Raw genomic sequence first — 72,089 nt, forward strand, 5'->3', positions numbered from 1 at the left:
AACAAATAACTCAAGGGAAAACATTGCTCAGACACTAAACCATGTGCATTTGCTCTCTTTAAAAGCAACAGGTTATCCACAGCCAACAGGCCGGGCGTGCGAGAGAAGCAATGAAGTCTTAGAATTAAGAATAAAGCCACGTTCTTCCAACAACAACCACAAATACCCATGCGGAAAAATATCAAATGACCGGCTGTGTTCTCCCAGAGAGAAAGCTACGTATATGATCACCATCCACGGGTGGGCGTGTGCGCCAGTGCTGCAGGTCAGCCTTTCTGCATACACAACTGGCTTTAAAGTTCACCATCCTGGTAGCATACCTATCTACTGCCAAGGCCTGAAGGGGACGGGGAGAATATTTACTTCTGCTACACTGGCAGAGAATTAATGTGAAACAGACTGTGGGAGGTGGAAGGGGTTTGAATACTGTCCGGCAGTATTATGAGTGGAACGTCTTAAGGGGGCCCTTTTCCCCATACAGCCTGATCTTATAGTGTGTGCCAATTCCATCAAGACACTCCACAATTTCATACTTGGTAGACACCCATGTATCCTGGATTTTGTGGTGACCGTGAAAATGGTTCTTGCAAAAGAGTTTACATGTACATTATATTTAGCAGACACTTCTTGACCAAAGTCACTTACATACTGTATGTCAGCTATATTACAAGGGATCACATTGTCCCCGGTGCAACTTGGGGTTAAGTGCCTTGCTCAAGGGTATAACAGTGAAAGCCGGGAATTGAACCGACAACTTTCAGGCTACTGCACGCTAGCCCAGCTCCTTAACTACTACACTACCACTGCCCACTAGAAAAAGACTAGAGTGCCAGGTGGTAATATGGGTACAGTGTCAGGAACCGCACAATGCAATCTCCCAGAAGAACTTAATTTATTGAGTTCAAAACATAACGCAAGGTTTCGACCCACCAGGGTCTTCATCAGGCCTTTAGCAAGTACACAGTGCTCACACTCAGAACACCACTTTTGCACCTCATGCCACATCTGGGGCCAGTAGCACCTCTGTCATATCAAATCTGTGGTCCTGTCCACCCCCAGATGGCCGTGGTTGTTGTGTAGGCTAGTGAGCACTTTGACTCGCAACACCTTTGGCAGTAAAAGCTGCAGCACTGGATCCCTGGAAGGAGGAGCCTGGATCGCTCTGTACGAGGTCCCATCCACTTCCTGTATCTGGGACCACTGCTTTATCAACTGTGGACTTCCCTTGGTTCACTCCACTTGTCTTAACGGGTATGTGGTCATCCCTGTCACCAAAACCACAAGTATCTGGAAATACAGGGATCAGTCCCTTGCAGGACTTTCAGGTCTCTTTTGGTTTGACCAGGGATGGTGTCCACCATACAAGATTCTGTCATCCAAGAGTCTTGGATAGGTGCACTCGAGGCTTACATGTTGGCTATGGCAAGCGGCAGGGGGACTTGTGGGAAGCAGGGGGGCTTGTGGGAAGCCTAGAAAGGGACAATATTTGATGTTGTAATAAAGAGGGCAAGCTGAGAAACCCAGCAATGTTCCAGATCGCCCAGTTTCGCTGACTGCAGGTATTGGAGGGGATTGTTGTCAGTGTACACGGTGAACGTCTGCAAGGAGTTTGAGTTTCATGGCACTATAATTTGACATGTTCCTCTCACTTGGCCGCAAGCCCTGGCTATAGCATAGGCTATTGGTCGCCGAAACCCATCCTTCTCCTTTGACAGAACTGCCCCCAATCCTGCATGGCATGCATCCGTCTCTAAGATAAAGGGACGACTGAAATCGGCATTACCTAGGACTGGCGCTTGAACAAGCTATTCTTTTAAGGCTCTGAATCCAGAAAAAGTTCTGAAGGCAAACCTGAACGTGACTAGCCTGGCTAGCGCCACCACTTCTCAATGAGACGTGGTCTGGGAACCAAACGTTCATTTTCTCGTATTTGAAAAAAATGCCCAGATCCGTTTATTGGGTGCCACGGATGTCTATCAAATGCGTCTGTGCATAGCTCATCATCGTCTTGCTTGTTCTGTGCGCCCCCTTGTTCTGTGATTAGTCGCCTATCTCAGGCGAAAATTTGCTCCATGGTCTCCAGGCTGCCTTAGCAGCGTGAATCAAATCGCACGCAAGGCAGCATGGGAACACCCAGGCTAGAACGTGACTACATTCAATGTTAACTATCCAATATTCAGATGTATGTAATTGAAATGTATGCAAATTAGTGCATAATTAATGAGATATTGTTAAATTACATGCATAAACATATATTTTCAGAAAACTTGTAATGCAAAAAAATAGTCTCTACATAAACAATCAACTAGTAAAGTTTCATAAGAATATCAATGAGTTAAATGTTTTACCCTATTCACCCATTCTATGTTGCCTATGGAGGACAGTTTTAGGCCGCAAATGCTAATTAGCAGGTTTAAAACTAAAGAATCAGTTAAGTAAATATGATATTCAGAATCAGCACCCAAAATTAGGCAGAATACCCTCTTTACCAGTGTTTTCTCACATTTGACCCCCAAGTGATAGTAGTCCCAGTTTTAATTATGCATTATATAAATGATGATGTCATCTAATTGTGAAAATGGATTGTGAAAATTTGAAGACAAAAAAAATCTTGTTCCTTAGACTCTATACTAGCAAAATATGCAAAAAAAAACAATTTTTACAAGAAAATCAGGCAGAATTACACAAGACACCGTACCATAATGTATGAAAATGTTTATCTCAATTTATCAATTAGTTTCCAGAGAATTCCCCAGAAGTCATCATTTAAGGGGTCATTTTACCAAATGTTCTTCAGGGGGGGCCCAAAATTATTTTCTTTCATAGGGCCCAACATTTCTAGCAGCGCCCCGATGTCCGACCAAAATAAGGTTAAATTATCTCATTTTATTTGTCATGAACACAAATAATAAAAGCATATTTGTACAGACCCAGATCTCTTTATTGCACAGAAGTAAGCCCTATGGCAGTCTGGTCCCCAAACGTTTTCTTCCGAGGGCCAGCTCACTATGCCTAGCTCCAAGAGAGGGCCAGAGACTCGTAGTTCTATATCAGTAACCATAAATAGCTTAGTAATAGTAGTACAAATAATTTAAAGTTCTCAAACTATGAGAATTTTATGAAGTGCTGAAGTGGTCTGAAATGACCACCATTCTAACTTTCAGTCACCTGATGAGAACTTTGTGAACTCTTTGTATGAACATTTGAACGAGTGAATAAAAAATAGAAATAATTATCCCAGAAAGTCCTAGAAGTTTAATAGAAGTTAGTTAGTTATTAACAATTAATTGATAAACTTTTAAAATACTTTGAGCACTGATGCAGTCAGCATAGGCCTTTTACATTGTTTGCAAGTAGGCCTACATTTCATTCCGTTTTCGATGGCAAACACAAAACAGCGCCAAAACAACCACCAGTGGACAAAAAGAGTATTACATGTGTACTGTTAAAGGAGAATTCCGGTGTGATATTGACCTAAAGTGTGTTGAAACATGATACCGAGTGTGAACGTATGTCTCATAGCCCATCTCGGCTTGTCCCCTGCACTACAAAATCTGGCGCTAGTTAGCCGATGCTACCAACAGCTTTTTCAATGGTGGTGCTTCGGCATCGGGCTAGCCATGCAAATAAATCACTGTTTTACACCATTTACGAGGCTCAATGTATCTCCACACTTCATTGGTAGACTTCCGAGGGCCCTGACATTTAAAACGAGACATTGAGAACTTTGAAAAAGCACTGGTAGTTTACTTACAAGACGATTTATACAGACAGTATCTTCACAAAGTTTAGCGTTTGCAGCCATCTTGAATTTAGTCACGATAAGTCGAGCGACGAGTAAGAATGAACAGGTATGATAAGGGATCAGATTCCATGGAATGGTCAATATCACACCGGAATTCTCCTTTAAGACTCGCCATAGAGAATGAATGGGGGAAATTGCGGAGGTTTTAGTTTTGCGATGTTGTACTCCGGTGCGGGCCGGATGCTATATACTACGGACATGTTTTGGGGGGCCACCCAAAATGAGGTGGCGGGCCGTAGTTTGGGAACCACTGCCCTATGGTCTCAACATTTGCTTGTGATGACATACAAATGTGTATCCCCTTTTAAATCTCCCCACTTGACCCATAACACCGGTATTTTGTCTTGTGATTGTGGCCATCTGAGAATTGTTTTGAGGAAACAGTGACTGCATTTATATGGATGTTGAGTATTAATGCTGCGTTCATGGGGTCTGGGAATAATGTGAGCGTTCCCAGTAATGACTTAGCTCTTCTAATTGGAAATAATGGGAATTTTTTGTTGTTGTTGTTTCTCTCCCTGTTCCCCATCACTTTGTAGCTCAGTTGTAGTTCATGTGGACTTTGATGTCCAACAATTTTAACGTGAAATTGGTAATTTGTTGTTTTTGTCTCTTAAAAGTTGCATATCAAGTCAAGTCAAGTCAAATCAAGTTAAGTTTATTTACAGTATTTAGCACATTTCATACACAGAGGTCATTCAATGTGCTTTAAACAAAAGCAAACAGTAATAGCAAATAAAAGCACAGAAGAGCAATTAGTCAAAGTTTAAAAAGTAAAGATTAAAGTAAAAATAGAAAACATAAAACACACAAGGTAAAATAATTTTAAAATAAAGAATAATTAAAAACACAAAATAAAAGACACAAGGTAGAATAATTTAAAAACAGATTCAGAATTTGTAACTCAGGGCAGTTAGCAGAAGGCATCTGAGAACAGTTCGGTCTTAAGCCTAGATTTAAAACGTCTCAGCAATGATTCCTTGCGATACTGGGTTGGAGGAGCTAGTAGGGGGACAGTTGGTAAGTGTTCTTAACAGTTTTGTGTAATAAACTCCGGGTTCGCTAACTACGTTGTTGGTGCTTCGTTTTATGTGTAGGGACCCTGAGCAGGTTACTGACGAGGTTTGGTGCTGTTTTGAACAATATTACTGGTTAAAAAAATGATATTTGGGAAGCGTTTTGCTCATGGCCCTTAGCTAATCCACTGTTAGCTCTGTAGTAGTTGATCAAAGAAAAATACTGTCTCCACAACTTATTTGATGTGTTTTAATGCAGAAAACACCCTGGGGTCAATTTTCGCTAGAGTTACACTTGAAAGCACTAAAAGATTCTAGAGTGCTATGTGCAAGATAGATTGCTGATTAGAACCAAAGAACAGAACATCACAATAGAGCATAATCAGTTACTGAGATACTAGTATTTATCATCGTATTTACACCCTGTACTCATTAAATCTAAATAGGCATACTTATTTCTCTGTTCAGACCTTCTGTCCACACCAAAAAAGCACTGAAAATGATTATTTTTGATAACAATCACTAGGTGGATAAATTTGGAAACTGGTCAGCAGTTTTTGCGCCTAGCTTTTCTAGTAAAAACAAACAAACAAACAAAAAAAGATGGTCAGTATTCGTGTGGACATAAAATGTTTTAAAAAAACATATGGAAACAATTATGTGGACAGAGACCATTTTCACCCCAAAATTTGCGTATTTAACCCATTAGTGCTGGATGCTGCACGACGCAACATTCTATCTCCCGCCTGATGCTGCGTAGTGCAGCAGTGACTCTCCCACCTGATGCTGCATAGCGCAGCATGCTTTTTATTTCATGTTTCTAGGTGCTACAGAGGCTTAGATATTACATTTTGGTAGACGTTGACAATTTTCAGTATGTTTTCAGAAAACCCTTAGGAAATAAGGTTATTTAGTCTAGAATGCCATAGGATTCTATAGGCGTTTTTAGCAGGCATTTTAGAAGTAAATGGGTTAATCCACCTCCCTCTCTAGCGAATCGTATTTGTATATGCATTAGAATATTAAATGTGAATTTCAAGCATTTCCAGTCAGGATTTCTTACTTGAATGGTCAAAATTAGGGCTGTCAATCAATTAAAAAAATTATCTAATTAATTACATACTCTGTGATTAATTAATCTAAATTAATCACATATATAATTTTTGCTGTGAAAGTATTTTACATTTTTAAATTCAAATAAATCATTGAATAATCAGCATCAGTGACATTAAAGTTCAAAAACTCTTATTATTATTTTAATAATGGCCATAATAATCTATGATATGACCTAATATGCTGAGGAAATAAATTCAAAAGTGCTTCGGGAAGAAGTTGTTTTTCACATACAAAGTATTTCAGGCCACAGATATAACCTAGGGGACACAATGAAAATAAATGAACACTTCCTTCAATGTCAACACTATTTCTTTGCATTGATGTGCGACTTTAGAGTTGATGAACTCCGGTGATATGCAAATTCCTTGCTGCAAACATTGCAGAGGACTTTATTTTAATCAACACTTTATTTTTATCAACACCATCAGGCCGTTGTTTAAAAGTAAATGTTCCAATCAATGATCTAGTCAGCACATTTTCTTCTCTCTCCTTCATTTTATAGTCTAATGGTTACTGACTACAACGGCTCGGGGTCAAAGGTCATACGAAATCGATTAATCTGCGTCATTTTATTTAATCAGTTATTTTTTTCTCAAATTAATTAATCGAAATTAGTCAGTTATTTTGACAGCCCTAGTCAAAATGCACATTAATTAGGATTAGGAGGCTGTGTCATCTCACACAGGTATACTGAGGAGTCAGCCTTAACCCTAAACCCAGGATAAAGGGGCTCAGTGAATGTGAGGTGAAATGTGTGCAGGTGGGAGAGGAAAGTGGGAGAGGAGGTGTCAGAGGAAACACTGTAGAAGGACAGAGTACCAGCTGGCCAGTCAAGGTACAATCCTACTCTACTGGAGCCGGAGTCGGGAGCACCTAGAGCAGTTTCCTCATTATTATGCCAAGCAGAGTAGCTCTTACCCGAGCAACTAAGACACCAGGACTTGTCATTACGTCTAAACCCACAGACATCCCTTGTTCCTTTCCTCTCTATGGATTCATATGCCACTCCTATATCAGCCCCAGTCCCACTCCACTCAGTCTCCCAGTAGTAGCATTCAGACAGGCCCTCCTGACACAGCACCTGATGCCATTCGTCAAATCTCTTGGGGTGGTCAGGATACGGGCACTTCTCAGTCACATGTGTCACCTTTCTGTTGCTCTCAGAGAGAAGGAGAGACTGGTTTGCTGTGTCCGGGTCCAGTGCGAGCTCATAGGCAACTGCAGAGAAGAGAAGAGAAATGAGAGAACACTTTTATCAGAATATGAGGAATATTGTCTCTTATCACTTAAATTAATGAATAATTGTGATAAATAATCTCAATCTCAATATTGATAAAAAATAATTGTGATTTATCATTTTGGCCATAATGGTGCAGTGCTAATACAGGTCCATCTGGCCATGGGGACCCCAGTTCAATTACCTACATGCCAGACTCTTCTTGGAAGGCTCTTCAGCCAGCTCATATATATCTAGAGGAACGTCAGCTATGTTGTAGTGGTTATTGTTTTAGTGTACCTGTTAACACTGACCCAGTTAGGTGTTGCATCTAGTGAATGAGCACATTAAGATGCTGAAAGAGATGCTGTGGCAAAGTTGAATAAAGAGTTGCCCTGTTGAGCATAAACAAGATATTCAGTGTCCGATTTAACATAAAAGGAGCAGAATATACCGGAAGATGCCATCACCCTAACGCTCCACCAGAAATATATGAGCAGGTGAAGAGCCCTCCATGGCATATAGTCCATTACAACTGGTGGTCATTTCCAGATCCTACCCCTATCTCTCTCCCCCACTTGTTTCCCTTCACTCTCAATTGTCCCATTTGCATAGCGGCAAAATGGCCCCAAAATGTATCTTAAAAATTAGGTGCACTTACATTTTCTCAGTTCTTCAGCTCCATACCTTCAGAGGAGAGAGAAAGAGGACACTATGGATTACATTTGAATTCTACTGTGTAAATGTTGACATTTGAAAAACTCTATTCATTCACAGTGGGTTAAAACTAAAATTATAAAATGAATCATTACTGTACTTCAGTGTTACATTCATGCTATAAACGTTAAGATTTTTTGAAAATACCTTTTTAGTGCATCACAGTTAAATGTGCAATTCAATATTAAAATAATAAGGCTATGTGGGCCTGTTCTGTTTAACGCACAATATTGTTCACTGTAACACCCTAAACTAGTTAAAAAAGCTTTCTGCTAAAATGTATTTTATAGGGTTTCCTTTTTACTTTTTTGACCTTTGATCCTTTCTCAATTTAAATTCTTGATCCTGGTAAAATCAAATGAACTCAAGTGCTCAAAAGGCACTACAACTCCAAATACTTAAGCATGTACATAATTGTTTGTCATTAGGTGCGTTTCCATTAACCCTGAAAATGAGCAAATCTAAAATGTGAAATTAAAAACAAGTAGTTTTCCTCTCGCATGAGGTGCTTTTTCGAACCTATTGAAATAGAACTATTTTGCACAAGGGAAATGGAAACACATTTTTCACATTTCGGTGAGTCACATGACACTAAACGCATTCAAAAAGGTGGTACGTTTTGTGTGGTCCAAAGACAGGACTATTTGAGTTGGTTCGACATCAGTTAGCCTGGGAACACCCAGACCTTCACAATTCTACAATTGGGAGTGGGTTTGCAAAACGTTCATTGACTTACGAGTAGGGGCGTAACTATAGTGAAATTCAACTTAAACTCTTACCACATTGTTTCAAAAGTGTAGCAATTTTGTAAACTAAGGTCTTAAATGCAGTTGTTTACTTGATTCCAAAGAAATACATATCCATGCCTGATTAGCAATAGTACTGTATATGCGTGCCCATGTTTTAGGGACATTGGAAATGGGCTTCAATGGCCTCTTTGCCAGAGGGACCTGTAGAGCAAATCCAAAATTTGCCAAAAGTTCGTATGGGTATTCCCAGGCTAGAGATTGGTGCAATTCTACTCTAAGCAATAACAAAATGCAAACATTTTGATTTTAAATGTGGACTATACTATTAGTTTGTCACAAATCTGTCTTTTACATTCTGAGCCCCTCAATTTAACTACCACGGTTTATGGTGGATGCCATTGAAGATAGAGGCCCCTATTTTGTACCCTGGCGCATGGCGTAAAACTAATTTTCCACCCGGCGCAAGCACATTGTCAGGACTTTTTTGGGCTTTTCCCAAATCACGGAAGTAACGTCGACGCAGCGGTAGATAGTAGCAGAGAGTAGAATCCATCAGGCAAGTGTTATTTAAATAAACTTCTGGTGTACTTTCAAACTTTTCAATGCCTTGTTTTATGAGTAAAGAACATAGTTGTACTGCTGTAGAAGTTTCGTACCATTCAGGGCATTATTAGTGGGGTAATTTAAGAGATACTCTATAGGTTCCATAAGTGCCTGCAGAAAGTCATTAGTTTCTGACAGTGCTACTCGACCAGGGTTCGACAGGAAAACAGGTTCTGGGAGGGTGTTTGGCTCGGTGTCATAGTGCAAAGTACCCTAGGGTGAAATTACTCTGAACCATCGCTTTAAAGGGAATGACAGATGTCATTTTCATTGGTTTTAAATTATGTTATGCCCCAAACACACCCATGACTGATTAAAAAAACGTAGGAACGCCTTGTTGCGCCATCCGCCCAACGTTTGATGATAACGAAGACACTCCCAATGTGGACTACTAAATTTGAATAAGCTTTTTGCTAGTGACCATGTGATTTAGACTGTCATAATAGGGCCCAAACTGTTAAATCTACATTTTGGTAGATCTGTGCTAATATTTATCTAAAATGGCTATTATGAGAAGATAAAACTCATATTTAATCGTATTACATCACTTAATTGAAAAAACAACCATTCGTCATTGTCAATTTGGACAAATATTACTTTTATTTTGCGCAAATCTGTAATGGATCGCAGCTATTGATTCAGCTACATTAACATTAGATTTCACTTTGACATGACTCAAATACCATACAGATGTGAAATTCGAAGTTACAGCAAACTTCAAGGACGAAGGAGCAAGTAATTATCTACATTTCAATTCTTTCTCACCTCACTGTCATGTTTAATAATTTTTTAATTTTTAAAAACTATTTTTTGTATGATAAACTGGGCTACATTATTAAAAGCACTGTTTAGGAGCCATGGAAATAGAGAGCAAGCCCAACACCAACCTTAACTTCTGCAGCTTACAGGTGGAGTCACTTAACGCATAATGCAGAAGCAGAATTCCGTCTGCATCTATCTGATTTTGCCTCAGGTCCAGCTCTACCAGGGAGACCCAGGATTGTGCAGCAGAGGCTAACACCTTACAGGATTCTTCTGTCAATTTACAACCAGCAAGTCTACACAAAGTGAGGAGAGCCGAGTAATAAAGAGAGACAGGCAATGTACTCACTGTAATGTACTGTAATGTACTCACTGGGCACCTATCATGTACCCACTGATGCTGAGTTAACTGGAATATGAAGCTATTGCCTGAGCACGGGCAAAAATGTGAGTAGTATGTGTGGCAAATAAACAGTTCAGAAGCACAATGAATATTAAAAAATGTCAAACGGCAACCTTAATATCTGAAGTTTACAGCGGGGATTGCTTAACGCTACTTTCAGAAGGTAAATTCCAATGATATTCAAGTCATTGTGACTCAGGTCCAGCTCTGTCAGGAACACCATATACTGCAGAGCAGTTGCTACAACCTCACTGGATTTCTCCGTCAGTTTACAACCAGCAAGTCTGTAAGATGTTGGAGTGGAAAAGGGTACGAAGAAACATAAGAAACATGCCTAAACTTGTCTTAAAACTGATAGCATATAATAGGTTCTAATTCAAAATTGCGAGGCCCATTACAGGATTTTATAGGTTGACTTAAAATGACAGTTAGTCCTCAAAGTTTTTGTAAAAGTTTCATAGAAGTGGAACTTTAAAGGAAGTAAATTATTGAGAACTTCCCTGACCCACCCATTTTTTGTGTAATGTAATGTTAAAGCAACACCAAAGAACTTTCCCTCTGTCGCACGCAGGCTATTTGTTTATCCAGCAACGGCTTTGCAAATAACGATGTCCACAGACAAGGTAGAATATTTTGCATTACTTATAAAAGTACGATGTATTGCGACATCAGATGCAAGTCAAATTTGTAGTTTCTTATGTCTCATTCCATCGAACTACAGATTCGCTACCCGATCTCACAAACTTACATAGTGTGGTTATAGCCGATAGAGGGCCGCGAAGCGAATGCAGAATTGCCGTTCACCCTGTTACGAGTTGATGAACCTCTGAAACGATTTTGGAAACATTATTTTAAAGTACAAAAAACTCTTTGGTGTTGCTTTAACAGTGTTACATTAGAAATGTGATTTTGCCTAGTGATTAAATTAGTGTTACTTTGTGTGTGACTGTACTAACATAATGCCTGCCTCCTTGCCTGTTATATAAATTAGAGCTCAAGCACTGATGTTGATTATGATGTTAAGCACACATGAAACAGCTTCCTGAGTAATAACACTGACCTGAGTATTTTCAGCGTACAGCGTGGATTCAGCGCTTCAGAGAGCAGCTTTCCTTCACAATTGCCAAGAGTATTATTACTCAGGTCCAGTTCTTTGAGGGGGGACTTTTTTGACTGCAGAGCAAAGGCCAAAATATCCCCACTATTCTCAGTGAGGCCACAGTCAGCAAGCCTGCAAAGTACAATTGACATGGCAGTCAGTGTCAATAACCACTTTAATCATGATCAGCCAAGTAAAACATGTAAGGTATCAGAGATGATTTCAGTTAATGACAAAATAACTTTACATTCTAATCACACTGACAAACGGATTGACCTATTTACTTCTGAGACAAATAATTACATTCTTTTGCAGGTAATCCATAATCTGATGCTGTTTGTACTACTTGTTCTGGGGAGCATTTCCCGTAGAACTGCGGAATTTAGCTTATGTATGGATGTAGCAGGATAAGTCTCTGTCCCTTTACACTCTTAGTTGTTGACTAGCTGAAGACCATCTTGCTAATTACCAGGTGGCACCTGCCACCTTATATCTAGGCAGCTGACTGCATGTCTCCCAATTCTCCACCTGTTGTGGAGAACCTACTTTGTGATAGTGGCGTGGGAGCAGCAGGCTGATTGGGCTGGTGCTGTCCTGTTGGGTGGTTGAGGAACAATTCGGAGGTAGGAGATTGTGTGTTGTGTTCACCTGTGGTGTGCTGTGCCCAGATCCTACCCCCTTGTCAGCATCTTGCTAGCCATGGTGAGCCCACTGCCCTGTTCCTTGCCCTGTGTGCAGTAATAGTAGGCCTATAGGGCCTTGCAGGGCCGGAGTGGGGCCACTTTTCAGCCCGGGAGTTTCAGGGCCAAGATCGGCCCACTTTTTTAGTGGTGGTGAAAATTGGATAAATAAGGCAACATTTCAGCTCTTATCCTGTAGTTTTTATTATAGGCTACCAATATTCCACTATTCCACAAGGATAGGTTGATAAGTTAACAAAAACAGGAAGCAAGAAATAAAGCATTTGAAATGTATCCCACAATTCCACTAAGAGGCATATTGAACTACTGTATTGTTTACATGTTTTTTTCTGCATGGGTCAGCTATCATGTTGTTGTTTGGGGATTTGCTCCTTTACTACATCCACTTCTGAGCAAACAAGGCATATACGTTGATCATACCCTACTGCTGTCATATAGCCTACTGCTCTTTCTTACATAAAATAACTTTAATTCATATGGTTAACTCTATTATCCTTTCTACTTGTCCCTGTAGTCATAGCTAATTTCAGGCTCATCATTTTCAGCGGGGGACTGGCTGATCTGCTGCTCAGAGGCTACTTTTGTTTTTATGCCTAGGCTATACACAGATCAAGCTTGAGTTGTGTTATCAATATTTGCATAATATTTGCAAAGCCTATGAATCGCCATATTGGATGATACAAAAAGGCTAATATTTTAATTAATTTAATATGTTACTTGCGAATAGGTTGACAACGCTACAACGTCCAGTAAGTTATTAGCCCAATTACGCCGTTATAATCTATCTCTCTTTACCAGTTGCCACTTATGTCTGTCCTCTGAGTTTGGCACATTTGGCAGCATTTTCTTCCAATACTTTTCGTCTTTTTTTCCTGGCCATGGCCTCATGGCCAGGCTTGGAATTTCATCATTCTGGGGGCAAGGCCACTTGGCCTTCAGTTGGGCATATTTGGTGGGGGGCACAAAGGCCACATGTCAGGGCACCAAGGCCAAAGTTAACTATACAGTAGTAGGCTATAAAAATGTTGTATTTAGCCTATTCACTGCAGTAGACCTGCATCACTGTATGAAACATTACAAAAACATGAAACATGACATATTACATATAACTGTAAATCATCTGATCATCTAATAAAAACAGATATCTAGGCTATATATAACATTTATTTTATAGACCCTTTCATGGAATTTTCATTATCAGCATCATAGTTGGCCCCACAAGACTTCCTTTTTAACATTCCATATGAAGAGGAAGTAGATTGGGGCCCAAATAGAATGTTCAAGCATTGTTTTTGTTTACCTTGTTGAAAGGGTCCATATTTGTCCTGCTATGAAATCATGTATTGAACAATTTAAATGTAGCACAGCTCAGCTTTAAGAAACTCAAATAGCCTAGATGCATGCTTAGCATTTTGTGATCATTAAGGCTACTTTCACAAACTCTTAGTCAGCTGTCCTCTGATTTACCAATATCTAGGCGATATTTGTAACATTTATTTTGTATTTGGCCCGTTATGAAATCATGTGGAACAATTTAAACACATTGTAAAACTTAAAGCCCAAATTTGGAGACATCCATGCATGTCGAAATTTACTGCAAATTCAAAACTGGATTACTCTGGAACGGCTAACTACAGGGGACTGCTTTACACCTTTGTGTTCGGTAAGGTCTGCTGTTTATTCTGATATGTGGTTTGTCATGTGTTAAAAGAAGGGTTCGTGAAGTATTCCACCGAGATGAATGGGTAGGGAGATCATGGACGCAAAACCTTCAGTAGAATGTATGATTAAATTGAATTATATTATTTACTTTTCTCGCGAACCGTTCAACACAGCAATTATCGGCTAACATCGTTTAAAAGATACTTGTGATGTCTGTGTGATGAATAGGCTACTTCGCGAGTAGTTCAACTGAGAAGAATGGGTGAATTTGGACTCACTTTCTTGCGCTGTCACTTTCTCCACTGCGTAAAACACTAAATTAATTTGCGCTGTGAATGCTAAGATTATTTTGACAGGCCACAGGCTAAATAAAAATCGCTATTAGTAGGACACAAAGCAGAATATTGAAAGAAGGGGGCACCAAGGCCACCGTGGCCTGTAAACCTATGATTTTCAAAGGGGCTTCACTGCCAACGCAAGGGGCTACGATGGCCATGGCCGTCGTGGCCGCCGTGAAATTCCTACCCTGCTCATGGCGTCTTTCTACCATCCATCCTCCCTGACGCTTATCACTACGGAAGGGCCGGCCCGGCTGGTAGGCTATCTGAGAAAACTTTTTAGGAAAGACGGGCTATATGGACCCAACCAATTAACTTTTCTTGGGAGGGGAGAACAACCCATGCAGAGGCTGCGGTGTTAGGCATAGAATGCGAACGTGTGTAGCCAACTTTAAGAGAAGATAGATTAACGTGACAAATGTCAATATTTTTCCCTCGACCGGCCCAAAAGTGAAGCGGCCCAACGGGAATTCTCCCGATTCTCCCGATTACCCACTCCGGGCCTGGGGCCTTGTGCAATATTTGTGTGCAACCTGCTTGTATGTGTGTGTATTTTGTATATGATTAGTCTATTGTGGTTGCATTCTTGGGTAACACTTTCTATGAAGGTTGTATTTATAACGCCCTATGAATGCATTCATAATGTTTTATAAGATGTCTATAAAGCACTGTAATGCTCATTATTACCATCTATATGTATTCACAAGTCGTCATAACCAATTTCATGATGTATTATGACAGCTAATTATGAATGATTATAATTTTAATCTGAATAATGCATTATAAATATGTCAAGATCTGCGGTAACACTTTCTATGAAGGTTGTATTTATAACGCCCTATGACTGCATTCATAATGTTTTATAAGGTGTCTATAAAGCACTGTAATGCTCATTATTACCATCTATATGTATTCACAAGTCGTCATAACCAATTTCATGATGTATTATGACAGCTAATTATGAATGATTATAATTTTAATCTGAATAATGCATTATAAATATGTCAAGATCTGCCTACTCACTTGTCAGTTTTATGATGCATTGCTTTACATACATACATGCATTGCTTTACATACATGACACCTTATAATGACACCTTATAAAACATTATGAATGCATTCATAGGGCGTTATAAATACAACCTTCATAGAAAGTGTTACCATAACCCTCCTTGACATACTAACATCTACCTCCACCCTACTACACTAACATGGTACGATGCATCGTTCAACTAACCAACATCTAAGTTACAACTGTTTCCCAAAACCGTCTTACTTACATAGTACTTTGTAAGTTGTAAGTAACTGGACTAAGGTGGTTAATGACGTTTAGTAGCATGTGAACGGGCACACCTGCAAATAACAGAGACTTAATGATGGACTGCCTTTAATATGTGAATCAGCTCTGTTTTGTCTTTATTCAGGGTCATCAAGTTAATTCATTGGTTCATATAGACTGACCTTAATGTAAATTAATGACTGCTTTGAATTAATGTTTAATATGTATCGTTTAAATGTGCTGGTGAAACAGTTGTGTAGGCCTATTCTATTGTTATTTACCCCCTATTCACCCATTTACACAGTCAGCTCTGTGGCACAGTGCTTTATGGCCGGCTGATGATAGCCGCCGGTGTGGAGCAAATGACCATAACGGTCACCTATCTGGTGGTCTGGGTTGAGATTTTGACAACAATATTCACAGCGTTGTTTACCTAAGTCTATCTATTGTGCAGATCATATTATCAAAATCAGAATTGGCTTTATTGGCCAGGTTTGCGTAAACTAACAAGGAATCCCCCCACTCCATGAAAATCAAAGGCTACATAATCTTAACTGACTGATCAAAAAGTGTGCACCTTGTTATTATCAGCAGATTTGTGACTTTGACTTGCGTGCACGTGGCTGCAAATTGATGTAAGGAGTCCTAATGTTTCTAGACTGATCAAACTCCTGATCATGTGAACTGCTGATTAATTACTCTACCACATGATGGTATGACCTCATAGTGGGCCCATTGTCACATATTGCTGCTACAACAACTTTTGATTATATCTCTAACCTTTGCCTTTTTCACAGGAGAAGCTAACTAGGAAGCAGGAAATGTAATTAATGTGCATTGTCATGTCTTGATTAATTCACTCTCACTACAACAATGGTCTCAAGTCTCATCAAAGTATTCAGCTGACCTCCAACCATGTGATCCCAAATCAGCTGACCTCCAATCATATGTGATCAATATCAATGTAACCAACCACAAACTAGGTAGCCTATTTAAGTGAAGTTTACAGAGATTCTAGGAGCCATTCTGTAGTCAGAATCTCCCACACCACTCTGGTGTGTAGCCATCATCCTCTGAGCTGGTATGTTCATTCTTCTCTCTCTCTGATTGTTTCATATGGTTTCCTACATGTTCCTTTAACCTGTTTTCGTAAACTTGCACATTATTCATTTAGATGTACTTCTAAAATGTATTGGATGAGTAACTTATACCTGACAAATAAATTGTTAAGATTTGACCCGCATAGTTTTCTAGCATTTCTTTAGATATCCCTCAAAGTTTAAGATGTGGGCCCCAGCTGTGGCGCAACTGGCTGGGGAACCTGCACTGTATGCCGGCGACCCGGGTTCGATTCCCGCCCCGTGGTCCTTTCCGGATCCCACCCGACTCTCTCTCCCATTCGCTTCCTGTCATTCTCTACTGTCCTGTCACATTAAAGGTATTATCCGGAGTAAAATGCACTTTAGATCGATTTACGGATGATTGGGGGTACATACTAGAGTTGGATGTCTCGAGACCGGTCTTGGTCTCGAGACCGGTCTCGAGACCACTTTTACGTGGTCTCGGTCTTGTCACAGTCTCGACCGTCTTTGGTCTTGGTCTTGTCTTGGTCTCGGATCCCTCGGTCTTGTCTTGGTCTCATTGTCTTGGTCTCGCGGTCTCGGGTCGACATAGTGGTCGGGAGATTTGCAACAAATATGTCCATGATACAAAACATAACATTCGATAATGCAACATTAAATTATTTCGCCTTTCACGCCCTTCAAATGCAACCTTTCAAATGCAACCAATCAATGACATACATGTATTTTGTTGTGATTAAGAAACTGGCGCTCATCCAATCAAAAGACGCAAGTGTAGCCAGCGCGAAACGTTAGGTTTACGTCGTAGCTGTCAGTCTCAGTCAGACCTAGTAATAATAATGTCAGCGAATTCCGCCATCATTAAATTTGCATTCACGGAACATAAAGAAATTTGCAGTCCAGGGGCAAGAAAGAAGCATTCTGCAAAATGCAAGTTTTGCAAAGTCTCTCTCTCTCATCATTGTCATGCAATTGCTATAGCCTACATAGTTTATCTCACCCAGTCTACGAAAACATTTACAGTGAGTGAGCTCACAGTCACACACATTCATGACATGCTCTGTCTCTGCATTGTTCTGTCTGTAGTTGAAATAATACCTTCTTAAATTTAATTTAAACTGGGACTGAACCTCTTACCCCAGCAGGGTTCTCAAGTCTCACGCAATTCAACAAGTTCACACACCACACCTTGCATTTCTCACGGAGAAATATTAGGCTACTAGGGATGTCAAGGCATCTGCATAATTATTAGAGGAGGCGCAGGGATACGAGAGGATTTCTCGCAGAGTTCAGAACTAGCGCACCACTCACCAGCAAAATCAAAAAAATAAATAGCCACCGACATCCAATCAAAAAATAGTAGGCTATTCGTTGTATCCGGGTAAAATTCCAAAATAGCACATCCCCTCCCTACAACCACGTTATGCTTGTGTGGGGTTACACGTTTAAGATTTCAAAACTGCACCAACATTCTTTTTATTCAGAAATTCAACTGTCTGTCATTTGGTAAACCAGCCTACTTATGGTACTTTACAGGGTGTGTAAATCAAGCCTTTTCACGAACATTTGGCCTAGCCTACTTTATGGCAAAATTATTTCTTATCTATAAACTAAACTAAACTGTCGGTCATTAAGAAAACCTAATGATTGTGTCGTTATAGCTTTGTGTAAGCCAGACATCAGCAACGTTCATTTTACACGACTAATCACTCTCGTGGCTGCCTGCACTTTCCCTGTCGTCACGGCTGCAACTTTCGCACTCGTTTGTGCTTTTTAGCGCCGTGTTCATCAGGTCCCGGGACACCGATCTGATCCTCCATGGACCATGTCAACAATGAATGAAAATTAGCTTATTATTAACGAGTGTTATCAATTTGAGCGAGTATGCTACACATAGGCCTACATTTTTTTCTAAACATACAGAACTGCTGCAGACAATGACCTGCCAACCACCATAATGTATAATGAACTTGCTGTCCTCGGTTTCGCCATGCACATGCTTAGTCTAATGATTCAGTGACAATATAGGCTACTCAAGTGAATAAAGCAATTAGCCTAATAAATAAAATATTTGTCTCACTCAGTACATATAGGCCTACATCTCGTAAATTGGTGAGCCATAGAATATCCCAGCGTCACGATTATTATATTTCAAGATTCCAATCTATCCCACCTAAATATGAAAAGTTATTTCTACTGACATGCTTCCTGGTGACATAAAAAAACAAATGGTTTCCCTTGATAAGGCTGACATAAGAGACATAGGCTATGCATTATACTTTCCCAGACAAAAACAAGATATAGGATGTATAGATTACAATGACAAATTCAAGGTCTCAAAGGGTTAATGCTTCTTTCCAATTTTTTTTTATAATTAGTGAGTGAGTGCCCCCCCCCCCCCCCCCCCCCAAATCTCACTCCAAGCTGAGCTCAAAACTTGAGAACCCTGCCCCAGTATGCTGCTCTTATTCAATTGAAGCAAGTTATGGTGTAACACCACAGACTTTCTAATGTGGAGACACAGCACTTAAAAAATCCTCCATAGAAATGCATGGGGCTAGTTTGCAACGCCAATATGGCCGTTGTCTACACATATCCCACCCCTTCCTCGCCAAAATGTCGACATGTGTATACATTGAGCGAATCATGTGGTGTGAGTTGACTACTTTGAGCCAATTATGTGCTGTGTTGTGCAGACATTGTGCCAATCATGTGTTGTGAACTCGACACTGGAGCACGGTTGGTGTGGTGAAGCCTTGCGCACGCGCATTCCTGCTGAATAGGATGCCCGATGAGTACCCAAAAAGCGTTGCAATATGGCCGCCGAGTGGAGGGACATGCCTAAAAGGACTTTGGTAACACTAGCTCGCTAGCTGTTTTTTTTTTTTTTTTTGGTCTCGGTCTTGGTCTCGGTCTCGTCTCGACTTTGTCTTGGTCTTGACTCAGTCTGTCTTGGCCTTGGTCTCGTCTTGGTCTCGGTCTTGATACCCTCTGGTCTTGGTAGTGTCTTGGTCTCGGTTTAGGCGGTCTTGACTACAAGTCTAGTACATACGTTGAGTTGACATCAAAATTATGTCATTCGGATGTGTTTTGAGAAAGTTCGATTGTACCGTTTTCAGTCACAACTCGTAGCCTGGAAGTGAGCGGGGCATTTCAATTGCGCCGCTACAAAACGCTATTTTTATACCTCTTCTACAGTTCCAAACAACATAACACTTACGTGGTAGTGAGTAGAGGGTCCCTAAAGCCAAACTGAAGTATCCCGAGGTCTTTATGTGGTCGAATAGAGAGTCCAGAATGCCCCGCTCACTTCCAGGCTACGAGTTGTGACTGAAAACGGTACAATCGAACTTTCTCAAAACACATCCGAATGACATAATTTTGATGTCAACTCAACGTATGTACCCCCAATCATCCGTAAATCGATCTAAAGTGCATTTTACTCCGGATAATTCCTTTAAAGGCATAAAAAGCCCAAAAATATACTTAAAAAAAAAAAAAAAAAAAAGTAGGATTAGTCTCTGGGGCCGTGGGGGCTAATCAGTGAAAGTGTCTGTAGCTTCCTCTGTAGCTTCGGTAAGATGTTCTGTCCGGATGACTTTGATGTAGTACTCGAGTCCGGTCTCGGACTCGAGACCGGTCTCGAGACCAATTTCTGCTTTCTCGGTCTCGTCTCGGACTCGTTCCTTCAAAGACTCGGTCTTGACTCGGTCTCGGACCACAGTGGGAGGAGAAGGACTCGTAATTTCAGACCGAGTCCTCGAGACCAACGCATTTTTTTATGTTCTTATAAAAAAAACAGACAACACATAACAACAATAATAATAAAATGCAATGTTGACCGGCATTATTTGAAAATGACATCCCATGGTGCAATTCAAAGATACTGCCGTCAGAGCCGTTTATTTATCTCTATGGCTCTGCTGCCGGTGAGTGTCTGTAGGTCAGCATAGTCCATATTAAGACGTTAAGACTGCTCCTCTAAACAATTCCCAATCTAGCTAAGTCTGTAGGCCTAACGTTTGATTATTAACTGGGGTTATATTAAATTAATGAATTAATAAGTGAATATGAAAACTGACATTTTTTTATGGTCTTGGTCTCGACTCGGTCTCGACTCCTAAAGGACTCGGTCTCGACTCGGACTTGCTTCCTCAAAGACTCGGTCTTGACTCGGACTCGACTGTATTTGAAAACCAACAGACTCGGTCTCGACTCGGTCTCGACCCTTCAAAGACTCGGTCTTGACTCGGACTCGGCATAGGCGGTCTCGTCCCCATCACTACGGATGAGTATAGTGGTCCAGGTCAGCACTATAGCCTCTGACCAACTTTCACACTAAGATTACTCAGTAAATGGTACCTCCCAAATTAATCGGCCGAGGAGGGCCTTGCACATTATTCTTGGGGAAGTTGAGTCTAATTAAATAGCTAGAAGGCATTCTTGTAACAGTATTGTGGGTAGGCCTACATCGGCCTACTATGGATAGTAATATTACTTTGACTGAAACTTCTCCATATCTAGCGGGGTCAGAATCATTAGGTTAACAGGGGTTCTATAATCAATTGTTATTTCCAACAGCGCGCGGAAGCTTCACGATTTCCTTCGACCACTCCCAGTTCCCTCATTGGTCCTGACGAGTGACGTCTACAGGTTTGACTTTTATCTTGTATTTCTGCCTTAGGCATTTTAAAATATGGATGAATGGTGGTAAGAAGTGTAAATATCAATTACAAACTTAAATCTATTTATAATTATTAATTTGCACACCAATAACTGGTGTCAGTGACATCTTTGACATGAAGATCCCCGGAACTATGCTTCTACTATCATTCTACCACAGGTCGAGAAGTGTAGTTGTAACTACACAACTTTAGGATAGTGGTCGCGAACGTTCATTGCTACTATGGTTTCGGGAAACACTAACGTAGCTTAACGATGCATCGGACTATGTAAGTTCCACCACCATAGTTCAAACTATCGTTTTGGCAACGTTGTTAGCAACGATGCTTTTGGGAAACACACCGCTGAGTACTGTTTTAAATATGTTGAGGATAGCTACTTAGCCAGCAAGCCCTAGAATATTGTTGAGACACTGTGCAACAGCAGCTATACATCCAATAATGCCAACCTGAGTGTCTTCAGTTTAGAGGGCATGTTCAGCGGTTCAGAGAATTGCTTCCCTCCACAACTCCCCAATGTATTTTTACTCAGGTCCAGCTCTTTCAAGTGGGAGTTTGCTGACAGCAAAGCAAAGGCCAAAATATCTCCAAACTTCTCACTGAGGCCACAGCCAACAAGCCTGCAGTATGATAGGAAAGTGTAACAGCAATGACAGTGAGGGACAAAAATTAGTACGCACATCAAAGTCCAATACACCAATGTATAGGTACAGTGCTTTGCAAAATATTCAACCCCATGAATGTCATCATCATTGTCTTACAAAGGGTTATATATCTTTTCCCTATTTACCAAATCAGCATTTTCACGGTGTACATTTATAAGGTTATGTATTTTCTTATATATTTATTAGGTTATGTATTAGCTATGCGTATACATTTATCAACTAAAATGGACTGCTTGAATCAGTATTTCACATTTACATTAATATTTGTAGGAAGACCTTGTGTTATTGCAGATTAATAAACAGAACATATTTTAAACAGTCAATATATTCTACCTCAGTGTCTTTAATTTGCAGTTTGGACTCTGTAGAGCAAACACAAGTTTTTCTTCTGACTTCTGTAGGTCATTCTGGTTCAGGTAGAGCTCTGTTAAGGGGGAGTTTGTAGACTGCAGAGCTGAGACCACAATTTCACAGGACTTCTCTGTTAGTTGACAGTCAGAAAGTCTACAAGAGGGGTTAACAAGATGCAATACATTGAATGTCATGTTACAACTGCATAACATTAAATAATGAAGGTATTTTCTATCATTATAGTTAAGCATTTTAGCAGATGCTTTAGTTCAAGGACAGCATACAATCCATAGAATAACAAGAATTATTGTAAAGTTAAAATATATAAACCAACATCAACCAAAGTGAACCTAAATTCTAGCATTTGCATTCTGAGCCAAGTTCAGAATAATTATGTAGGACTAAGATATGGAGATCCTCTGCCTGTGTGTAGGTGAAAAATAGTAGCGCATCGTCCATAAGGATATGTGAATGCAATTCATTATGATTTCTATGTCATTAGATAAAATAAACATTCAAAAATCTAACAAGTCGAAGAAAATCTTTCTGGGATCATAGTAGAGATAAGTGTCTTGCAATGTTCATTAATGATTTTAGTGAGCACCACATGAATGAGAGACATGGCCTGAGCTAGCGGGATAGTTAGCAAGGAGCTCTCTCCAGTTTTCTGCTGAACCATTTTAGCCCCTGCATTAGGACAGCTTCTGGGTCTGATCACCCATGAAGGCCTGGGTTCAATTCCCACCTCACGTTATATCCCTAGCACCAGGGGCGGAGTGGGACACTAAATAATGCCAGGTGATAGTTGATGGGAGTGTGACCCAACTTGGCCAGGGGAAAATCCAGGAGCTACTTAAAGGTTGTATCAGCGATTTCAGGTTCAAAAAAGGCCCAAACATAAATGATCACATTCATCTAATCTTTTCTAACGATCCGCTAGCTGCCTGCCCCATAAGCAGGTCGTCAAAATACTGTATCTCTGTAGGCAGCCTAGGCTCCGAGATCTGTACACAAAAACAATTGCTCCCAACAAGTGTTGGAAACCACTCAAAGGCAAAATAAAGTGTTCCAACCAATAACCGATGAGATGCGTGTTTAGGTGAGTTTCAATTGCACGGGAGGGAGTAGCAAGCTAGCTCTCTGTTTTGTTTGAATATCAACAGAAGTGACGTTACCCCACCATCGCTGATCCAACCTTTAACCCTAAGAGCCCTACTCTATTTTCAGGGCATTCTCACTACCTTTAGTTATATGTATTTATCCTGGTCATTGTGAGTGTCATTCACACATGCTATATATTGTCTATGCTACACATATCTGCCACCATTTCATGTATTACTACTTGCATTGATTTGATTTTGATAATAAGACAAAATGTGTATTATAAAATTCTTGCCTTTTGTTATGTATCTCACCATAGCAAGCTGCCAGCTGGACATGACTTTCATGTGTGTGTAGGCTAGACTGTCCTGAATCTGGCAATATCAGAACAATGGTGGAGGGAGACACAGGCTGAGAAATATGTGGTGTGTCCCTTACAGAAATAAAAGCCATTTTTTATTTAGTGATGAAAAATGACCTTTCTGCGCACATCTGTGACACGAACTGATCTGACCTTAAGAGAGGTAGAGTAGCCTGCTGGCGTAGCCTGACTTCATCAATGCTTGGTTTAAAGGGTTTTCAGTATTATCTTCAGAGAAACTAGATTACATACATAACCAGAACAATCTTATGTGAGGTGGGCAAAGCATGGATTTTTAACAGCATGTGATTTTACCATTGAAATTCATGTCAAACTCACCGAGCCTTTTTGCATGATTTCACAGCTGGTATCAGTCTTCTACGACCTTCTGTAGAGGTTGGGTACGACTTCAAGTCAAACTCAGGCATCACCTCCTTAGACATAAGAAGCACATCAGCCAAGGCCGAGCAGTGGGCTAGTGTGAGCTGTTTCACTGAACCTCTGTCTTTCTTAAGAAAAGCCTGGATTTCATTTTGAACAGAAGAATCTTTCATTTCCAACAGGCAGTGGAATAGATTGATGCACCTCTCGGGGGAGATATTTGGCCTTTGCATCACCTTCAGGTTTTTAATTGTTTTGTCCACACTCTCTGGGTTCCTGTGTATGTGTTTAAGGAGACCAAGCAAAAGTCTCTGATTTGACTCCAGAGAAATGCCATGAAGGAAGCGAACAAACAAGTCAAGGTGTCCATTCTTGCTTTCCAAAGCTTTGTTCACTGCACTCTTCAGCAGTTCATCTACTGAACATGACATGGCCTTTGTTCCAAGAAATTCCTTTATGACTTCCACATTCTTATTCAGAAAGGAGGCAAACACATGAAGTGCAGCAAAAAACTCCTGGATGGTCAGATGCACAAAGCAGTAGATTGTCTCTTCAAAGAACACAGAGTCTTCCTTAAAGATGCCAGTGAACATGCCAGAGTTAAAAGCATCATTCACATCAATGTTACACTCAGCTAGGTCAATTGTATAGAACAAGATACTGTTCTTCTTCAGATGTCTGTAAGCTAGTTCAGCTAATTTCAAAATTGCATCAGAATTGAGAAGACGTAACTTATTCCTCTCATCTTTTCCAGTATACTTTTGATTCATCCTTTGCATCTGAATGAGTAGAAAAAATATGTAAATTTCTGTTATAGTTTTGGGCATATCTTCCTTTAGGGAATTTTCATTTAGCATCTTCTGAAGTACAGTGGCCAAAATGAAACAGAAGACTGGAATGTGGCACATGATGTGAAGAGTCCTTGATGCCTTGATGTGTGAGACAATGTTGTTTGCATGCATTTCATTATCGACATGCTTTCGGAAGTACTGCTCCTTCTGCGCATCAGTGAATCCACGAACTTCAGTATATCGGTCAATGAACTCTAAGGGAATCTGACTGGCCGCTGCAGGTCGAGAAGTTATCCATACAAGAGCAGTGGAGAGGAGCGTGCCTCTAATAATGTTGGTTATCAAAACATCTACTGATGATGCCTTGGTAACAGAGGCCATGATCTCATTGCTGAAATCTAAATTAATTCTGCTCTCATCCAGACCATCAAAGATGATCACTACTTTCTTCTCATCATAAACACTTGTATGACCATCTAACTGTTTAAGCTCAGAGTTGAACACACACAGGAGCTTGTGTAAACTATATTCAGTCTTTAGCAAATTCAGCTCCCGGAAAGATAACATAAACATAAAGTCTATGTCTTCATTGGCCTCTCCTTCAGCCCAGTCTAGGATGAACTTTTGGACTGAGACTGTTTTTCCAATTCCAGCAATACCCATCATTAAAATGGTTCTGATATTAGTTTGCCGTTCAGGTAAGGGCTTGAATATGTCATTGCAACTGATGCTTCTTTCTTCTGTGGTTTGTGCTCTGGATGCTGTCTCTACCTGCAAAATCTCATGGTCATTATTCATTTCTTCAGTCTTTCCATCTGTAATGTAGAGCTCCGTATGGATCTTTTTGACTAGGATTTCATTCCCGCTCTTCCCCATGCCTTTAGATATGCACTGAACCTTCTTCTTCATCTTGAGCTTGTGACTTGTGAGGATGGGCTGTAGATCAGGCTGGACTGCATGGAGAAAAAGAATCCGGACATTATATCAACCAGTGGCTGTTACAAAGGCTGGTAAAAAGGCAAAGAAAAATGCAACAAATGACATTGATAGTGAACAAAAAATTACAGCTAAATTATTAGCGGAAAGTTACATATTTCCGCCTGTGCCCTATTTTTGCCCTTTTACGTGTACCGTATTTTCTGGACTACAAGTCACACTTTTTTTATAGTTTCCTGCAACTTATAGTCAGGTGCGACTTATATATCAAAATATATATAATTGAATATGTTTTTAAACGATAGTCAGTATAAATTGACATGAACCCTCTCTAGGCTTGTGGAATGAGATCGGGAACTTGGTGAACTTGCGACAAGTCAGAAATTTTTTCGTACTTAAAACCAAAAGTTAGAGGGGGTTTGGGGATGTCACCCCCGGGAAAATGTATTTCAGACAACGCCCCCTCCCAGCCTTCCCCGATTTCCTCAGTGAGGTGCAGCGTTCATGGGGAAAACCCTACTCTGGGCGGTCACCTGTCCAGGGCTTCGGGCCCTTCTCTGTCCTACGCGGGGCAGAGCAAGGGCTGTTTCACCTGCCTGAAGTGGAGGAGGCACTGGTTGCCTACCTCGCCCCTCATGGAGCATTATCGGCTCGTGGCCCACCCACTCTGCTGTCTAAGCCGTGCAGAGTCACTGCTGCCAGGTGTCCAAGGCTTATGCCTGTGTGGGGCAGGCATGTCGTGCCCTCAACACTGCAACCTTCCTCCAGGTCTATGCTGGTGAAAGCATGAGGTTGGCAGCGGAGGAGGAAGAAGCCCCGACCCCACTCCCTGAAAAGAGGAAAGCGCTGGACCTGGCCTTGTGAGCCTCAAAGTGTGCAGCCCTGGCACAGGGCAGGGCGATGGGCCACTTGGTAGTGCTGGCGCGCCATCTGTGGCTGACACTGTCCCAGCTGCCTGACAGGGAAAAGATTGCACCCCTCCGGATTGTTCCGACCAACGATGGAGAATATGAAGGAGCGCTTTGAGGCGACACAGAAGAGCACCGCAGCGCTCAAAACTTTCCTGCCCCGCCCCGACCCCCGCTCACTCCGATGGCTGTACATGGACAGAAACAGAGGCGCAGGTAGGGATGTAACGATTACCGATATGATGGTAAACCGCGATAAAAATGTTGACTATAACAATTACCAAATTTCAAATATCATAATTATCGTGGTTGATTAAACACACGGTTTCCACACCGTGGTAATCTGTCCCAGTTTCATCCGAGCCTGCTTTTGACATACAGTAGGCCTGGTACAATGAAACAAAACTGGTACCCTACTGATTCTGTTGTCTAAATGATGGTTTTAACTGGGATTCAGATTAGGCTACACCTGATTTTAAAAGGCGGAACATTTTCACCACAAAACGTGCTCTGTATCATGTAGCCACTCTGCGTCTTCGCGTCCACATTAAATCCATTCCTCTCATGTTATCAGGAGAGTATAGTAGCCTAAAGTTTTAAATACGAACATTTACTTTGGTCTCACTCATATGGTTGCTACATGCACTGGATTTCCCGGGATTGTTCTCTTTTTTAAGTGACTGTCTCGGATAATTAATAATATTTCCGTTTTTTGGTGAAAATGAACTTCTGATTATAATTTCTGTTAGTTTCAAACGGTTTTGTTCTTGGTTGTGTTTATCGTACATCAAATCCTGAGTAGTCTACGTACACAGACCAGTCCAGGATCACAAATCAAATGTGGCAACCCTACTCATTCACTGGATCCAAATAACAGAAATAGCAAACTCCAAGTCATGGTAGGGTAAGTAAATAAACATGACCAAGGAAAAAATGAAAGGGACACTTTTTGAAACTATTTCAGCTTGTGTAGGCCTATCAGTGCTTTCTGAACATATTTTTAAAAATATCGCGATAATACCGAAAACCATGATAATTTTGGTCACTATAACAATGAGGTTCAATTTTCATACCGTTACATCCCTAGGCGCAGGCAGCGCCCTTAACAGCAGCAGCAGCCTAGATCGGCTGGTCAGCCCCAGAGGAGCAGTTTCCAGTAGCAGCAGCAGAGCAGGCAGCCAAGGCGTGGCTGGAAAAGGAGCCGAGAGCGTTCTGCTTCTCGCTCTGGTCCCCACTGGCCAGCCCCAGGCCAGTTGAAGGTTCTGGCCGTCTTGGGAGGATGGCGAGCCCCCGCGCTAAATGCGCTAGAGGTCCTTCCTCGTTTTTAGTCGGCGTGCCAGTGTGTTCCCCTGGCACGTCTACACAAGCACTTGTTGACATTAACATTTAAAAAAAAAAAAATCAAAAATGATCAACCATAATGACTCGTGGCTCGCCCATCGCCCCTGTGGCGACGGCGGATACCCCAGTCCCTGTCCCGTGTCTGACGAACCACATTGCAGAGTGGCGGAAGTGCACAAGCTCTCAATGGGTTGCCCACACACTGGAGCACGGGTTCAAGATACAGTTCGCCCGCGCCCCACCCGTTTTCATGGATGTCAGGCAGACAGTAGTCTCTCCCTCGCGTGCACTGGCGCTCCGCTGGGAAATCCAAGAGCTGGCGGCGAAACAGGCAATACTTCCCGTGCCACCGAGCCAGTGGATGGAGGGTGCGTACAGTCAGTATTTTTTGGTCCTCAAGAAAGATGGCAGTCTGAATGCATATTTATTAAAAATTCCATTCAAGATGCTGACGCTGCACCGTATTGTTTAGAGCATGCAGCAGGGAGATTGGATGGCCACAATAGACCTGAAAGACGCATATTTCCATTTCGAGGGCAGAGTTTGGGAGTTCTGTCTTACGCTTCGGGCTAGCGTTATCACCCCGCAGCTTCACCAAAGTCAGTCAGGAAGCGTTAGCCCCCCTCAGGAGACGGGGTGCATATTAAATTACCTCGACGACTGGGTTCTGCTGGCAGACTCCAGGGAACTCCTGGAGCTGCACATCGCCAAGACGCTCCACCATCTGCCACCTTATCTGGGTCTGGAACTCAATTCAGGGAGTAACACGTCAGGCAGGTGTCCAAAACTGAATCAGCAGTTGTCATCAGGGTGCTGTGGTCAGCGTGCGTCAATGCCAGCGCCTGCTGGGGTTGCTGGCAGCTGCCTCTCATCAAAGTCCTTTTAGGCAAGTCCCTCCACTCGGCGGCCATATACCAACGTTTTATGGGCACTCATCGGGCACAGTCTTTGGGTCGAACTGCGCGTGCGCAAGGTTTCACGACACCAATCTTGCTCCAGCGGCGAGATCACAACACGATTGGCACGGTGTCTTCACAACACACCATATGATTGACTCAATGTATTCACATGTCGTGAATGCCAAGGAAGGGGTGGGATATGTGTAGACAACGGCCATATTGGCGTGACAAACTAGCCCCATGCATTTCTATGGAGTATTTTTTGAGTGCTGTGTCTCCACATTAGAAAGTCTCTGCTCTCATGCAGTTCCCCTTGCACCCTTTTGCACATGCGAGATCTCAAGCATGGTTTGTAGCATTCCGTGCACACTGAAACTTTTAACAGTGCATCTAGCTAATTGCAGGGCGTCATGTATTGGTGAGGTCAGACAATATGGTGACGGTAGCCTATATCAATCACCAGGGTGGCAATCGCTCCCCGCAGTTATGCCATCTGGCGAAAAAGTTTCTGTTATGGGCGATGTGTCACCTCCTCTCAATCCACGAAGTTCATGTTCCGGGAGAACAGAACAGGGCGGCAGATATGCTATCGAGGGGCCCCCTATCACATCGAGAGTGGCGGCTTTACCCACAGGTGGTGGAGGGGGTGTGGCAGCGCTTTGGGAAAGCTCATGTCAATCTCTTTGGTTCGAGCGAGACGACGCACTGTGTGAAGTGGTTTTCCCTGACCGAGAGCGATGCTCCGCTGGGAGTGGACGCTCTGGCGCACTATTCTATCAACACAGATATTTACATCGATTGTCTGGCGTTATAATTTATTTGCCTCGGGTGTACTGGCGAGTGGGTAAGACTGTTTTTAGTGGCAGGCTAACACATACTGATGACTTGCACTAGCCTAGCACCTGCGAACTCTGCAACTACAAGGACTGGATGAAACGTGTTGAAAATGGTCTTCACTGATAAATATTACACTTGCTAACTTGGAAATGAGGTCATATGTCCAAAATCCTGAACCATCCCTTTAAGGTGTACTTAGCGGCCATATCAGCCTGTCACGTCGGCTGGTCTGGGATGTCGCCTGGGGCCCACCCCCTCGCATCCTGATTTCTCAAGGGTGCACGGCGCCTCAGACCTCCACCGTGGGACCTAGCCCTGATGCCTGAAGCCCCTCTCTAAACAGAGGCTGTCTCCACTGGATCGTGGAGGCCATCGCAGCGGCGTATGGTGGAGCGGGAGCTGTGCCACCAACCAGACTCAGAGCGCACTCCACCAGGGGGTGCTCGGGGAGCAGTAAGGGGTTAGGTGCCTTGCTCAAGGGCACTTCAGCCGTGAATGTGGGCATAGGAGAGCAGTGCTCAACCACTTTCCCCGCCCACATTTTTCCTACTGGTCGGGGATCGAACTGGCAACCCTTCGGTTACAAGCCCGAAGCCCTAACCAGTAGGCCACGGCTGCCCCCGAACGTAGTTACGTAGCCTCAATGGCGCAGCGCGAGGGGAGCCTGGTTGAACTCCAGGGGAATATAACCACGGTTCTCTGAAGGAGAACACAAGGAAATTGGGGACCGCCATCAATTCCGACATGCCCCCACTCCTCTAGTTTCATGCACTTTAGTGTCCTGCACCGACATTCGTCATTGGGGATAGACACCAACCCTCATTCGCTGTGGATCTTTGGCCCAAGACCTCTAGTCTCTCCCCAAATCCCCACTGACCCAATTCACGCTTGGACTTTTCAATACTGTTTCTAAATGTTGGGACTAATGGACACTGAACTCTTGGGGTTATTTTAATAATTAATTGTGAAGTGGTTTACTGTAAAAGGAGCGTCGGAAATCCTGCCTGTCTATGCGCACTGAGGCCATTAATTAAGGGAATGCTGGAGAGTGGAGAAAAACAAGACTAAATGCAAACATGTAATGTGCAATCTAACAACTGTACGCAGGCCTATGGCATATAAAAATAAGACTCGTTATTCTGTGGCTCAATCAATTTCACCTGATCGGCTGTTCTGATCATCTCCAAGGTCGGGGGATATTGTTTAACAGTCTATGTTTAACAGATTTGCCTTCTATGGGCAAAAACTGTTGGTTTATTTTTATTGCTCCCCTTCTGAATAATTAAGAAGGGGAGCAATAAAATAATAAAAAAAGACAATTAAGAATACACAATTCCGACAGTACTAAAATGTGTCGGATTGGCAGCATGTTGGAATAGCGGCATGTCTGACAAAAAGCATGTCGGAGTAGCATCATGTAAGCGTGCAAATTCATCAAAAGGTGTATATTCTAAATGTTTTTACAGAGGGGTTTGTTCATATGATGTCCATGTAATAGCTGTGTGTGTCTGGATTCAAATGTGAAATAGCTGACAGTAGGCTATTACCTTCTCCTTGCTGTGGCATGTGTGTTTCTCCACTTGAAGCTGTCAAAGATGTGGAGAGAGCAAGACCAGGTTGGGGTTAGAGAATGGGAGAAATAAGAGCATGTGTGTGCGTGTGGGGGGGGGGTAGAGAGATGAAAGACAAAGACAAAGGGGGAGTGACACAGAGAAAGTCACAGAGAGGGAAAACTTACAAAGAGAGAATGGATGACAATGATAGTGACTATACACAAATCTTCCCACGTACTGTACACAAACAAGCTCCTTATCAGACATGCTTACATATTAGATTACCATCCAATAGGGTGTTCCTTATTTTGATAGAAAAAATAATACCTGATTTTTGAAGTTATATTTGTTGAAAAAACATTATTTGCAAAGTTTTATGAGTTTTGGAGAATATTTAGAGGTAGCTCAATTGACTTAAAGTTCTGTGAACAGTTTTTCAACCTTCTTTATTTGCTTGTGGCACAGAGGAATTCTAGCCCTATCCCAGAATTCCTCCACTGTTCTAGAAGCAGCTAACCTAACTGTCTCCTTCTGCTGCAAATGACAATGGAGGAAGTAGCTAAGGACCTGCTGTTTCGAAGGCAGCTTTCCACTTCCCCCACCCACATTTTTCCTACTGGTCGGGGACCGAACCCTCAACAAAACATAAGTACTAACCAGGCAACATTCAGAAATTACCTGGCTTTCATTGATAGCATTTATCAAGAATGGAAAAAAACTAGTCATTGAGACTTGATAGAAGAATCAACAGCTAACCATAATTTAATGGTAAAAATGCAACGATTTGGCCATTTATAAGAAATGTCAACCTCTTTGAGCAACCTCTAAATTTTAATTGATTTACATGAAACTTTTTCTGGTTACTTTTCTATGAAAAATAAATAAACTTAGGGGTTCAGACTTCATAAAGTACAACCTTTTAAAATAAGGACCACCCTACTCTCCAAGGTCATGGCCAACAGGTTGTTGTCCATCTTCTTCAAGATGGTCGACACAATCTCCCCAGCTTTCATCATGTACTTCTGCACAATCAAGTCCACAGTGACATCTGTATCTGCCTTCTCCAGCTTTCCCCATGGGATTCCGCTCTGGTCCCGCAGCAGGCCCTTGAACCTCTTAAATTCTGCTCCCGTGAGCTCATCAAGAGTATTCCTCAGCACTTCTTTCAGGTCTGCAGTCATGGTTCGAGTCTAGGTTAATCTGCTACAAACTGGATGCTTGGGGACAGGCCGGGCCAGACTTCAAAACTGCCAAATGTTGGGGTCTTCATATATAGTTCATGCTGAAAACAAAATTTTGTCACATAAAAATATGTTGATTAAAATATATAATTGAATAATTAGGAACACCACACATAACAGTCCGCGGTCCAGGCTTGGAATTTCACCATTTTAGGGGCAAGGCCACTTGGCCTTCAGTTGGGCATATTTGGTGGGGGGCACAAAGGCCACATGTCAGGGCACCAAGGCCAAAGTTAACTATACAGTAGTATGCTATAAAAATGATCAAAGTTGTATTCACTGCAGTAGACCTGCATCACTGTATGAAACATTACAAAAACATAAAACATGACATATTACATATAACTGTAAATCATCTGATCATCTAATATTTTCAGATATCTAGGCTATATTTAACATTTATTTTATATTTGGCCTGTTATGAAATCATGTATTGAACAATTTAAGCACAGCTCAGCTTTAAGAAACTCAAATAGTCTAGATGCATGCTTAGCATTTTGTGATCATTAAGGCTACTTTCACAAACTCTTATAATCAGCTGTCCTCTGATTTACCGATATCTAGGCGACATTTGTAATATTTATTTTGTATTTGGCCCGTTATGAAATAATGTGGAACAATTTAAACACAGTGTAAAACTTAAATCCCAAATTTGGAGACATCCATGTATGTTGAAATTTACTGCAAATTCAAAAAGGGATTAGTCTGGAACGGCTAACTGTACAGGGGACTGCTTTACACTTTTCTGTTCGGTAAGGTCTGCTGTTTATTCTGATATATGGTTTGTCATATGTTAAACGAAGGGTTCGTGAAGTATTCCACCGAGATGAATGAGTAGGGAGATGGACGCAAAACCTTCAGTAGAATTTATGATTAAATTGAATGATATTATTTACTTTTCTCGCGAACCGTTCACCACAGCAATTAGCGGCTTACATCGTTTAAAAGCTGAGAAAAAGCTCTTTCATGTGATACTTGTGATGTCTATGTGATGAGTAGGCTACTTCGCGAGTAGTTCAACTGAGAAGAATGGGTTAATTTGGACGCACTTTCTTTCTTGCGCTGTCACTTTCTCCACTGCGTAATTTGCGCTGTGAATGCTAAGATTATTTTGACAGGCCATAGGCTAAATATATATCGCTATTAGTAGGACGCAAAGCAGAATATTTAAAGAAGGGGCACCAAGGCCACCGTGGCCTGTAAACCTCTGATTTTCAAAGGGGCGTCACGGCCAACGCAAGGGGCTACGACGGCCATGGCCATGTCCATACCATTCCATACAATTCTCTCTTGCTGCAAATGATCGGAAGTGTGAAGCACCGGTCCGGGCATAACTTAATTTCGTAGCTACCTTAATTTCGCAGCTACGTGGACCAGTAGGCTAATTGTTGAGGAGGCCCATAGTTTGAAAAAGCTGCAGATCATAGACAGAGAAAGCATAATGCTCTGAGAACAGTAGCCAGGCCCAAGGGCCTTTCTGAAACAACAAGTGCCTTGGTGCGAGCACCCCACTTTCACTTTGACTCCCAGCATTTCTACATTGTGACAAAAACTGTCAGTCAGACAGTGGATTTTGGTTTACTAAATTAGCATAATGCGGTAACAATTATCATTACAATTCTATCTCAAATCTGCTCACTGCAGTTATAATGCAGACCCAAGCAGCAGCACAGCCTTAGTTGACGCACACTTTGAATTTGATCAGAGCGGCTTTGGTTCTTCACTGACGCTAACTTGATGTGATTGGCCGTTCAATGAAATCAACAGACCCATTTGTGTCTCTCTGTGCGTTATGGCAGATACGTATGGCAAGCCATTTTAACATTTAACCACTACACTATATGTATTACAGATATCTGTAATTCAGTTTTGCCTAGTCGAAACGAACATTTTAGATATCCGCAACTGAATTCTTCCTATCCATAATTGTCATTTCAGATATCCACAAAGGCATTCTTCCTAGGACAAATGACGCCACATTGGCCATTCATTTCTATGGGGTTTATCATTACGGATATCTACAATTCAGTTGCAGATATCCACTATGTAAATTTCGGATATCTGCAATTGAATTGTAGATATCTGTAATTCCAGTTAGAGATATCTACAATTTGATTCTGAATAGTCATAAAGATGTCTTTAATTCACCTCAATTCAAGATATCTACAGCTCCTTTTCAGATCTTGAATTAACTTTTGACTAGGCGAAATTACATTGTGATATCTGTAACTGGAATTATGACTAGTCAAAATGACGTTATCTCAAACTGGAGTTAGGGATAGTCATAATTTCATTGTAGAATGAGTTTTGATTTGAGATATCTGAAATTGGAGATATCTATAACTTTCATTCTGCCTAGTCAAAATGTAATTATAGATATCTGCAATACATATCCAGTCTAGCGGGTAAATGTTAAAATGGCTTGCCATAAAAACTGACTTACATATCTCTATCTGACGTTTCGATTAGTCACAATTACGTTACAGATATCTTGAATGACAATTCCAACTATCCAAAATGTAATTACGAGTCAGAAAGACGTTGTTGATATCTACAGTGTTAATTCCAGATAGTCAAATTTAGCGGTTTGTTAAAATGGCTTGCCATAAATACGGCTCCAACTCTTTAGACCTACGGGAGCGTTAATTTCCATATTTTACTTTTGTTTTAATCTGACAAAAAGTGTGGGGGATAGAATCGTGTTCCAGCAAAAGTGTGTAGTAGAGGTCTTCACTCCCGCGGTAGACCCGCGGGTTCTGACGCAAAAGAGTGCGGCGCTGGGGGTCGTTTCTAGAAAAGTTAGCAACGACGTTGCTCTACCACCATGGTACGACGCAACTTGCGACCAAACAACGACACTGTTACACCTGTTTCCAGAAAGCATCGTACCTGTGTCGCAATTCGCTACCTCCGACGTTCGAACACCATAGTTCCAACAACGTTGTTGATGATGCAGCGATACATATCATTGGTGGAAACAGTGGCAACATGTAATACCCCACCCCCTAGAAATGTTCTGTCACCGCCTATGTCGACATGTTTCTAATCTAAACCGAGTGATTAATGCTGGTATTGTCATTGCCATCAGCCAAAACCTAAACCTATTGCAAGCATATAAAACAGTTAACTTAAGCAGACGATATGAGTCATTAGTTGTGTTAAATATCTATGTGTTGGAAAAAATATATAGCCTGGACAAATATCTGGGTATCCCATAGGTTACCAACTGTCTCGTGGCTTAACGGCAGCGCGTTGGTGCACTGCGCGCTCGGCCGGAGTTCGCATCCTATCTCTTCTTTTCTTTTCATCTCTGAGTAAGAGTAGGCCTACAAGACACAACAATAGGATTTGACCATACATATTTATGTATATAGTTACTCTACATCGAGAGACCATAGGTTCAAGACATCAGTCAAAAACAATTTAATCTATGTGTCACACAGTTCACCTGCAGGTATAGCGAGAAGCAAGAGGACAATCTCACATCATAAGAAAATCCAACCTACAACGTTGGGATAACAAGTCTTCTGCTCTAGCCACTACACCATTTATCACTGCTGTTATAAAAGTCTATGAAGATTATAATACTAAAGCCAAGGCAATACTCGAATTAACATAAATAGCAAGAATGAGCTAAGTAGGGGAGTCAGTGTCTTAATCAAAATTAAGCAACAGGATATATCAATCATTGAGTCACGAGATAAACATCCACTTCGCAATTTTTGTTTAGGCGGTTGTGATTTTTGGTTAGGCGCTCTGGACACCAACAGGAACTACCAAGGAACGACACAAGTGCGACTGCCTAGGGGCAGTAGTTCAAACGACCAAACTTTGCGTCCTTGTTTGCGATTGAGAGTTCGAACTACCCTTTCTAGAAACACCAAATCCAAGAACGATGGAGCGTACTACCAAGGTTGCGACGCAAGTTAGCAAACAACGCTTTCTAGAAACGACCCCCTGGACAACTTTTGAAAGCTCTTTGCGGGAGCGGGCAGGATGAGAGAGGTGCATTCGCGGGTGCGGGACAAACCCGATGATTCACTGCACTCCCGCAAATTAAATATGTGCGTAAAATTAAATATGGAAATGATTAAAGTACTGTTCATAACTATAGTTCAGCTGGATGCTCTGTTAGGCAGCATTAAAATACGGGGTTTAAGCATAACTGACGGATAGCAGGCCTATTGTCGTTTACGTGGGTTCAATTTGTTCCTGCTGCTCATTGTCAAAACTCAAAAATTGAAAGCATGACAGAGGAAGAGGGCACCAAGCCTACTTCAGTTGTTAGCCTACATTCAGAACCAAGAAACTGACATCTGGAGTCTTTCTCATGTGCCTGCTCCTTTCGTGAGACAGAAAGAAAAACTGAATAGGCTATCCCTCCTGCATGCGGGCTTTAGCGGGAGGGAGCGGGACTAAAACGACACATTAATGCGGAAAAATCAGTCCTGCGCAGGCCTCTAGTGTGTAGCCTACGTTATAACACGTTTGCTACTTCCCTGGCTGTGACGTAGGGGGACACCACATTCGCGCTCAGTCCCGAGATGCTCCTCCTCAGTCAGGCAACTTTAGAGGATGTAGCACCTCTATGTCTACCTGTAAGCCTAGAACGTTTCGTTTTCGTTTTCTGCGCATAGTGAAAACGTGTCCTCCTTAACCGTCTCATAAAGAGAGTTCAAAGGATACAAGTTGTATCGTCTAGCATATGTTGAAAAAATGTTTTCGATTTAAAGCTTAGAGACTTGTGTTCATGTTGCCCCGTGATGTTAATGTAGCATGATTAATGGGTGGAGTTCCTTTGTAATTGGCTAGCCAATTGGTTTACCTGGTCACACTATAAAATGATAGGTTGAGTTCGCTTAGGAAAACGCCTGGACTCTTGCCTTTGCCACTTCCCGTTACGCCCCCCTTCTGCCTGGTTGCCGCACCGTCAGTCTTTTGCCTCACTCCTCTGGCGACATATATGGTTTTCTCCACCAACCACACTAGGAAAGACGAATCGCTACAAATTATTGTCTGGCTCCGAGTGGCGAGCTGCTGCCTATTTGGAATCACAGGCCTGCGTTGACAATTACCGCCGCCTGGGCTAGCTCACTGCTGCTTTGCTGTGTGATCGTGTGTCCCCCTGCAAACTGCTCGCTGTTTCCTGCTTCTCGTTAGCGTTGCTTAGGCGCATAAGCTAGCGGCAGTGGCGGGTGCAGACACCTTGACATTTACGGCTGGTTAAAGGTGTTATCGTCGTGTGCTTTGTTGTGGCCATAGCCACTAGTCCCTTTCTGCCTTGATGTGTCTGAATTGTGTGTTTTTGTCTTATATTTCTTTATTTTGATTTATACACTGGTGGGAGGCCACTTAGTTAGCTGCAGATCACCAGTGATCATAGTAGCTGGCCTCAGAATTGTAAATTGTATTTTTGTTTGATTTATGGTTTTTGTGTCTGTCTTTTTCTGTCTGTAGTCATTTTGGTGTGTATATGTATGTGTGTGTGTCGATGTCTATGTGTGCTTGTGTGTGTGCGCTTGTCCGGGTCTAGTGTTAATTCCCGTCTTGTTTCTTCTTAGGAGCTGGGGGCCTAAAAGTGGGGAGGGTAGCTGCTCTCCTGAGGTGGTGGTATCCTCTTCTTGTGTGCTGTGATCACGTGTGCTCGTGGACTGGTATCCCTCTTGCCGTGTGCGTGTGTGTGGGTGGGCACGTGTGAGTGGTTTCCCAGGATCCCTCCTGGCCTATGGTGACCTCTCTCTCCCCGCCGGTAAGCCTCAGCCCCGATATCCTTCCCCTGTATCTGTCAGTTGTTTGTGTGTGGATCTTATTTGTCTTGTGTCATTACTCCTTTGTTACAAATAAACATATTTTTATGGATGGAACCACGTCTCTTTGCCTGCTGAGTAAATGAAATTCCCAGAGTGGCGTAGTCAGGCTAACCGAAAATACCATTCTTGCCACATTTGGCGTAGTCGGCAGGATTTACTCCCTAAGAGCAGAGACGTGTGTTCCAATCCTTGTGTTGTATCCATTATTTTCTTTCGTTGTTCTGGGTGTCTCTGTACAGGATATTCTGATTGAATGTTTATCGTAAGTTTTTTTTTTCTTCAGCAAAGCAGCAGTGGGTTTCATTCGGATAGCTGTGAAATTTAATCTTTGTGCTCCTATTCATTGAGCATTCCCTTGTTTTCTTTAAGGCCTAACTTTCTTATCCATCATGGAGGAGGAATTGCAACAGCTTAGGGATATGGTAGCACAGTTAAAGGCAGATAATGAGAAGTTGCGGCAGGAACGAGTAACTCCTACCGAGCCCAGTGGTACTGCAGGGCCCTCTGGGGTTCCTGTCACTCCTTTGACTGTGCCAGCCCCTGTTAGTGCTAGTCTTTCTGTCCCAGAGAGATTGGTTTTTGTACCTCGCGATAGAAAGTGCCCTATGTTTAATGGCAGGTCAGGTGTTGGTGTAATTGAGTGGGTTGAAGAGGCGCAGGCCTGTATGCGGGCTCGTCACCTCTCTGTCACTGAGCAAGCCTTTTTCCTGTTCGACCACCTAGAAGGGGAGGCTAAGGAGGAGATTAAATATCGTCCAAATTCCGACAAGAGTGACCCTGAGAAGATAATTGCCATCTTAAGGGAATTATATGGGTGCTCTCAGTCATATGTAGCCCTACAAGAGGCTTTCTTTTCTAGGAAACAGCAAGACGGTGAGACTTTGCTAGAGTTTTCTTTGGCCTTGATGAATTTTATGGAGAGAATTAAACAGTGTGCGCCAGAGGGTTTGGTAAATGCTGAGGTGCTGTTACGCGATCAATTTTCAGAGCATGTGGTTGACGGTGCTTTGCGTAGAGAGCTTAAACAGCTGATACGCCGCCAGCCAACCATAACCATGCTGGAAAGAAGAACAGAGGCAATTAGGTGGGAGCGGGAGGGCATGCCAGGTGGTATGAGGGCTCGTAGCCATTCAGTCCCAATGGCATATGGCATCCAATATGGCGTACAGGGAGAGTCTAGGGGGGCTTCTAGCATGGTATCTGAAGGCTCTGAGTTTGCGGAGTTAAAAAATATTTTGATGCGCCAACAGGAGCAGTTGAACCAGCTTGCACAGAGTGTGGCTTCGTTACAGCAGCCCAGACTACCTCCCCGTAGTAATGCCATCATATGCAGAAGGTGTCAGCGGCCTGGCCACTTCGCACGTGAATGCGACGGGGAACGGGTTCCCCCTCGTACTCAGCCTTCTCTCACAGCCCCCTCTAGTGGGATACGACAGTCCTTCCCTCGTCAGCCGGCGGAAAACTAACACCCACCGATCTGCAGAGCCACAGTTCCGGTGGGGGGCCAACTGGCTCAAGTGATTTGTCTGTCAGGTCCAGTTTAATGTCTTCATGCCCGCATTTAGACGTATTAATTGGTGGGGTCCTTGTACCCTGCTTAATAGACACCGGGTCTATGGTGTCTACGATCACGGAAACTTTCTTTGCTACTCATTTTGAGCCATGGGGTGTAGACCGCCTTCGATCTTGCCAATGGCTGCAGCTCCGCGCAGCGAATGGACTTGCCATTCCCTATGTTGGCTATCTTGAACTAGAGGTGGAGCTTTGTGGGAAGTTGATACAGCATTGTGGGGTGCTGGTTGTCAGAGATCCTCCCGGAGGGGTCAGCTCCCATGCTCCAGGAGTTGTGGGAATGAATATTCTGAGTAAATGTTATCATGAACTCTTTGGCCAGCATGGCCCTGCCCTTTTTGATTTGCCTTGTCTATCTCAGGCCCATAGCTCTGTTGTTCAAGCCTTACAGCTGTGTCATCATGCTGACCGGCCACCTGTGAAGTCTGGGAGGGTGAAAGTCCGGGGGAGGCGGGCTTATCGTATCCCGGGGGGCACTATGATGATGGTAGCAGCAACTTGCTCAGAACAGTATTCCCATAACCCTGTTTTATTTGAACCTCCAGATACAGGACTACCTGCTGGCTTGCTGGCTTCCCCTGCCCTGATCAGGGTGATGCGTGGTACTGGTTATATACCAGTAGTCAATGTAAGTTCTGAGGATGTTTTGCTTTACCCTCGTACAGACTTGGGTAGTGTATGTTGCGTACAGGTGGTTAGTCTGCCCGCAAATGTAACAGAGGTTGACACTGCGACTGCAACTATTGCCTCACAAACAGTGGCACCATCCATATTAGATCAGATTGAAGCGCTCAATTTGTCCATCTTGTCTGAGCCAGAACAAATTCAGGTCAGGGCTTTGCTGCAGAGGTTCAGTGGAATCTTTTCCTCTCATGACGGAGACCTGGGCTGCACCAGTCTTCTTTCTCACCACATCCCATTAGTTGATGATGCCCCTGTTCGGCAACGACACAGGCGGATTCCCCCATCGGAATATGAGATGGCTAAGGCCCATATTAACCAGCTGTTGGAGTCACAGATCATTAGGGAGAGCAGCAGCCCTTACGCATCCCCAATAGTCTTGGTGCGCAAGAAGGACGGTAGCCTGCGCATGTGCGTGGACTACCGCCAACTGAACGCCAAGACTCGCAAGGATGCATTCCCCCTCCCCCGCATTGAGGAGTCCCTTGATGCCTTGGCAGGAGCCCGCTGGTTTTCCACAATGGATTTAGCCAGCGGTTATAACCAGGTTCCTGTTGTTGAGGGAGATCGTGCCAAGACAGCCTTTTGTACTCCATTCGGGCTCTTCGAATGGAACCGCATGCCATTTGGGCTTTGTAATGCTCCAGCGACCTTTCAGAGGCTGATGGAGCGGCTTTTTGGCGATCAACAATGTCAAACACTTCTCCTCTACCTCGACGATATAGTCATCTTCTCCTCCTCAGTTGCCCAACACCTGGAACGACTGGAGGTAGTCCTGGGGCGACTGCAGCGAGAGGGACTCAAGGCTAAGTTGGGGAAGTGTGCTTTTTTCAGACAGGAGGTGGGATACCTAGGACATGTCATCTCGAGTCAAGGAGTGGCTACTGATCTCAAAAAGATTGAGGCTGTTGCCAGTTGGCGTTGCCCTACCACTGCTTCAGAGCTGCGCTCCTTCTTGGGCTTTGCCAGCTATTACCGCCGGTTCGTGGAGGGATTTGCAACGTTGGCCGCACCCCTACACGGGCTGGTGGCGATGCTGAGTGGCCCAAAGTCCAAGAGGGGTTCAACCCAGGGTCTTGCATCTGTATGGTCAGAGCAGTGCCAGCGGAGCTTTGATGAATTAAAGCGAAGGCTCACCACTGCCCCGGTCCTTGCTTATGCAGATTTTAGCTTGCCCTTTATTTTAGAGGTGGATGCCAGCCACAGTGGCTTGGGAGCTGTACTTTCCCAAGAGCAGGAGGGAAAGGTGCGTCCTATAGCGTATGCCAGTCGGGGTCTTAGGCCCACTGAGCGCAATATGTCGAATTACAGCTCCATGAAGTTAGAGTTTCTTGCGCTCAAATGGGCCATGACCGAGAAGTTTAGGGAGTACCTGCTGGGACATCGCTGCATGGTTTATACAGACAATAACCCCCTTAGCCACCTGTCTTCTGCAAAGTTGGGAGCGTTGGAGCAGCGTTGGGCTGCCCAGTTGGCCTCTTTTGATTTTGAGGTGAAGTACCGTTCTGGCAGGCATAACCGTAATGCGGACGCTCTTTCCAGACAAAATCCCCCACCCCTTCCTGGCTCCGCAGATTGGGCTTCAGGCATTGCTCTTCCGCCATCACTACAATTAGCAGTAGAGGCACAGCCATTAGCTCAAGTAACCCAAGCAGCAATTACGGCTCTACCTGGGCACAGCGCATCTGAGATGCGGTCCATGCAGGAAGCAGACACCACACTGCAAGAGGTGTTTGTGCACTGGAAACAGAAAGTGCGACCCAGTGCTGAACAGCGTAAACGGATGTCAAAGTCCGCTTTAGTCCTTTTACGCCAGTGGGATCGGCTGGTGGAGAAGGAAGGCATTGTATACCGCCGGGTGTTCCGTACAGATGGTGCAGAGGAGTGCTTTCAGTTGATTTTACCTGCCTGTCTTAAAACTGAGGTATTGACCCAGCTTCATCAGGAGCATGGACATCAGGGCATCGACCGCACCATGGAGTTGATCAGGAAGCGATGCTATTGGCCTGGCATGTCTTCGGACGTGGCTCATTGGTGCCGCGTGTGTGATCGATGCCAGATGGCTAAAGACACTCAACCCGCAACACTGAGTTTTATGGGACATCTGCTGGCCTCTCGGCCGCATGAGGTGCTTGCAATTGATTTTACTGTGTTGGAGCAGTCTCGGTCTGGCTTGGAAAATGTTCTGGTTATTACAGATGTATTCAGTAAATACACACTGGCCATCCCTACCAGGGACCAACGTGCATCAACTGTTGCTCAGGTATTGGTCTGCGAGTGGTTCTATAAGTTTGGGGTTCCGGTTCGTATTCACTCAGATCAGGGGCGGTGCTTTGAGGCATCCCTCATCCAACAGCTTTGTCATCTGTATGGGATCGAGAAGTCACGCACCACTCCTTGCCACCCGGCTGGAAACGGCCAATGCGAGCGTTTTAATCGAACCTTGCACAACCTGCTCCGTACCTTACCTGTGTCACAGAAGAGAGATTGGGTGGCGTGCCTTCCACAGCTACTCTTCTGCTATAACACCACCCCACACCCAGCTACTGGCGAGTCACCATACTTCCTAATGTTTGGCCAAGAGCCACGTCTGCCCATTGATTTTTTGTTGGGAAGGGTGCAAGAGCCAAGGGCTGTTACCATACATGACTGGGTCCTTGAACATCAGGCCAGGCTGCAGGTGGCTTTCGACGGCGCTCGGGACCGTTTGCAGGCGGCAGCCGACCGACGAAAGGAAAACCACGATCGTCATGTCCATGATTCACCACTGGGGGAGGGTCAGCTTGTCTACCTCCGGGATTTTAATGTGAGAGGTCGACATAAAATCCAGGACCTGTGGAGCCCAGTGGTGTATCAGGTCATCAAACCCCCCCCTGCCGGGGGAGTGGTGTACACAATTGCACCCGTGAGTGATCAGAGTAGGGTAAGACGGGTACATCGCAATCTCTTGAAGGCTCGGTTAGGACCAGATCCTATTGTGTGTCCCCTTCAGACTGCCTTATTGGCTGAAGAGATTCTTGCTGCAGGGGAAGATGAGTCAGATGGTGAGCTGGCCCTCTTGGTCCCTGTGTCTGCCCAAAATCCCCAAGAGGGACCTGCACCTATGGTCACCTGCCCTTTTCCTGTTCCCGGGCACAACCCCATCCCCACTGTTGAGGCCCCTGCTGCACCCTCTGTTCCAGTGGAACTGTGCCTGGCAAGTACGAGCATGCCAGTGGTGCCATTACCACCCCCACCAGAGTGCCTTCCTGGTACCAGTGAAATAGCCCAACGTCGCACCACCAGGGCTACAGCTGGCCAACATTCTAATCCTCACCATCTACCACAGGCTGCAAGCCGTGGGGCAAGTGATTCTGTTGGCCCGGTATCTAGTGCAATCTCTGCCATCTTTAGGCCCTGGAATTAAGGCGTAGGGATCTTTGAGTTCCATCATCGGGACGACGATGCAAAAGGGTGGGACAGATTGTAGCATGATTAATGGGTGGAGTTCCTTTGTAATTGGCTAGCCAATTGGTTTACCTGGTCACACTATAAAATGATAGGTTGAGTTCGCTTAGGAAAACGCCTGGACTCTTGCCTTTGCCACTTCCCGTTACGCCCCCCTTCTGCCTGGTTGCCGCACCGTCAGTCTTTTGCCTCACTCCTCTGGCGACATATATGGTTTTCTCCACCAACCACACTAGGAAAGACGAATCGCTACAAATTATTGTCTGGCTCCGAGTGGCGAGCTGCTGCCTATTTGGAATCACAGGCCTGCGTTGACAATTACCGCCGCCTGGGCTAGCTCACTGCTGCTTTGCTGTGTGATCGTGTGTCCCCCTGCAAACTGCTCGCTGTTTCCTGCTTCTCGTTAGCGTTGCTTAGGCGCATAAGCTAGCGGCAGTGGCGGGTGCAGACACCTTGACATTTACGGCTGGTTAAAGGTGTTATCGTCGTGTGCTTTGTTGTGGCCATAGCCACTAGTCCCTTTCTGCCTTGATGTGTCTGAATTGTGTGTTTTTGTCTTATATTTCTTTATTTTGATTTATACACTGGTGGGAGGCCACTTAGTTAGCTGCAGATCACCAGTGATCATAGTAGCTGGCCTCAGAATTGTAAATTGTATTTTTGTTTGATTTATGGTTTTTGTGTCTGTCTTTTTCTGTCTGTAGTCATTTTGGTGTGTATATGTATGTGTGTGTGTCGATGTCTATGTGTGCTTGTGTGTGTGCGCTTGTCCGGGTCTAGTGTTAATTCCCGTCTTGTTTCTTCTTAGGAGCTGGGGGCCTAAAAGTGGGGAGGGTAGCTGCTCTCCTGAGGTGGTGGTATCCTCTTCTTGTGTGCTGTGATCACGTGTGCTCGTGGACTGGTATCCCTCTTGCCGTGTGCGTGTGTGTGGGTGGGCACGTGTGAGTGGTTTCCCAGGATCCCTCCTGGCCTATGGTGACCTCTCTCTCCCCGCCGGTAAGCCTCAGCCCCGATATCCTTCCCCTGTATCTGTCAGTTGTTTGTGTGTGGATCTTATTTGTCTTGTGTCATTACTCCTTTGTTACAAATAAACATATTTTTATGGATGGAACCACGTCTCTTTGCCTGCTGAGTAAACGAACTTGTGTGCCATACTCACCCTGTTAAAATTAAATTAATATTTCTCTGGGTGAAATTCCCAGAGTGGCGTAGTCAGGCTAACCGAAAATACCATTCTTGCCACATTAAGTATCGATTCAGAGGCTCAAAATGAACGTATTTTGAAGACAATGGATGAATAGGCTATGAGCTGGCCTACATGAATGAATTCTTATTTGTACACTAGCCTACGATGCGTGAACAAAACTGGCATCAACTTTTATTTTAAAGTTTGCATGGTAGTTCATGATAATTCCAGCATTGGAACGATTGGAACACAGTGAAAGATAGATATATAGATAAATAGATACTTTATCGATCCCCAGGGGAAATTCAAGAAAGAAAGAAAATTAGACTCAGCGTTGCGCTCAAAACATATCGCGGTGCATCGTTGGTAGGCTGTCTAGATTACTAAACTCTGAGTTCCACAAAATTATCAAATTATCGTAGACTACTTTATGGGATCATTGCATTATTGATTAGATAGCAAAATTACCGTAGCCTTCAACTTTGACAGTCCGACCTTCCTTATTATTCAGCAATGTTACACAATTGTAGAATTCTTCAAATGAGTAGAGAAATATGATATGAGGGTCTCAATTCCCTGTCAAGATCATAATAAGGGCTAGCATACCTTAGCCTACCACAACACCTAGTTTGTGTCTTTTTCTGCACATAGCCTGATCTGAAGTCATGACTAGATTTGGGCCACAGCATTTTGATTGCTCAGACGAGTAGCCTAGCCTACAATCGATAGCCAACCCTGACGCAAACTTTGTCAAACAAGTGTAAAAAAACCGCATCCATTTTAGGCCTACCTTTGTATTTCTCTGTAACACTGCTCATATTTCCAGTCTCGCTACATTCGGCTTTCTTGAGAATAATCAAGGACAGAACACATGCAAACGTTATTGGGAACAACATCCTCTCCTTTTGGATTCCGGTTATTCAGTCCGACGTCACAGGTCCACCAGTTTTAAACCGATTTATTAGGCCTATCAGTGATGTAGATGAAACTTTAGTTCATCTATTCTTTGAATGTAAAAAAACTGAAATGTTTCTTATTGACCTTAATAAGTACATTTTTGATCGTTTAGATATAACTTACTCCCTTAGTATGAAAGATATTTTTTCTATTATGAAAACCATGAAAAGAAATCCCTTGAATATGTAGTAAATTTCTTTATTTTGCAAGCAAAATTTTTCATTCACAAGCAAAAATGGCAAAAATCGCAGCTGTCTTTCCCTTTATTTTCTTTAGAAATGGATACGCTTGTCAATACCTTACAGGTAGTTAGAAACAACTCAAAAAATGATAGGCTGTTGTGTCTTATTAACACAGCACTTACTGTAACAGATAATCTGCTTTCTCTTTACATAATTGATCTTTTCTGTACTTATTGTTTGTGTATGTGTGTTTTTTTTTATTTTATTTATTTATTTTTATTATTGTATTATTATTATTACTGTCCTTTTTGTACTGTCTAATGTATATGTATTGTGTGGAATTGTTCAATAAAGCAATTAAAAAATATATATATGCGCACGCGCATCACGCACTGTGCGTAGGGCATCATCAAGGGTCTTCAGGGGCACCAAAATTCAGCCAATAAATATAAGTAGCTTTACTTCAAACGGCTTTTCATTCTTCTCAACGTTTACAGTGTCAAAATGCAGCAACAGCATGTTACATGCAATGATGATATGGGTCATCTCAATCTCCACTATGCAGCGGATTTCAACGTTATGCTACTCCATTTAATTGGGAATGCATCTTGACTGAGCGCACACGAGAGAGTGGAGGGAGTGGCAGGTTCCAGCTGCCTTGTCATTTGTTGATAATTGTTATCTCCTTTTTGATATAATAAACTTTTGTAAAGGTAATCATAAAGGCAACAAAGACAAGGCTAGGCGACCTCGGAGTTATCCGGATCCCACTACTGATTTATAAACTGCGAGCATGGCCGTATCTACCACCCAGGTCATGTACTCTGTATTTCTTTCTTTAAGTTCCGTGTAATTATAGTCAGTGTTCAAATTATACCGTGAGCTTCGGGGGGTACAGCTATTTCGATTGGGGACGTCACTCTCAATTTTACATAGGCTTACACAGATGATTTCACACTTGTGGTTCACAGTCAATTTTCCTTTGAAATATACCGGTAGATTTATATGACCGTGGCTGGCTGGCCAGAAAGTAATCATAGGCTACTAGCAAGCACACATACCGTACACGTTATGGGAAGGGTTGAATTTGGGTAAACACTGTTTGAAGGTGCGCCCCGTGCGTAAAATTGCGCGCCACAGTCAAGAAATAGTGATGCAAACATGGAAATGCATACAGACCAATAGCACGGAAAATGGCAAACATACAACTTAAAGGAGAATTCCGGTGTGATATTGACCTAAAGTGTGTTGAAACATGATACCGAGTGTGAACGTATGTCTCATAGCTCAACTCGGCTTGTCCCCTGCACTCAGAAATCTGGCGCTAGTTAGCCAATGCTACCAACAGTGTTTCGTTGTGGTGCCTCGGGCATTGGCCTAGCCGTCAAAGTCAAAGTCAAAGTCTGCTTTATTGTCAATTTCTTCACATGTCAAGACATACAAAGAGATCGAAATTGCGTTTCCTACTATCCCACAGTGGAGACAAGACATATTTTACCAATTAGGTCCACAGACAAACATAACATTCAAGTAAACAATATAAAAAGTAAAAATAAGAAGGCACAAACAATGAAGAAATAAGAGCAGCAAAATTTGGTAGAAATTGTGCAATTGTGCATACAGTACACAGTCAATATAATAGTGCAAAAGTCAGGCCAATAAATGGCTGAGGTAGTTTTGTTTGACCTGAGTATGCAAGTGGCATAGTGGTGCAAGTTATGTAAGAGCAGCAGAAGTGTGTTCAGAAGTGTTCAGGACAACAGGACAACAACAACAAGTTGCAAGTGTGCAAGTGTACAAGTGGAGTAGTGCAAGGCAGCCATTGTGGGTCTAAAAGTCCAGGATGTTATGTAGCTGAGGGTGGAGGGGGGAGAGAGTTCAGGATCCTAACAGCCTGGTGTATGAAGCTGTTGGTGAGTCTGGTGGTGCGGGAGCGCAGGCTTCTGTACCTCTTCCCAGAGGGCAGTAGATCAAACAAATTGTGAGCGGGGTGACTTGCATCACTCACAATTGTGGTCGCCTTGCGGGTGAGGTGGGAGGTGTAAATGTCCTTCAGGGAGGGGAGTGAAGCACCAATAATCCTTCCAGCTGTGTTCACTATGCGCTGCAGGGCTTTCCTGTTGTATTCAGTGCAGCTTCCGCCCCACACAGCGATACAGCTGGAGAGGATGCTCTCAATGGTGCCTCGGTAGAATGTGGTCATGATGGCTGGTGGAGCACTTGCTCGCCCGAGTTTCCTCAGGAAGTACAGGCGGCGCTGAGCTTTCTTCGCCAGTGATGCAGTGTTGGTGGTCCAGGAGAGGTCTTCACTGATGTGCACCCCCAGGAATTTGGTGCTGCTCACTCTCTCCACCACAGCACCGTCGATGGTCAGTGGCAGGTGTTGGGTGTGACCTCTCCGGAAGTCAACAACAATCTCCTTGGTCTTGCTGACGTTCAGCAGGAGGTTGTTGTCCCTGCACCACGTGGTCAGAAGGTCGACCTCCAACCTGTATTGAGTCTGGTCGCCCTTGGTGATGAGACCCACCAGAGTTGTGTCGTCAGCAAATTTCACTATGTGGTTGTTGCTGTAGTGCTGTAGTGCAGTCATGCGTCAGCAGGGTGAAGAGCAGCGGACTGAGCACGCAGCCTTGGGGGGCCCCAACTGGAATCCATGCATTTCCACGGAATTATTTTTGGAGCTATGAGACATACATTAACACTCGGTATCATGTTTCAACACACTTTAGGTCAAAATCACACCGGAATTATCCTTTAAGTTTAAGACCCAGGGGCCGGTTCCCCAAAACGTTCTTATCGCTAAGTAGTTCTTAACCTATTCCTTAACCTCTCTCTTAACGTTATGGCATGATTCCCGACACGTTCGTACGCTAAGTATATCTTCTGTAAGTCACACTTTCGTAAGGTTGGTCTGGACCATTCGTAGCTCTCTCTTAGCGTTGTTTGAGCTCTCAAGGCGCTAGTCGCCGCCACTGTGCAGCAGTCTTTAATCAGCGCAGCGCAGTACAAGTCAAACTATGGTACAGTATGTTGATGATGTTGTGGCTCAACGATGATTTTATGTTATGGACATTTTAAGACTAATAATAAAATATGTTCGCAATGGATGCAGGCCTATTTATGAAGTTTACTTTATTTGGTATCAGAACTAATATGGTGGTAAGCCTAGGCTATTTCGTAATGTCATTAAAGCGTTCAAATTGGCAATCACTTTTGATAATTAAAAGCTGGCAAAGAATTTGCCTCTAAATGGCTAAGATCTATAAATGGGTAAGCATGGTGGTGTCCAGTAAGCGACCAACTAGGCCTATGGCAGCGATCCAACGTGTCCTTGAATTGAATCAAAAACGGCGCCGGCCTCAGAGCCGTGCTGCTGTTGCACAAGTTATTCCGAAAGCTGGAAAACAGTGTCACCTTGTGCAAGCTCACCTCGTCCAGCACAATTTTAAGTTCCTCTGACGAGAAGCTTGTGCCCTTTTTTTACGTTGCTTCCCCAGCATACTGTAGGCTATCTAACTCTCTCTGTTCATTGTAGATATTTGCTTTTTATTGAAAACATTAACCAATGGCAATCAATACCGCATTAAACAGAAGTAACTGCAGCTGCTTGCCAATCAATTCTAATTGTAAGGTACCTTACCATTAATATAAAAGTGTATCACATAATTTTTAGAAGTCCTTAAACCCATCAAGAAGCGGCACAAGTGGCACAACGGATAAGGAGGGTGGATGATTAGCGAGGGATACCCGGTCTACCCGTCACAACATATCGTGTGAACATATTACTGCCAATTTGATAATTTAGTTAATAGTTTATATTTTACTGATAACTTAAACTATGTTCAAATAAATGTTACTGGAATAATTTGAGGAATGTTTTATTTGCATAGAACGTGTTGTCTTTCTTAACGCCGTCATGCACCTTCGCGTGAAGTAGAAAATCGATTCCTGAGCAATCGATGCCAACTAATTCAGCACCTTCACTTGGGACAGCGCCTTTGTAACGTCGAACGTAAGAGGCAGCGTGTTAAGAAGCTTCCTAAGGGACACTTCGGGGAACACACTTAGGAACATAAACAACTTTGGAAAGATATATCTTTTGAGTCTTCTTAGCGGGCTAAGAGTGAGCGTTATCGGGGAACCGGCCCCTGAGTTGTTTACAGATGGGCCGCAGAAAGTCTCCCGTTTAATAGCCAAGTTCACCTAGCCTAATACAAGGCCAGCCTTGGTTCATTTGATTCGTTTTTCTTGGATAGCCTAAGCCTACCAAACATCAAGCAAATAAAAAAATGACTTGTGCATTGTGCGCCTTATATCACAAAACGTTTGTGCAGCAATACTCTTAAGAAAGGCTGATCTCTAAAATGGCAAGGAGCTAAGGTCCAATTGATTATTATATTTTCATGTAGCGTTTCAAACAAACTGCAGGTTACTATGGGTGTATGGGCATTTGCTTCAAAAAGGTTGAGAACCACTAATCTACATGCGAAATTCCCTGAATATTAGTGAAAATTCCCTCATTTATTTAGACATTAAGAATGAAATTGCACAAAACGATAAATCGCCTCATTAAACCTCTCCCGTGTCAGTATATCTATGGAACTCCTATGGCGTGTGATTGAAGGCCTGATTTTTAAGCTAAGCAGCAGCAATGGTCGTGGCCACTGAGTGGAAGGGAGACCTCCGGTTAAACCATAGGGATCTTGCTACTCAATGTTTTTCTAAGGTTGGCTATCACTATGTTACAAAGGCAGTGAAACATTAGACAAATGTATGGCCAGTTGGCCACCGCATGTTAACCCATACGCATATCAGGCTTTTGAGCCTACACTGTGCATTTGTTTTAATTCGTCAGTATTATATTATAGCAAAGAACACTGAACGTACCAGAGAAATGGTACAGCCCAATGGGGGTGAGGGTTTGAAAATCGTATTTCATTAGATTATATCCTGAATTGTTGGTATGTGATGGCAATGCTGCATTTAATTCAGTGTTTCTCAAACTTTTTTTCTGGGGACCCACTTTTTAAAAATGAAAGACTATCGCGACCCAACTCGTGACTGTGGTAGTTAACAAACTAGATCAGTGGTTCTCAAACTTTTTTACTTTCATTCCCCACTTTGAGGGGGCATTCTGGAGCCCCACCTGTCGCTCATCGCTCTAAGAAAGTGAGGTCAAGCTTAAAATTGTCAAATTTATTGAAATAATGACAAGTTCTAAAAATATCCTCTTCAACAGAGTTAAAATCAGCTGGTGCTGCAGATATAATAATAAATAAATACATAACACACATATTTCTGTTTTCCAGCAACATATTAGGAAGCATAGGCCATTATACAGCATTGTACAATATATTCAATAAAATGCCAACATGCTGCATTAAATGGATCCATAATCCAGTCATACTGAGCACTGCTGGTTGGGAAATATTTTTGAAATAAACTTTGCAGGGATGTGATGTAGGCCTACTGTTGAATACATGGGATCACAAGAGTGCCTCCCAATCAGACGTTTCAGCGATTTCGCTCAGAAATCTCAAAGGCATAATACTGTCGCGATCGAGGCGCCTGTCCCATACTCAAGTTTTTTTTGGTGAATGCAGTAGGCTAATCTTATTTGCTAGGTGAGGTAGGTGCTTGTCTTTGCCTTGTAACTGGACATTTAACTCAAATGTATCGCTAAGATATATCAAATATATCGCTAAGATAGGCCAGCTTCGTCAAGAAATGTTCATTAATGAACGTGCTTGCAGATTCAAACATGCGCTCTTCCTCCAAGAAGAGGCGACTCGGAGCTCAAACACGCGCGACAGCACTTTACCTCGGGAAAGCCACCTTGCCTCGCTGTGAAACAGTACAGCCTTTTGGTCAGCTACCATCTCTTCGCAAAGTGTGGAGAATAGACGCGCTTTTAAGGGCCGGGTTTTGATGAAATTCACCACTCTCACAACAACGTTCAAAATATCATGTAGGTCGGGACTAACTAAGCTGCCTTGACACGAGCGCTTCTCTGTGAATATCACAGTGCGTCCATTGCGCATCGGGTGCTACCTGGGCCCAGGCTACAGATAAAAAATAAATTAAAAAAAACTCCTGTTTTTCACGTCAGTTCGCGCCCCACCTGGCATGTCTCCGCGACCCAGTAGTGGGTCGCGACCCACAGTTTGAGAAACGCTGATTTAATTACATGCAATATTGGATAGGATAGAAGGATTATTGGTGCTTCACTCCCCTCCCTGAAGGACATTTACACCACCCAACTCACCCGCAAGGCGACCAAAATTGTGAGTGATGCAAGTCACCCCGCTCACAATCTGTTTGATCTACTGCCCTCTGGGAAGAGGTACAGAAGCCTGCGCTCCCGCACTACCAGACTCACCAACAGCTTCATACACCAAGCTGTTAGGATGCTGAACTCTCTCCCTCCTCTCCCCCCTCCACCCTCAGCTACATAACATCCTGGACATTGGACCCACAATGGCCGCCTGCACCACTCCACTTGCACACTTGTACACTTTGCAACTTGTTGCTGTTGTCCTGAAAACACAACACTTCTGCTGCTCTTACATAACTTGCACCACTATGCCACTTTATTTCTTACTTAGGTCAAACAGAACTACCTCAGCCTCTTATTGGCCTGACTTTGCACTAGTATTTTATTTTATTGACTGTCTATGCACAATTTCAACCAAATTTTGCTGCTCTTATTTTTTTCATTATATGTGCCCTCTTATTTACTTATTTACTTACTTTTTTGTTTACTTGAATGTTATGTTTGTCTGTGGACTTAAAATTGGTAAAATATGTCTTGTCTCCACCGTGGGATAGTGAGAAACGTAATTTCGATCTCTTTGTATGTCTGGAACATGTGAAGAAATTGACAATAAAGCTGACTTTGACTTTGACTTTGACTTTGACTTTGATAACATTACATTTTATTATTTTTTTTCAGTACCCAGTTTTTAAATTTGATTAATTTTCCTCAGTACCTAATTTCAGTATTATTTTCATCCCTTTTGGGACGGTCCAAGTCTCATCTAGGGGGGTCGGTCCCCCCCAATACCCCCATAATTCGAACCATGCTTTGCTATGACTATTACATTATTACTAGCCTACTAACTAGTTACTAATCCCTAACCCTATAGTGAGAGAGCAGTTATGTTAGGATAGAATTAATGACTATAGTGATATGTCAATTAAATATAATTTGTGTTACAACCTGGTACATTAAAGTGTAATTCCGGCGAAAATTGACCCAAGGGTGTTTTTCTGCATTAAAACACATCAAATAAGCTGTGGAGACAGTATTTTTCGTTGATCAACCACTACAGGGCTTGGCCTGGTACAGGGGCGCCTGCAGGAATTAATGATATGGTAGGCCTACGCACACCCATCACCCCCACCCAACCCCCCGCAAAAAAAAAAAAAATCACTTGTGAACAATATTGGTCCGTGCATTGATCAGTCAACAAAAAAGTAGCCTACATAGCATAACAACATCCACATGCAATAATACAACGACAACGTCTACAATTACCTATTAGGGGTTTGCACAGATGTCACGTTTTGGCCGGTAACCATGGTAACCCAGCACGCGCGGCCATATTGGCGGTAATCGGTGAATGAAGTACAATGGAGTATTATGCACTTTGGATATCTTACGTGATTGTAGCCTGTCTAAACAACAGAAAAGCTCATCAAAATGCAAAGGCATATAGGGCAGGACTTGGACCACAAGAAAAGGCGCGATGTTTCGAGAAATTACAGTTTATTGGCAGCGCAGATCCATGTGAGTTGGGTGAGGGTGACGAAGTACCAAGTTCGACCACAAGCGCCCCCCTTCTTCTGATAACTTCTAATAATAATAATAATAAGCTTTATTTGTATAGCACCTTTCATACACAGAATGCAGCTCAAAGTGCTTTACATTTGAAGCATGTAACAAAATAATAGTCAGTCAGTCATTATCAATCACATTTCTTCATTGCTGGGGCCGTTTATGATCCACTCAGCAACATATCAAAAATATAGAAAATGACATGTCATAAGACTGGCAGCCTTAACCCTCTTACCCCCCACAAGCACGCCATATGGCAACTGTGGCAAGGAAAAACTCCCATATTCCAGGAAGAAACCTTGAGCAGAACCTGACTTAATAGGGGGAGCCCATCTGCTTCTGGCTGGCTGCGCCCTCCAATAGCAGCAGATGTAGAATAATCTGAAAAAGTAGTCTACAGGATAAGACGAGTTAACTAAAAGCTTTCCTGTACAGGTATGTTTTCAGATCTTTTTTAAAAATATTTACTGAACTCGCCTGCTTGATGTACAGAGGCAGGGTGTTCCATAGTTTGGGGGCATAATGGATAAAAGCAGCTTCTCCACTCTGGCATTATTCTCCTTTCTCCCTGGTTTTTTAATAACTTTTGGAAGTCGATACCTACACCAGATGTTTTTCTCAGTCTGACCTATTGGTACAACCTAAAACACGGCAATAATTAACCATTTTCCTTGACGATGTTAGGGATTTACTTCAGTGCCTAATACTTTCTAATGAGGCGAGTATCTCCAATATGGCAACGTCCAGATCTGATGACACACCGTGCAAACCCCTAATTCATTTGGACAACTTGATACAGCCCTATACAGGCTAAAGTTACCTTTAGTTTTGTTCTAGCGTAACGTGACGTCTGGCTTTAGTGCAGTCTAACGTTCTGACAAGCATACCGATTGCCTACCTTGTTCTTGTCCATCTGGAATAACTAGCTTTGCTGCCTCCATCCTTTCTGTTTTCGTTGTTTAAAACTTGTGATATCCATGATGAGTATTGAGTTAGTGAATTAGCTCAACATTGTGTGCTGATAACCATATATAGATAGCCGAGTAAAAGAAAACAAGTAGCCTATTGCGTGCCTGCGTGCGTATTCTCTCTCCTGCTCAAACAAAATGTGTGCACGTTAATTTTGATAACGTGTTCACTAACTTTACGTAATAGAAAATGGTAAATAGCCTGATGGTATGCAGCTAATGGGATAGAAGGTATGGTAGGCCAATTTGGTGTGAATACACACACACACACAAGGGAGATTTTCTCTCGCTGTTGAGCCTGATGGTACGCACAGTGCGTACGGACACCTGCAGGCGCGCCTGGCCTGGTAGGCCTATGCTATATCCCCAAATTGCAAACAGTGGATTAGCTAAGGGCAGTAAGCCAAACGCTTTCCAAATAGCATTTTTTAACCAGTAATATTGTTCAAAACAGCACCAACCTCATCGGTAGCTTGCTTAGGGTCCCTACACATAAATCGAAGCAACAACCTAGTTAGCGAACCCAAAGTTTATTACAGAAGACTTTTAACACTTACCAACTGTCAACCAACCAGCATCTCGGAATGGACATTACTTTAATTGTTGAGGTCACATCACATTCATCTAATCTTTCCTGCTAGCTGCCCACCCCATAAGCAGGCCGTCAAAAAACGCCTCTCTGTAGGCAGCCTAGGCTCTGAGATCTGCACACAAAAACAATTGCTACCAACAAGTGTTGCCAACCACTCAAAGGCAAAATAAAGTGTTCCTAATAACCGACGAGATGCTCGTTCAGCAGAGTTTCAATTGCATGGGAGGAAGGGGGAGGGAGTAGCGAGCTAGCTCACGGGTTTGTTTGAACATCAACAGAAGTGACGTTACCCCGTCATCGCTGATACAACCTTTAACGATTTACGGCTCCCATTGACTTCCATTCAACACATGTAAACAATGGGGGAGCCGTAAATCGTTAATAGAGTTTTGTCAAAGATCCTTGATTACTAGCTCCGCTTTAACCCTCTCTGGTTTTGTTCAGACTGTTACCTGCTGTGATCATCTTCTCTGGATCTGCTGCCTCATGCCAAATCACAGCTGTGCTGACACAACAGTGCCCCTTGTGGTGTGATACTCTTGTGGTATTTATTGATTATTATTTTTTAATGATAGGCCTAATGCTTAAACATAATTTGGATTATATTGCACATTTGCCCAAAATTACAGTAGGTGCCATACACAGGCTACGGATACGCTTCCGTAACAGGCTCAAAGGGTTTGACCATGTTGAAAACAAGGCTGTTGTTGAGTCATGATCCTTTCCAGTCGTAATATGCCACTTCATGTGTGGGTGTGTCAATATGTCCTTATTGCACAGAAGTGGGTTGTAGCAGCAGACACTCCCTGAGTTGAGGTTAATATTTCTTGGCTTCACTCAGCTGACAGCCTACTGACTTCAGGGAGCGTTCACCCGCTGCAACTCTCAAGGTCTGAGACTAATTAGCCTATACGTTTGGCTTAAGCTTCGCTATATAAGTTAATGAAACATAAAATATTAATTGGGTTATGTTCCATATGTGTAGAAATGTCAATTTATTTAGCAAATATGTCGTATTCAACATTTATCTTAAACTTTATTTTATGTTGACCGTCCGTGACTATAATTTTGCTAGCTTAACTCTTTTGTTTAATAATGCAATTATTTTCAGTCCTGTTAAATCATAGTGTCTGGTTTATGTCCTATTTGTCTCCAAATAAGCCTTCACCATTTGGTTCCGTAGCCACATAGCGTTCCTTCTCATAAGTTTCGTTTCTCTCCATGCGCAGGCAGTTGGTCAGGCGCACCCAGCCGGACAATGCACACTACACACAACAATGGCTGATGATATGCCATCACTACTCAGTCTAGAGGCTGAGCTCACATGCAGCATCTGCTTAAGTGCTTTTGAGAAGCCCGTTACACTACCCTGTGGTCATAACTTCTGTCAAGGCTGCTTGGATGAGAGCTGGAAAGAGAGTTTCATCCTATTCTGCCCCCAGTGCAGACACCTCTACCCCAGTAAACCCGAGCTGAAGAAAAACACGGTACTCAGCGCTGTTGTCGAGACTTTCAAAAATAAGGCATCACCATTGGGATCAGACTATGTATTAGCCAAGACGGAGGAAATAGAGGTTATCAAATGTGATACATGTATGACGGCTAAAGCATTTAAAACGTGCCTTACGTGCATGGCCTCTTTCTGTGAAGAACACGTCAGACCGCACATGGAAAACCCTATTTTCCGCCCGCACCAACTGACCAATCCGCTAGGAGACCTCAGGGGGAAGATTTGCCAGGATCATAACAAGATCATGGAGTTTTTCTGCCAGAAACATGACTGCTGTATTTGCGCCATTTGTCTGCAGCAGTTTCATCGAGACTGCGAGTACACCACACCACAAGAGAGACGGGCAAAGAAAGAGGTCTGTGAACTTTATTTCAACTCTCGGAAAAGATTATACCTTACATTTAGCCTGGGTTGAACCCAGACTAACCTGCAGAGCAAATTTTCTAAGAGGTTCGTCTGGGTTCACCCAGACTATTACATTTGTAGTAGTTGAAAGCTGTAAGGCAACAAAACATTAAAGGGAAATAGGACTCCATGATGCAGACTTAATGACTTCAGTGTCATGCTTCATATAGTTTACAAGAGTGAAGAGTCATATGTTGTTTAGTACATAATTGCATTCAACTTAGACATACTAATGTAATGGCCACTAACCTAAGTGGGGTACTACACCACTGAAAATAGCAATAAGTCAGCAAGATATTCAACATGCTCACTTCATTTTGTTGCAAGCCCACACCACACCAAAACCCATGTAATTATGTGAGCCACATAATGATCAACATTAAAGTTGTGTTTCTCTTTGCATTCATAGTCTGAAATGACGGATATGTTACGTGTGCTGGATAGAAAGATTGATAAGAACAGCCTTGTGATGGCTCAAATTAGGGAGCAGCAGTTGCAATTACAGGTAAGTGTTTTGAAAACACTAAGTTCGGACTCAGAATCCACCCCCTAGAAAAAAGCGTAATTGTTTTTGTATGTGTGTGTGTCTAGGATGATGCTTCTGCCCAAAAGAAGACGATGAGCACAGAGTATCAGTTCATAAGGTATCTGATTGACAAGGAGGAGCAGGATGCCTTGAAAGCTGTGGACAAGGACTTGGATAGTGGTCAGACCAGGATTCAGTCTCTCATCAAGAAGTTTGGTCAGAATGTGGAGAAGATGTCTGCAGTCAAAATGGAGCTGAACAGCCTTCTGTCAAGAGCAGACTCATTGTCTTTTTTGCAGGTATATGGTGTAGCTTCAAAAGGGAAAAAATATACAGTTATGATATGTAGTCAAGAAATTCTATAATCCTATATTATTGTGTTCATACTTATAGACTAGTATTTAGAGCTGATTATAAGAAGTGACATGTTGGCCTTCCACGGTCTGAGAGTAGTGATGTTAAACTGTAAGACATGTAACTAGAAATGCAACTGTAAACAGAATTTTCCCTGATTTTTTGTCTCTCTCTCTTTAATGCACTCCTGTCCCTGTTTGACAGGCTTCAACACAACTGGCCTCCAGTGCTATATTTGACCCCTACTGCCCCCATGTGAACATGGAGTCCAAGGCTTTGATGGCTTACCTCTCCTCCGCTGTCGCTATGAAGGAGCTACTGAGCAAAATCCTGACTCTACCAGCAGAAAACCGATTTTCACTTCTTAAACCAGGTGTGTGTGTGTGTGTCTGCAAATGTTTACTGTTGATGTCCACAGCAGTTGACACCATATTCTGCATGCCCGTAATCACTCCTGTGCCAGAGGTGCTTGTACGAGTGAGCTCTCTCTTATCAACCTGTCGTTAAAATATTTTTTACTGAGGTCACGCTTCAGTTTGTGAATCACAACTGATCACACTGCTTGTTTTGTGAATCACAAGATGTATGAAGGACAGAAACTTTATTTTAATACACTGCAGGGCAGGGGATCGAGGCCGTTGATCCGACTCCGGTGTCACCGGAACAACGCACAGCGCGGAGCAGAGCAAGAAGCCGACACAGGAAGGGGAAGGAAGCTGAAGAGGGGGACGTTTCCAAAACAGACCTCACCTTTAGACACAACCCCCTGAGCAAAGGTGTGTCTTATGCCCCTCCGACCCCTGGGGATGCATTTAAATTTTAAGTGGAAAAGTTAAACATGTTATAAATTGATCAAACTGAAATACTTCTGAGATCAAAATAGAAGTGAAAAGATTTTATGCAAACTCTGAGAACCAAACATCGATTTTGTCCCCTGGTGAGCAATACAGCCACACTCTTAAAACGAATGTGTTAGAAACAATTCAAACTGTGTTGTCCCTATCTGGACATAGAGATGTGTTAAAAAAACAACACAAGTTGTGTTATTTTCAACACATTTGTTTTAAGAGTGCATTGGGATATTTTATAACCTTGTCGACAGGACAAGGTTTTAGTGTAAATCTAGAGCTGCCATTGTAATATTTTTTGCATTAGTTTTACCTAGATAGCTGTTTTTCACAGAATCTTTATTTGTACACACTGCAGGACCAACGATCGAAGCTGCTGATCCAACTTTAGCGTCACCGGTACAACAAGCAGCACGGAGCAGAGCGAGAAGCCGACGTAGGAAGGGGAATGAAGACGCGACAACCGGAGAGGGGGGAACACCGAACCAACAACACCCAATTTTTAACCTCTCCAATGCAGAACTCTCCTCTGAACAGTGTAGTCTAAACAAAGGTTTGCATCATGTGTCCACAACTGACTCAAAGTTAAAGTGGAGATATTTAAGAGTGACTTTTTAAAAAAAAGAAATAGCAAAAAGTTAGAAACAAATGGTCACCAAAACGAACCATAATGCATAATGCAAGTAAGAACTAATCTGAGTGTGTCTGGACTAACCCCACACCTGCCAAACAGGAAAAGCCCAAACTTTTAGACACTCGTTGGAGAGTGCAGTTTTCCAACCCTTTTACCCTACATGTAAATCCGCAGCTAAATTTCTGTGGGTGTCGTGTGATGTGACAACATGGGACCATTTGTGCAATTAAATCTTTTTAATCAATTCACCCTACAAGGCAATTTCATTTGTAAAACCAATTGTCTGTTGCCTTGTTTCAGAGAATGTAACAGCTCTTCCACTCCTGCTTTCACTTTCACACATTTCAGATGGATTGAGTCTCCTGTTGTCTTTTCCTGGGCATAGGGTTGAACCAGTTTAGCTGGAATAACCTATATTGCTAAAGAAACACACAACAGACTTTACAGAGTGTGAAATGTCAGAGAGTTGTAAAGTTGTCCATTCCTTAGCCATTTATTAAACAGCTTTTTTTTATCATATAGTTCAGTTCAACTCTCAGTTGAACTCTGAGCAAAAAGTAATTTTCACACAAGCTTATCACTAAAAACCAACTGGAAAAAACGTTGTATAAAATCACTTGATGTGTTCTTTTACACTGACTGTGTGTAGTTCACTTTACAGACAATTATAAAGCTTCATAAATTTGAGATTGTGACTGCTTTGTTACCCTTTCCAGCAGGAGCTCACAATGTCAGTATTCCTCGTGACATCTCCACTGCCGTGAAAAGGAGTGACCTACTAAAATGTAAGTTTTAGATTTTTTTCCATAACATACAATTGGCTTAACTATTTGGATCATAGAAAGTGGCAGGGGGGAGCAGGCGTTAGCTTCAGAAGGCATTGTATGTGACTGTACTCCCACTAACATCCATGAGTCTGTGAGGGTCTATGAGGGTGTATGCACAGTTCTGTGTGGACGTCCATGCTGACAAGTAGAAAGTATATAGTGAGAACAACTGTGCAGCTTTCCAGTGTGCACATCTGCAATCCTCCTGTCTTGTGTCTGTCACTTGCTCTGCAGTCAGCACAGTCCTCAAGCTGGACCCCTGGACGGCCCACAAGCGCATCGTCCTCACCGACGACTTCACCAAGGCATCGATGGCCGAGGAGCCGCGCCACTACCCCGACGGGCCCAAGCGCTTCGCCATCTGCTCACAGGTGCTGTGCTCGCAGGGTTTCCTGCAGGGCCACCACTACTGGGAGGTGAAGATCAGCAGGACCAAGTCCTGCGGCCTGGGCCTGGGGCTCGGCCTGGCCTATGGCTCCATCGACCGCAGGGGCCCCGGCAGCCGCCTGGGTCTCAACAGCGCCTCCTGGTGTATGGAGTGGTTCAATGACAAGCTGTCGGCGTGGCATGATGCCGTGGAGACGGTGCTGGGCGTCCCTGGCCCCTCCCGTGTGGGTGTGCTGCTCGACTGCGATGGTGGCTCCGCCACGTTCTACGCGGTGGCCGACCGCGCCTTCCCCTTGTACACCTTCGTGTTCCCATTCAAGGAGGCGGTCTACCCGGCCTTTTGGATCTTCTCTGCCGGCTGTTCCATCTCGCTGTGTAAGCTGACCTCCTAAGATTGATCTCCAATTTAAATTATGGACAAAGTGCAAATTCCTATGTTTAGCTCAAACTAATTTAATAACTAGATGTACCGCATAGCGGTACCAAATATGACAACTGCTCAGTCCTGTACATCCTCTCCGCGAAAATAAATCACGCTTGTCAATTTATCTTTATTTTAAGATGACTTTAGTTAGTCATCTTCTAGTGTGAGATTAAAATAGAAGCATATTAAACTATCGTTAGGCTGCAAATGTTCGAAATGTGTAAGTTTGAAAAGGCTCATGGGATGAGTAGTTCCTTCTCTCGGAAATTAAAATGTGTACACAGTCTTGTACCTTTTCCTTTTTTCGTTTTTCTGTCAGTTTTTTTGCTCGACGTGAAATGTATGATTCACGAGTCACGTCATAGCTGGTCAACCTACAGTACAAGCCAAAAGTTTGGAAACACCTTCTCATTCAATGCGTTTCCTTTATTTTTTGATGACTATTTACATTGTAGATTCATCAAAACTATTAATGAACACATGTGGAATTATGTACTTAACAAAAAAGTGTGAAATAACTGAAAACATGTCTTATATTCTAGTTTCTTTAAAGTTGCTATTTTTTTTATTTAATACCATATTCAGCAAGCCATAACTTGACAAATATTCATCATGGGCCAATTAACTTTGCATTCATTCATGGTTTTGATGCCTTCAGTGAGAATCTACAATGTAAACAGTCATGAAAATAAAGAAAACGCATTGAAATGAGAAGGTGTGTCCAAACGTTTGGCCTGTACTGTAAGTCAGGGTCTAAAACTCTTTATATATGTATTTTTCCAGATGTCAATTTAAGTAATGAATGGGAAACTTACTTCTGGAAACTAAACTCTCTCAGAGGAGGGGCGGGACTGTTGAGCTCTATAGTATGTTGAGCTCTATTTTGTTTGGGGACCAGTCATAGCTAGCGACGGTCATAATTGGTATACAGAAACCATTTGTTAATTTAACACCATGGGCAAGACCTTAAGCATTGATGAGTCAGCTTGTGATGGCCACAGCCGCACATGGTAACACAAGCCCTCACTCTACAAATGCACATTATTAGTTTCTTTTGGTACATCATGAATTTGCTGCACATTTTAACTCTCGCAACATTTTGTTTCATTTATTTTCTTTATTAGTTTTTGTACTTTAGCCTTACATTGTTTTATATGGGTGCACACATTTTGACACTGTAAGGTTATAAAGGTTGTTTGTTACTAATCATGTGTTTCTTTTGTCTTGAGTTACCTGGGCTGAGCGTTGGGGGCGTTCCCTTCCTGGTTGGGCAAAGGTGTGGCTGAGGGCAGAGAGGACCAAAGTCTCGGTGCCCGACGTATTAGACCGTATCACGTCTGCCATGTGCCCGAGGGGGGAATTTGGCCTTAGTTACTTTGCTCTATGTTATGATTTAAGTCTATGTATTTAGTTTATCCCCTTTTTGTTTCCTTTGATATATATGTTCCCTTTTGTTTCATTGTGTCAGGTCAGTTTTTGTTCAGATTACGTCATGTCAGTTGTGCCTTTAGTGTCATTATACTTTTGGTTGACCTCTTTTATAGGCCTAATTGTCAGTTTGTAGACTTTGTCAATTTTTGATCATTTTTTGGGTAATAAAAATCCTCCATTTTGAACCAAACCTCCTTGTGTCCTCATGCCTTCACTGATCGGTCCCTTACACAGCTCAATGCTACGATATGCCACACGATAGCTATAGTTCATGCATGAGAACTATGCTAATGTTTACAGACTGTGCACTTTGCTCTCCATTTAAATTAGAGCCTGCAATGTGAGCAGTCTTTTAACACACTAACAATCTATTCTGTAGACCAAATGCAGATTTAGCAGTCTTTTAACACACTAACAATCTGTTCTGTAGACCAAATGAATTATGCTTTAATGGGAGGGCTGGGCATTTTCCCATAAGATCTTTTAAAAGGCATTGAATTAAAAATAATTATATTCAGTGCAAACCTTTTAATGATGGGAATTAAAGAGCATACATGATTATTGAATCAAATATCAAGCTTCTAGTGGATCAATAGACTAGATACAGACCAATACAGTGCACATCATGTCATGTTTTCGATGTGATAGACACAGGCTATATGTATATCTTGAATATGTGTAACTTTACCTTAGGATGTATGTAATTGTTCAGATTGTAATGTAGGCCCTATGAATAGCACTTTATAATTGTATAAAATATTATACATATATATGATCAATAAAACATATTTAATCAGAAATAACTGAATGTATTGAGTTTTTTTTGTGATATTTTGATATGTTTGTTTGGCTTGGAAAAACAGTCTTGTGGCATTATGTCTGAGAAGTGCCCTCTCTTTCATAAAAATGTCTTACCAACTGTTTACCATCTGTTATCCCATATACAAATGTAACACTTGATGCAAAGTAATGTTTTGTCATCACCCATTATGTCTAAGAACATTTTAATTATCCATTCAATTGTGTGTGGTTGAGGCAGATGTGTGAAGGGCAAGGCTGTTGAATCATAACTGAATTTTTACTTAAGAATACAATCTTATTTTGTCAAATTGATCGATTGGTTTGGACTCTTCTTTAACATGTTAATTTGGCTGTTTGTGTGTAAAAGTAGGCCTGTCGCGATATTCAATAAATCAATTAATCGCATGATAATTAAAATTAGCTCGATAATTTTTCTGGCCACGATAAATGCCATTTGCATGCTTGTTTGTTTTCCTCGTCTCTCTCTCTCGGGTCCTTAGAGGAACCATGAGTGAACCCCCATGTCAGTCACTTGTCAGTCGCATGGTGTGTGGGGAGGCGGCGTAGCCTACCACAGAGTGCAGCTAAAGAGCCGCGTGAGAAGTATACCGGTAGGCACTAGGCAGAGAGAAAGCTAGTTGCGAGTTCGAATAGGCTATGCCTATTCGAGACAAAAAAGATGGAATTGGTTTCTAAGCGAAACGCGACAGCTGCAGTGTGGGAGCATTTCAGATTTAAACCGAATGCCCGTGGTGAACCACTGAACGTGTGCGAGTCGGTGTGTCGCATTTGTTGGAAAACAGTCGCAATTAAAAGCGGCAACACAACAAACATGCATATGCATCTAAAACACAATCATCCGCTGCAGTTTTCCAGTTCGGGAAAAGTGGGCCGTCTTCCTCTTCCCGAGGAAAATTCTCAGAACGACAATATTATCGCTTATCGCAATAATTTCTGAGACAATTTATCGTCAAGCAAAATTTGTTATCGTGACAGGCCTATGTAAAAGCAGGATTTTTTACTTTCTTTCATAAATCCAGGTTTCACTTCCCACAACCATTGTTAAGGACTTCATTGGACCTCCCAATCATTTTGAGTCTGGTGGTCAAAGCACAACAAAACGTTTGGTAAATGTAGCCCTGAGGTCAAGTCTGGTTTATATTATTGACAAACCTGGGCAAGTCAACTCTGAGGAAATGGTAAACCTCCTAATAGAAGGCAAAACAAGGCCATAAAGCTCCTCATTTCAGAGCTTTACCTTTCCTGGGTCTGTTAATAAACCACATACTTGACATGGCCTGCTGGCAGTTAAGGTGTGGTGGTGTAGTATGCACAGCTGTACAGTTTTGTTTGTTGGTGACTTAACCCTTTGAGCTTTCTCCTCATTGCAAACTCAGTTGCAGTGTGGAGGCCATGTAAGATAATCACAACAAATAGTTCAGAGTTAGCCTGGGTGCCAGCCGAACTTAGTGCCGCCCACATTTGAGGTCAGGAAGTTCATATTCTGACTAGAATTTGAGCATGACAACGTCAGGCTAGTTCAGAGTTATTATACAGTGCAAACGGAAAGTTTTCAGACCCTTTCAAGTTTTCCACATTTTGTTGTTTTAGTTTTGGGGATCAATAAAGTATCTATGTATCTATCTATCTATCTATGTATCTAAATGGATTCAATTCATTTTTTTCTCATCAGTCTACACAGGTAGAATGACAACCAATTTGAAAGGGTCTGAAAACTTTCCGGTTGCACTGTACCTCTGTCTCTACCTTAGGGATTTGAAGGATCTTACTTTGGTCAAACTTTGCACAGTTGATCACTACAAGGGCTACATGTACTGGTTTGGAACTCAAGGTCATGGCTCAAATCTTGGGCCACAATAGCTCATCAATCATTAGTTTAGACCATTTTTATTGCCAAAAATGGGTCATTAGATGTCATGTCTGCCATTAACCTGATAACGTGTGTGTGTGTGTGTGTGTGAGACAGAGACATATAGGTACACTAATAAAGAGAAGAAGAGCCTGTAGATAAATGATCTATAAATTGGCAGGATCACCTGCAGAGCATTTATAAGGACCTGCAATCTGGCTAATGAATTTCTATAGGGATCTTCATAAATCTGTCCACCAGGGGTCACACAGCTGGAGTCATCACAGGCTAATGGAGATTGATCATTTAAATCTGGATGACATTGTGATAATAATGGTAGTTTCACGATCAGGGTAAGTGCTTGACATTTTCAGCATACATGTCTGTGTGCCTCAAAATATGTGATTATGTTGGATAACTGTATGTTGTTTTTATTGACAAGACTTGGAGAAAGAAGCGGAAAAATACCATTTGTTGATCAAATTATAGCATTGCATGAAGGAAGCAAAGATGCTAGCTAGAGAAAAGTCATGTGTCCTGTCAGTGCTTATGCTTATAAAACACAGGTACTAGTGCTGGTAGGCTACTTCATGTGCTGCTGCTGCTGGTAATATCAGTTATGGCAGTTTTCCAAAAGGTCCAGGGCACTATGTGGTAGCCTGGAAAAATCCAAACTCACACAAAGTGAATAGTCTGGTGACACTCGATTGGGAAACGTTTCCAACACTTGCATTGCACTTTGAAATCATTGGTCCAGCCTTACCAATCACAATGATCAGAGTAATCAGAGATTACTTCCTACTTCGCCTAAACTTTACAAGCTGACAATAAACAGCATCAACATTCAGGAAACAATGTATTGGTCTTCCTTTGCTGTAAATACACTTCTGCATTTTTCCAACTGCATTTTTTGACGGGTTGGTGCTTCCTAGTTTGAGTTACTGCAGCTAACAGCTAGAGCAACCAGGCAGCTACAGTGCTATTCTAAGGGGACATTGTTAAAATCATGCTCCCAGAGTGTAGCACTGCAGCTGTCGGACTGGAATTCTTCTCCTTTAAGGGGGTTCTATCTCACAGTTTCATATTGTTTGTTTGTCTTTTATTACTTGAAATGTTGTCCATATGCATATGAAGTTTACACTACACATATCTAACTATTAACTGCATACCTATCTGAATGAGTGGTGCAGTTTTAGTTTTGCCCACCAGGAGACAGACATGACTGCTGGAGAGCAGAGCCGTTAATAGAGAGAGTTTGGCCAACTAGGGAATCGAATGGGCGCCTGTTATAAAGGTGCAAATAAGCGATTTATTTCAACATAGCATATTCGCCCCATAGGGTTGTATGTGCTCTGACTAAGTTCGTGTGGCATATAAACCACAATTCGTGTTGATACAAGTGCCAATGTTCGTGTAGAAACATTTTAATCACATACAAATTTTCGTGTTACAGCTCAGGTAGTCTTCGCCATCTTGGTCAGACTTTTTTGTAACTCCCGCCTCCAAACACAAAGACGCGGACCTGATTGGTTCTCGATTGGTCCTCATTTAAATAAAGTTAAACTTTGGACAACTTTGTTTCGCCTGCCTCGGCGATTCGCTTTCATTTCGCCCAACTAGGGCGAATTTCGTCTCCATTCAACCTCAATGAGAGCGACGCGAAATTTCGTTGTGTGGAAACACACCGTTTACGCTGTAGACATATCTGACGTTGGTATCCAACATGGCGGAGTTGGCCAAACACTCTCTATACGGCTCTGCTAGAGAGTTGCGATGGGGAGGGATATTTTCAGCATAGCAGGAATGCGCTCAAAGTCAGCCCTCCTCTCCTAACTGTGGCCAGTTAGTTAATCAGTCGTTCCAACACAAGCCAGTGAGCTTGCTCCCTGCAGATAACAATGGCTAGGCAAATTAAAAGTGAAACTATCCTGATCAGAGGCTTTTCTCAAACCACCTACTTGCACACTTCAAATACTTAGTTTAAGTATATAGTGCAGATAACACAAAAATTCAGTGCACTGAAAGTACCCGGATGGCGCCCTAATAATGGTCAAAAAGTTCAGTGTGGGACAATGGACAGTACTGAGTACTCGTACTAAACAGGCATCATTTCCTGTAAGTGTTTTTTTTTGGGGGGGGGGGGGACAATACTAACCATCGAAAAGTGGGCACTAGGGATGTAAGTGCTCAGTGCACACTAGCAGTGTACTGAAGCAAATATGTGGTTTGAGATATAGCCAGAGTATACTGGCTCACTAAGTATAAGTATACTCTTTTGATCCCGTGAAGGAAATTTGGTCTCTTACAAGTCCGAAGCGCTAACCAGTAGGCCACGGCTGCCCACTAAGCCTTCTGACCATTACGTGTCACAGGTCGGCTTGATCCAGGGGCCAGGCCTGGGCCAGGTTTGGGCCAAATCCAAAACCCCACATCTGTTTCAGAACCCACACCTGTTTCAGAACTGGCTGCTGGGCAGAGCTGCTGTTGTGGTGTCCTCTTGAGCAAACCAGGTCAGCGCTTTGCATGAGAGACTGAGGACATGAGACAGCGACCATATAAATGAGCTGGTTTCTAGCAGTTATATTGAGATAATTTGCATCTCCTTCTTTGCATTCTTCAAAAATTAGATGTAATCTTTTTATAATTATCTTTTTATTCAAATCTATTTTGGATTTTTTGCATAGCTTACAAAAGTCTTCCGAGCATGTGTATTTCTTACTGACCTATCCGGTCAGTGTAGTAATCAATCTTTGGACTAAAATACCAGCATTACATTGATTGGGGAAATGGCATAAAATGGTGTTTTGTTGTAGCAAATCCTGGATTGTTCTTCATAAAAGTATACTGTTTACAATAAAGCTGAACAAAAACCTTCAAAGCTGAACAGCCAGGCTTTCACTATGGTCTTAAAATCCTTTGATCTCTTATCTTAACTTGAACTGTGAACCTACATTCCATAGCACTTGTATGCTGCTATGACACACACTCCTGACACAACTGGCTCTAACACTTGGTCTAGTCGCTCGCTCATAAGATGACTTCAGTTTAACTCTAAGCTTCAAAATTGATTTGTGCACTTTGTTCATCGGCATCTCATTAACGGTGATAAATAATATAATCGGTCATAAAAATATAGCGTGACAAAAGGAGCATCTATCTTCAACAGACGAAAGGATGCCCCGCACTCAACTGCGGTAAGCAGAAGCACTATGAATAAAAACAGAAAAGCAAAGTCTTATATCAGTTTCTTTTATTTCAAGTCTTTATTTCAAGGGGAAAGTCTTTATCTCAGTTTGGCCCTGATAGCCATTTCATAAGCATGCAACACTTATTTACAGACTGCATGAAATCTCATAGCCAGTCTGAAGGAATCATCGTAGACTGCACAAATGTATAGACCACACTCAATACATCACACGTGTCCAACTAGACCTTGCGATTGAGAAAACAAAGACATCCCAAAATCACACATTAAAACAATGAGCAGGAGAGTAGCCTAGTTGAGTCAACAAACTCTCATGTGGATTTATAAATCACAGGCCTATAGACAATTACAAACATACATACACCAATGTTCACTGCATCTAAACTTATTATTTAAAGAAGTGGTAATGGTCCAACTTGTAGTGTTTATTTTTTTAACTAACATCCCCAAACTTTCCATTTTAGCTGTAGCGTCACAAGACACAAGGCAATTCACAGTCTCTGTTCACTTCCCCACTCCAACAACACCTCAGTTATCCACTAATCTACGGTTTTACAATAAATAACTGGTGGATCTCCTGTTTTTACACATCTACTGCTCTATAGATACAGCAATGCTTGAGAAGAGCTGAGGTTTGGTCCCAGGTGAAGGTATAAAGAGAAATAGTGAAAAATAAAAACCTTTGATGTAATTTTACACATACTTTCACAGACGAGGTCTTCAGCAGACAAAATGACACGACTTTTGTAGGCACGTGGCCAAAAAGGCCTAAGTCCGAAACAGAAGCTGAAGTTTATGGTGGCTGACTATGAACATGGCGCATGGTGAGACGGTCTTCTGGGCTAGATGTTGGCGACTCGGGCGGTATCCCTCACTTGACGCATTCCGTACAGCCACTTGATCACCCTGGCGTTCCTCTCGATGACCGAGATGTCATAGGGGTTGCGCTGGACCCGTGGCATGTCGCCTTCGTTGTCGTCGCCGTCCTCGTTCTCTTGGGCCTGGGAGCACTCGGAGGCGGGTGCGCTGGCGCTGCGGAGGCGGGAGACGGAGGCGATGTCCGAGCCGGCCTGGGTCAGCTCCTCCAGATCCAGATCGGCTGGGTCCAGGCCACAGTAGTTGAAGAAGCGCTCCAGGTCGACGTCGGCGCGCGAGAAGCAGTCGCTCACGTCGGACTTGGAGCGCCTGAGGGAGGGGCGCTTGCGGGAGCTGGTGGAGGAGAGACGCGTGATGGACGGGCAGGGGGACGGGAGAGGAGAGTTGGCGCCGACCTGCAGGAAAGGACTCAGGGGGGAGGGCAGCGGTGGCACTGGGGTAATGCGTGTGGGCTGTCCAGCAGGTTTGTCGCCAGTAAGGGACGTGGTGCACTGGGGAGGAGCAGGAGAGGTGGTGGAGGAGTTTTGAGAGGTGGCTGAACCTGGCTGTGGAGGGATGGGGGCAGTGGGAGACATGGGTGGGGGGCACCCGTTGGAGTTTAGCTGGAGAGTTGGGCAGGGTTGGCCGGGGTTGGTGGCCCCAGCCATGACCCCTACCACTGCTTGAGTGTTACTCAGGGGTAGTCTAGCTGTGGGCACTAAGGGGGCATTTTTGGAGGCCATCTGTGCCTTCAGGAAGTACATGAGTTGTGCCTGCGACTGTGGCTGTGCATGGTGGGCCATTGGCCTCTGCATTCGCATCTGCATCTGCATCTGCATCTGCCTCTGTCCAGGCATGCGGCTCTGCAGGGGGACCCGCATGCCTTTCCTCACCTGTGCCATCTGTGGCTTGACATCCACCCTCCGCACAGTCACGGCGGGAGCCCCCTGAGACCCGGTGGTGTCTGGTGCCACCCTCAGCAGGCTGCAGAGAGAGGAGGAGGCAGGGGATAGCGGCTCTGAGGGGGTAGAAGCGGTAGACATGTCAGTGGGCAGTTTATCTGCCCCTGCAGATAGGGTAGAAGCGGCGGGCGTAGCGGTCTCACTGCAGTTCTCATCTCCACCACCACTGCCACCTTCGCTGCTCTGTGAGGAGGATGAGGCAGCAGCCGTCTGAGAGGCTGGGGGTGAGGGAGTCTCATCCACCCCACTGATAAGGTTTGTTAGGTGCTGCATGTCCAGCAGGGGTCCCCCAGAGTGAGTCCTAGGGGTGGGTACCACCTTCCGTATGGGCTGAGCAGCCGTCTGAGAGGCTGGGGGTGATGGAGGCTCATCCACCCCATTGATCAGGTTTGTTAGGTGCTGCATGTCCAGCAGGGGTCCCCCAGAGTGAGTCCTAGGGGTGGGTACCACCTTCCGTATGGGCTGAGCAGCCGTCTGAGAGGCTGGGGGTGATGGAGGCTCATCCACCCCATTGATCAGGTTTGTTAGGTGCTGCATGTCCAGCAGGGGTCCCCCAGAGTGAGTCCTAGGGGTGGGTACCACCTTCCGTATGGGCTGAGCAGCCGTCTGAGAGGCTGGGGGTGATGGAGGCTCATCCACCCCATTGATCAGGTTTGTTAGGTGCTGCATGTCCAGCAGGGGTCCCCCAGAGTGAGTCCCAGGGGTGGGTACCACCTTTCGCATGGGCTTCTGAGGACTGGGTTGAGATTGGCCAGAGCTGTGGGAAGTGGTCGGGTCCAGCTGTTTGCACATAACAGGCAAAGCTTTGATTGGTTGAGCCTTTGAGACGGCCCCTGGTTGGTTCTTGACATATTTAGCCTTGTCGGCGGCTAGGCGTTCCACGGCGCTCTGCTTTCGTGCATCTGGTGAAGAGGAGAGGGGCAGGGGGAGATCCTGGAGGTCCTTGACCTGGTAGCGCTTCGGTGGCACAGGTGGTGGAGGAGGCTTTGCCACCCTCCTCGGAGAGTGCCCTAAGGCGTCCAAGGACATGCCCGAATATAATGGTAATGGCGGTAGGACTGAAAAGCTAGGACCCACTCAGTATAAGGTCATTTCAACATCAGTGGATGGACAACCAGGCCCTGTTACACAAAACAGACACAGACAGTAAGCAATGAGAACAACTCCCAAGCCAGAAGTACTTCTGCTGAAACTAGGGCTGCTCGATTATGGCAAAAATTATT

The 72,089-nt window shown here is 43.1% G+C and overlaps 3 protein-coding genes across 5 annotated transcripts in view; 1 reads left to right on the forward strand and 2 right to left on the reverse strand.

The window, feature by feature from the left end:
• Positions 1-4,469: 4,469 nt before the first annotated feature.
• On the reverse strand, positions 4,470-46,193 carry LOC143114411 (NACHT, LRR and PYD domains-containing protein 12-like). 2 transcript variants are annotated; one of them, XM_076275993.1, is made up of 11 exons: positions 46,082-46,193; positions 32,271-32,636; positions 31,349-31,387; positions 24,048-25,833; positions 22,229-22,399; positions 21,680-21,850; positions 11,448-11,618; positions 10,501-10,671; positions 10,110-10,280; positions 7,815-7,840; positions 4,470-7,155 (listed from the first exon to the last, which is right to left on the reverse strand). In XM_076275993.1, the coding sequence occupies exons 2-11, from the start codon at positions 32,533-32,535 to the stop codon at positions 6,587-6,589; spliced, it is 3,540 nt and encodes a 1,179-aa protein (XP_076132108.1). In that variant the 5' UTR covers positions 32,536-32,636; positions 46,082-46,193; the 3' UTR covers positions 4,470-6,586. The 2 variants fall into 2 exon arrangements, with proteins under 2 accessions (XP_076132108.1, XP_076132109.1); XM_076275994.1 differs by lacking the exon at positions 31,349-31,387.
• Positions 46,194-56,642: 10,449 nt separating this feature from the next.
• LOC143114551 (E3 ubiquitin/ISG15 ligase TRIM25-like) lies at positions 56,643-63,363 on the forward strand. Of its 2 annotated transcripts, none has more exons than XM_076276215.1 (9): positions 56,643-56,717; positions 57,057-57,692; positions 58,152-58,247; positions 58,334-58,567; positions 58,827-58,995; positions 59,243-59,398; positions 59,829-60,023; positions 60,821-60,889; positions 61,166-63,363. In XM_076276215.1, exons 2-9 carry the CDS (start codon positions 57,105-57,107, stop codon positions 61,708-61,710), a joined length of 2,052 nt encoding a protein of 683 aa, XP_076132330.1. In that variant the 5' UTR covers positions 56,643-56,717; positions 57,057-57,104; the 3' UTR covers positions 61,711-63,363. The 2 variants fall into 2 exon arrangements, with proteins under 2 accessions (XP_076132330.1, XP_076132331.1); XM_076276216.1 differs by having other exon boundaries at positions 60,824-60,889.
• Positions 63,364-69,077: 5,714 nt separating this feature from the next.
• fam110a (family with sequence similarity 110 member A) overlaps positions 69,078-72,089 on the reverse strand; it is a 5,391-nt gene continuing 2,379 nt past the window's right edge. The window contains exon 2 of the mRNA XM_076276320.1: positions 69,078-71,987. Coding sequence (XP_076132435.1) covers positions 69,892-71,895 — 2,004 coding nt within the window. The 5' untranslated portion in view covers positions 71,896-71,987 and the 3' untranslated portion in view covers positions 69,078-69,891. The remainder of the gene's footprint in view (positions 71,988-72,089) is intronic.

Source organism: Alosa pseudoharengus, unplaced genomic scaffold, assembly GCF_046254945.1.
Source record: "Alosa pseudoharengus isolate Yale_2024_CS ecotype anadromous, Long Island Sound unplaced genomic scaffold, YU_APseudo_1.1 YU_APseudo_1.1_scf_9, whole genome shotgun sequence".
In the NCBI taxonomy this organism is placed as follows: Eukaryota; Metazoa; Chordata; class Actinopteri; order Clupeiformes; family Clupeidae; genus Alosa; species Alosa pseudoharengus.

What these genes read in the sequence shown, in the direction of transcription:
- LOC143114551 (XM_076276215.1), top strand. Translation starts at nt 57,105, where the DNA reads ATGGCTGATGATATGCCATCACTACTCAGTCTAGAGGCTGAGCTCACA. An exon ending in ACACAACCCCCTGAGCAAAG is followed by an intron (nt 59,399 to 59,828) that starts GTGTGTCTTATG and finishes TACACACTGCAG; the next exon opens with GACCAACGATCGAAGCTGCT. An exon ending in ACAGTGTAGTCTAAACAAAG is followed by an intron (nt 60,024 to 60,820) that starts GTTTGCATCATG and finishes TACCCTTTCCAG; the next exon opens with CAGGAGCTCACAATGTCAGT.
- LOC143114411 (XM_076275993.1), bottom strand. Translation starts at nt 32,535, where the DNA reads ATGACTGCAGACCTGAAAGAAGTGCTGAGGAATACTCTTGATGAGCTC. An exon ending in TGCAAATTAAAGACACTGAG is followed by an intron (nt 21,851 to 22,228) that starts GTAGAATATATT and finishes ATCATACTGCAG; the next exon opens with GCTTGTTGGCTGTGGCCTCA. An exon ending in AGCTGAAGAACTGAGAAAAT is followed by an intron (nt 7,156 to 7,814) that starts GTAAGTGCACCT and finishes TCTTCTCTGCAG; the next exon opens with TTGCCTATGAGCTCGCACTG.